This window comes from Cherax quadricarinatus, chromosome 40 (assembly GCF_038502225.1).
Source record: "Cherax quadricarinatus isolate ZL_2023a chromosome 40, ASM3850222v1, whole genome shotgun sequence".
NCBI classification, from domain to species: domain Eukaryota; kingdom Metazoa; phylum Arthropoda; class Malacostraca; order Decapoda; family Parastacidae; genus Cherax; species Cherax quadricarinatus.
In genome coordinates, this window is record NC_091331.1 from 11,454,058 (window position 1) to 11,526,146 (window position 72,089).

Here is a 72,089-nt window from a genome sequence, read left to right on the forward strand (position 1 = left end):
CCTGGCAGGGGTACAACAGTGAGTGATGTAGAGTGAACCTGGCAGGGGTACAACAGTGAGTGATGTAAAGTGAACCTGGCAGGGGTACAACAGTGAGTGATGTAGAGTGAACCTGGCAGGAACACAGCAGTGAGTGATGTAGAGTGAACCTGGCAGGAACACAGTAGTGAGTGATGTAGAGTGAACCTGGCAGGGACACAGTAGTGAGTGATGTAGAGTGAACCTGGCAGGGGTACAACAGTGAGTGATGTAGAGTGAACCTGGCAGGAGTACAACAGTGAGTGATGTAGAGTGAACCTGGCAGGAGTACAACAGTGAGTGATGTAGAGTGAACCTGGCAGGAACACAGCAGTGAGTGATGTAGAGTGAACCTGGCAGGAACACAGCAGTGAGTGATGTAGAGTGAACCTGGCAGGGGTACAACAGTGAGTGATGTAGAGTGAACCTGGCAGGGGTACAACAGTGAGTGATGTAGAGTGAACCTGGCAGGAACACAGCAGTGAGTGATGTAGAGTGAACCTGGCAGGAACATAGCAGTGAGTGATGTAGAGTGAACCTGGCAGGGGCACAGTAGTGAGTGATGTAGAGTGAACCTGGCAGGGACACAGTAGTGAGTGATGTAGAGTGAACCTGGCAGGAACACAGTAGTGAGTGATGTAGAGTGAACCTGGCAGGGGTACAACAGTGAGTGATGTAGAGTGAACCAGGCAGGGACACAGTAGTGAGTGATGTAGAGTGAACCTGGCAGGGGTACAACAGTGAGTGATGTAGAGTGAACCTGGCAGGGACACAGCAGTGAGTGATGTAGAGTGAACCTGGCAGGAACACAGTAGTGAGTGATGTAGAGTGAACCTGGCAGGGGTACAACAGTGAGTGATGTAGAGTGAACCTGGCAGGGACACAGTAGTGAGTGATGTAGAGTGAACCTGGCAGGGACACAGTAGTGAGTGATGTAGAGTGAACCTGGCAGGGGTACAACAGTGAGTGATGTAGAGTGAACCTGGCAGGGACACAGTAGTGAGTGATGTAGAGTGAACCGGGCAGGAACACAGCAGTGAGTGATGTAGAGTGAACCTGGCAGGGACACAGCAGTGAGTGATGTAGAGTGAACCTGGCAGGAACACAGCAGTGAGTGATGTAGAGTGAACCTGGCAGGAACACAGCAGTGAGTGATGTAGAGTGAACCTGGCAGGGACACAGCAGTGAGTGATGTAGAGTGAACCTGGCAGGGACACAGCAGTGAGTGATGTAGAGTGAACCTGGCAGGGACACAGCAGTGAGTGATGTAGAGTGAACCTGGCAGGAACACAGCAGTGAGTGATGTAGAGTGAACCTGGCAGGGGTACAACAGTGAGTGATGTAGAGTGAACCTGGCAGGAACACAGCAGTGAGTGATGTAGAGTGAACCTGGCAGGGACACAGCAGTGAGTGATGTAGAGTGAACCTGGCAGGAACACAGCAGTGAGTGATGTAGAGTGAACCTGGCAGGGGTACAACAGTGAGTGATGTAGAGTGAACCTGGCAGGAACACAACAGTGCGTGATGTAGAGTGAACCTGGCAGGGGTACAACAGTGAGTGATGTAGAGTGAACCTGGCAGGAACACAACAGTGAGTGATGTAGAGTGAACCTGGCAGGAACACAGCAGTGAGTGATGTAGAGTGAACCTGGCAGGGACACAGCAGTGAGTGATGTAGAGTGAACCTGGCAGGAACACAGCAGTGAGTGATGTAGAGTGAACCTTGCAGGGGTACAACAGTGAGTGATGTAGAGTGAACCTGGCAGGGGTACAACAGTGAGTGATGTAGAGTGAAACTGGCAGGAACACAGCAGTGAGTGATGGAGAGTGAACCTGGCAGGTGAACAACAGTGAGTGATGTAGAGTGAACCTGGCAGGGGTACAACAGTGAGTGATGTAGAGTGAACCTGGCAGGGACACAGCAGTGAGTAATGTAAAGTGAACCTGGCAGGGGTACAACAGTGAGTGATGTAGAGTGAACCTGGCAGGAACACAGCAGTGAGTGATGTAGAGTGAACCTGGCAGGGGTACAACAGTGAGTGATGTAGAGTGAAACTGGCAGGAACACAGCAGTGAGTGATGTAGAGTGAACCTGGCAGGAACACAGCAGTGAGTGATGTAGAGTGAACCTGGCAGGGGTACAACAGTGAGTGATGTAGAGTGAACCTGGCAGGGGTACAACAGTGAGTGATGTAGAGTGAACCTGGCAGGAGTACAACAGTGAGTGATGCAGAGTGAACCTGGCAGGGGTACAACAGTGAGTGATGTAGAGTGAACCTGGCAGGGACACAGCAGTGAGTGATGTAGAGTGAACCTGGCAGGGGTACAACAGTGAGTGATGTAGAGTGAACCTGGCAGGGGTACAACAGTGAGTGATGTAGAGTGAACCTGGCAGGGGTACAACAGTGAGTGATGTAGAGTGAACCTGGCAGGGACACAGCAGTGAGTAATGTAAAGTGAACCTGGCAGGGACACAGTAGTGAGTGATGTAGAGTGAACCTGGCAGGAACACAGCAGTGAGTAATGTAAAGTGAACCAGGCAGGGACACAGCAGTGAGTGATGTAGAGTGAACCTGGCAGGGGTACAACAGTGAGTGATGTAGAGTGAAACTGGCAGGAACACAGCAGTGAGTGATGTAGAGTGAACCTTGCAGGGGTACAACAGTGAGTGATGTAGAGTGAACCTGGCAGGGGTACAACAGTGAGTGATGTAGAGTGAACCTGGCAGGGGTACAACAGTGAGTGATGTAGAGTGAACCTGGCAGGGGTACAACAGTGAGTGATGTAGAGTGAACCTGGCAGGGGTACAACAGTGAGTGATGTAGAGTGAACCTGGCAGGGGTACAACAGTGAGTGATGTAGAGTGAACCTGGCAGGGGTACAACAGTGAGTGATGTAGAGTGAACCTGGCAGGGGTACAACAGTGAGTGATGTAGAGTGAACCGGGCTGGAATACAACAGTGAGTGATGTAGAGTGAACCTGGCAGGGGTACACAGCAGTGAGTGATGTAGAGTGAACCTTGCAGGGGTAGAACACAGCAGTGAGTGATGTAGAGTGAACCTGGCAGGGGTACAACAGTGAGTGATGTAGAGTGAACCTGGCAGGAACACAGCAGTGAGTGATGTAGAGTGAACCTGGCAGGGACACAGCAGTGAGTGATGTAGAGTGAACCTGGCAGGGGTACAACAGTGAGTGATGTAGAGTGAACCTGGCAGGAACACAGCAGTGAGTGATGTAGAGTGAACCTGGCAGGAACACAGCAGTGAGTGATGTAGAGTGAACCTGGCAGGGGTACAACAGTGAGTGATGTAGAGTGAACCTGGCAGGAACACAGCAGTGAGTGATGTAGAGTGAACCTGGCAGGAACATAGCAGTGAGTGATGTAGAGTGAACCTGGCAGGGGTACAACAGTGAGTGATGTAGAGTGAACCTGGCAGGAGCTCAACACCTTCACGGTTACCGAGAGAGGGAAATAAAAAAATATATCACACCAGCCAATCCAAAGAGGTTGGCCCAAGAGATAGATGATTATTATTGTATTCACGTGGAAACGCTGAACCCGTATGGGGTCATAAACTGCCTGTGGCATGAGACGTAATGAAATTTGATCCAAGGAAGGCGAAGGTAATTCACATTCCTTAGAACAAGAGCCTTTCAAGAGCCTGAAGGCAAGCTCTCTGAACATGCCAAGAAGTAGAGCTCTCGTAGAAGTGACATATTGACCCTGTGGCAGGTGAGAAGGCGAAGAGAGTTTGCCAGCAACGGTAGTAACTAGCAGCTTAAACAGATAAATCTGTAGTCTCTTCTCAAAAATCACTTACTCACCCACAACTAAATAAATACTGAATAATTGTATCTCATAAATTGTATCTCATATATGTATCTCATTATTGTATCTCATAAATGTCAACCTGTGACCCAATCAAACTTTGTTACTATTTAACTTCATTATCTAACATAATACTCCATTCTACTGATTACACAACAACACAGTAATAACCATATAACCTGTCTTTGTAATACTCATTTGTACTAAATTGTTATCTGTTTACAATAATTTTTGTACCACTGAATATATCATTGCTTAGTTAATCTTAAGTTAATTTTAAGCCTGCCCATAATGCTCTACATACAAGGGGCTTTGCCATGCTGCACTTTAAAAATTGTATTCCTTGTACTTCTCTGTATCATGTTCAAATAAATAAATAAATAAATAAATAAATAAATAAATAAATAAATAAATAAATCACATCCTCACTAAATCTGCATTAAACTGTTGAAAATTGTTGGGGTTCCGCCGACGACCTGGCTGGTCAGGGTGTTGTGGGGATGTCCTCCCTGGCTCGCTGGTCAGTATTGTGGGGATGTCCTCCCTGGCTCGCTGGTCAGTATTGTGGGAATGTCCTCCCTGGCTCACTGGTCAGTATTGTGGGAATGTCCTCCCTGGCTCACTGGTCAGTATTGTGGGAATGTCCTCCCTGGCTCGCTGGTCAGTATTGTGGGAATGTCCTCCCTGGCTCGCTGGTCAGTATTGTGGGAATGTCCTCCCTGGCTCGCTGGTCAGTATTGTGGGAATGTCCTCCCTGGCTCACTGGTCAGTATTGTGGGAATGTCCTCCCTGGCTCGCTGGTCAGTATTGTGGGAATGTCCTCCCTGGCTCGCTGGTCAGTATTGTGGGAATGTCCTCCCTGGCTCACTGGTCAGTATTGTGGGAATGTCCTCCCTGGCTCGCTGGTCAGTATTGTGGGAATGTCCTCCCTGGCTCGCTGGTCAGTATTGTGGGAATGTCCTCCCTGGCTCGCTGGTCAGTATTGTGGGAATGTCCTCCCTGGCTCGCTGGTCAGTATTGTGGGAATGTCCTCCCTGGCTCGCTGGTCAGTATTGTGGGGATGTCCTCCCTGGCTCGCTGGTCAGTATTGTGGGAATGTCCTCCCTGGCTCGCCTGGCTCGCTTGTCAGTATTGTGGGGATGTCCTCCCTGGCTCGCTGGTCAGTATTGTGGGAATGTCCTCCCTGGCTCGCTGGTCAGTATTGTGGGAATGTCCTCCCTGGCTCGCTTGTCAGTATTGTGGGGATGTCCTCCCTGGCTCGCTGGTCAGTATTGTGGGAATGTCCTCCCTGGCTCGCTGGTCAGTATTGTGGGGATGTCCTCCCTGGCTCGCTGGTCAGTATTGTGGGAATGTCCTCCCTGGCTCGCTGGTCAGTATTGTGGGAATGTCCTCCCTGGCTCGCTGGTCAGTATTGTGGGAATGTCCTCCCTGGCTCGCTGGTCAGTATTGTGGGGATGTCCTCCCTGGCTCGCTGGTCAGTATTGTGGGAATGTCCTCCCTGGCTCGCTGGTCAGTATTGTGGGAATGTCCTCCCTGGCTGTGAGGTGCGTCGTGGTGCAGTAAACATGTCCTGGGTGAAATACTACCTAAGACAGTCAGTGCTCTGCCTTTGGTGGTGACTGAGGCGCCGCAGAGCTACTTAATCCTAGGCAAGTGTTCGGCTCAAGTGGTAAACGGATTTATGGTGGCTGCTTGTAGTGCCTCCACGCTGCTGCACGTCTGGCATGCATCATCCACGTGGCACCCTCAGTGCCTACACCATAAGAAACTCACAGAAGCTTACAAAAACAATTACTGTCGACAAAAACTACAAATTCAAAAAAAAAAAAAATCTTCGATTAATTTTTTCAGCTAATTATTTTTTTTCCTAGAGTACATCTAAATAATAATAATATTATTAATATATAGATCTCTGTTAGAGGTTATGATTTTAAAGAAACCTGAGAATCTAAGGTCAACAAAGACCTTATGACGTCACTCTTGCACTCAACATGTTTACTCATGAATAAGCTGAGTAATATTACGAAATTTCGGTACATGCTGAAGTCAATAATAAGCAGATAGTTACAACTAGGACCATAATTTTTGAAGGGATGGACCGGTAAGCCAGCGGATGACCAAAAGCTCCAGCGGCGGGTCATCATCTAAGACCCGCGTCAGAAAACACTTGTCCTGCTTCCTGACGAACATTACCTAACCTAACTTATAGTCAATATTCTCTGTTTGCCTACACCTGAAGAACTGTAAAGTTACACTTTACTTTAATCCCATGTATGAGATCAAATCCCATGTATGATATTAAATCCCATGTATAAGATCAAATCCCATGTATGATATTAAATCCCATGTATGAGATCAAATCCCATGTATGATATTAAATCCCATGTATAAGATCAAATCCCATGTATGAGATCAAATCCCATGTATGAGATCAAATATTAAGGTATTTTTGCCTGAAATGTCCTGCTTAAAAATAAGCTTATTATTATTTTTCTTATTCTTATTCTTATTCTTATTATTATTATTATTATTATTATTATTATTATTATTATTATTATTATTATTATTATTATTATTATTATTATTATTATTATTATTATTATTATTATTATTACTGTTGGCATACAGGTGATATGCACTTTTAGTGATCCGTTAGACAGTCGATCGTCTTTCTACCCAGCAGAATCACTAGCATCATTAATCTGGGCAGCAGTTGTTATGTGTGACACATATAAGAAGACAATTGTGAAAGTGATGGATGGATGGAGAAAATTGACGATGTTTTATTCTTTATGTTTGTGGCGTTGATATGTAACATTACCTGAGGCAGGTCGTGTGTCTGCCAGCACCTGGTAACATTACCTGAGGCAGGTGGTGTGTCTGCCAGCACCTGGTAACATTACCTGAGGCAGGTGGTGTGTCTGCCAGCACCTGGTAACATTACCTGAGGCAGGTGGTGTGTCTGCCAGCACCTGGTAACATTACCTGAGGCAGGTGATGTGTCTGCCAGCACCTGGTAACATTACCTGAGGCAGGTGGTGTGTCTGCCAGCACCTGGTAACATTACCTGAGGCAGGTGGTGTGTCTGCCAGCACCTGGTAACATTACCTGAGGCAGGTGATGTGTCTGCCAGCACCTGGTAACATTACCTGAGGCAGGTGGTGTGTCTGCCAGCACCTGGTAACATTACCTGAGGCAGGTGATGTGTCTGCCAGCACCTGGTAACATTACCTGAGGCAGGTGGTGTGTCTGCCAGCACCTGGTAACATTACCTGAGGCAGGTGATGTGTCTGCCAGCACCTGGTAACATTACCTGAGGCAGGTCGTGTGTCTGCCAGCACCTGGTAACATTACCTGAGGCAGGTGATGTGTCTGCCAGCACCTGGTAACATTACCTGAGGCAGGTGGTGTGTCTGCCAGCACCTGGTAACATTACCTGAGGCAGGTGGTGTGTCTGCCAGCACCTGGTAACATTACCTGAGGCAGGTGGTGTGTCTGCCAGCACCTGGTAACATTACCTGAGGCAGGTGGTGTGTCTGCCAGCACCTGGTAACATTACCTGAGGCAGGTGGTGTGTCTGCCAGCACCTGGTAACATTACCTGAGGCAGGTGGTGTGTCTGCCAGCACCTGGTAACATTACCTGAGGCAGGTGGTGTGTCTGCCAGCACCTGGTAACATTACCTGAGGCAGGTGGTGTGTCTGCCAGCACCTGGTAACATTACCTGAGGCAGGTGGTGTGTCTGCCAGCACCTGGTAACATTACCTGAGGCAGGTGGTGTGTCTGCCAGCACCTGGTAACATTACCTGAGGCAGGTGGTGTGTCTGCCAGCACCTGGTAACATTACCTGAGGCAGGTGGTGTGTCTGCCAGCACCTGGTAACATTACCTGAGGCAGGTGGTGTGTCTGCCAGCACCTGGTAACATTACCTGAGGCAGGTGGTGTGTCTGCCAGCACCTGGTAACATTACCTGAGGCAGGTGGTGTGTCTGCCAGCACCTGGTAACATTACCTGAGGCAGGTGGTGTGTCTGCCAGCACCTGGTAACATTACCTGAGGCAGGTGATGTGTCTGCCAGCACCTGGTAACATTACCTGAGGCAGGTGATGTGTCTGCCAGCACCTGGTAACATTACCTGAGGCAGGTGGTGTGTCTGCCAGCACCTGGTAACATTACCTGAGGCAGGTGGTGTGTCTGCCAGCACCTGGTAACATTACCTGAGGCAGGTGATGTGTCTGCCAGCACCTGGTAATGTTACCTGAGGTAGGTGGTGAGTATGCCAGCACCTGGTAACATTACCTGAGGCAGGTGGTGTGTCTGCCAGCACCTGGTAACATTACCTGAGGCAGGTGGTGTGTCTGCCAGCACCTGGTAACATTACCTGAGGCAGGTGGTGTGTCTGCCAGCACCTGGTAACATTACCTGAGGCAGGTGATGTGTCTGCCAGCACCTGGTAACATTACCTGAGGCAGGTGGTGTGTCTGCCAGCACCTGGTAACATTACCTGAGGCAGGTGGTGTGTCTGCCAGCACCTGGTAACATTACCTGAGGCAGGTGATGTGTCTGCCAGCACCTGGTAACATTACCTGAGGCAGGTGGTGTGTCTGCCAGCACCTGGTAACATTACCTGAGGCAGGTGATGTGTCTGCCAGCACCTGGTAACATTACCTGAGGCAGGTGATGTGTCTGCCAGCACCTGGTAACATTACCTGAGGCAGGTGGTGTGTCTGCCAGCACCTGGTAACATTACCTGAGGCAGGTGATGTGTCTGCCAGCACCTGGTAACATTACCTGAGGCAGGTGGTGTGTCTGCCAGCACCTGGTAACATTACCTGAGGCAGGTGGTGTGTCTGCCAGCACCTGGTAACATTACCTGAGGCAGGTGGTGTGTCTGCCAGCACCTGGTAACATTACCTGAGGCAGGTGGTGTGTCTGTCAGCACCTGGTAACATTACCTGAGGCAGGTGGTGTGTCTGTCAGCACCTGGTAACATTACCTGAGGCAGGTGGTGTGTCTGCCAGCACCTGGTAACATTACCTGAGGCAGGTCGTGTGTCTGCCAGCACCTGGTAACATTACCTGAGGCAGGTGGTGTGTCTGTCAGCACCTGGTAACAGTACCTGAGGCAGGTGGTGTATCTGTCAGCACCTGGTAACATTACCTGAGGCAGGTCGTGTGTCTGCCAGCACCTGGTAACATTACCTGAGGCAGGTGGTGTGTCTGCCAGCACCTGGTAACATTACCTGAGGCAGGTGATGTGTCTGCCAGCACCTGGTAACATTACCTGAGGCAGGTGGTGTGTCTGTCAGCACCTGGTAACATTACCTGAGGCAGGTGGTGTGTCTGTCAGCACCTGGTAACATTACCTGAGGCAGGTCGTGTGTCTGCCAGCACCTGGTAACATTACCTGAGGCAGGTGGTGTGTCTGCCAGCACCTGGTAACATTACCTGAGGCAGGTGATGTGTCTGCCAGCACCTGGTAACATTACCTGAGGCAGGTGGTGTGTCTGTCAGCACCTGGTAACATTACCTGAGGCAGGTGGTGTGTCTGCCAGCACCTGGTAACATTACCTGAGGCAGGTGGTGTGTCTGCCAGCACCTGGTAACATTACCTGAGGCAGGTCGTGTGTCTGCCAGCACCTGGTAACATTACCTGAGGCAGGTGGTGTGTCTGCCAGCACCTGGTAACATTACCTGAGGCAGGTGATGTGTCTGCCAGCACCTGGTAACATTACCTGAGGCAGGTGGTGTGTCTGTCAGCACCTGGTAACATTACCTGAGGCAGGTGGTGTGTCTGCCAGCACCTGGTAACATTACCTGAGGCAGGTGGTGTGTCTGCCAGCACCTGGTAACATTACCTGAGGCAGGTCGTGTGTCTGCCAGCACCTGGTAACATTACCTGAGGCAGGTGGTGTGTCTGCCAGCACCTGGTAACATTACCTGAGGCAGGTGGTGTGTCTGCCAGCACCTGGTAACATTACCTGAGGCAGGTCGTGTGTCTGCCAGCACCTGGTAACATTACCTGAGGCAGGTGATGTGTCTGCCAGCACCTGGTAACATTACCTGAGGCAGGTGATGTGTCTGCCAGCACCTGGTAACATTACCTGAGGCAGGTGATGTGTCTGCCAGCACCTGGTAACATTACCTGAGGCAGGTGATGTGTCTGCCAGCACCTGGTAACATTACCTGAGGCAGGTCGTGTGTCTGCCAGCACCTGGTAACATTACCTGAGGCAGGTGGTGTGTCTGCCAGCACCTGGTAACATTACCCGAGGCAGGTGATGTGTCTGCCAGCACCTGGTAACATTACCTGAGGCAGGTGATGTGTCTGCCAGCACCTGGTAACATTACCTGAGGCAGGTGGTGTGTCTGCCAGCACCTGGTAACATTACCTGAGGCAGGTGATGTGTCTGCCAGCACCTGGTAACATTACCTGAGGCAGGTGGTGTGTCTGCCAGCACCTGGTAACATTACCTGAGGCAGGTGATGTGTCTGCCAGCACCTGGTAACATTACCTGAGGCAGGTGATGTGTCTGCCAGCACCTGGTAACATTACCTGAGGCAGGTGATGTGTCTGCCAGCACCTGGTAACATTACCTGAGGCAGGTCGTGTGTCTGCCAGCACCTGGTAACATTACCTGAGGCAGGTGGTGTGTCTGCCAGCACCTGGTAACATTACCTGAGGCAGGTGGTGTGTCTGCCAGCACCTGGTAACATTACCTGAGGCAGGTCGTGTGTCTGCCAGCACCTGGTAACATTACCTGAGGCAGGTGATGTGTCTGCCAGCACCTGGTAACATTACCTGAGGCAGGTGATGTGTCTGCCAGCACCTGGTAACATTACCTGAGGCAGGTGATGTGTCTGCCAGCACCTGGTAACATTACCTGAGGCAGGTGATGTGTCTGCCAGCACCTGGTAACATTACCTGAGGCAGGTCGTGTGTCTGCCAGCACCTGGTAACATTACCTGAGGCAGGTGGTGTGTCTGCCAGCACCTGGTAACATTACCTGAGGCAGGTGATGTGTCTGCCAGCACCTGGTAACATTACCTGAGGCAGGTGGTGTGTCTGCCAGCACCTGGTAACATTACCTGAGGCAGGTCGTGTGTCTGCCAGCACCTGGTAACATTACCTGAGGCAGGTCGTGTGTCTGCCAGCACCTGGTAACATTACCTGAGGCAGGTGATGTGTCTGCCAGCACCTGGTAACATTACCTGAGGCAGGTGATGTGTCTGCCAGCACCTGGTAACATTACCTGAGGCAGGTCGTGTGTCTGCCAGCACCTGGTAACATTACCTGAGGCAGGTGATGTGTCTGCCAGCACCTGGTAACATTACCTGAGGCAGGTGATGTGTCTGCCAGCACCTGGTAACATTACCTGAGGCAGGTGGTGTGTCTGCCAGCACCTGGTAACATTACCTGAGGCAGGTGATGTGTCTGCCAGCACCTGGTAACATTACCTGAGGCAGGTGATGTGTCTGCCAGCACCTGGTAACATTACCTGAGGCAGGTGGTGTGTCTGCCAGCACCTGGTAACATTACCTGAGGCAGGTCGTGTGTCTGCCAGCACCTGGTAACATTACCTGAGGCAGGTGATGTGTCTGCCAGCACCTGGTAACATTACCTGAGGCAGGTGATGTGTCTGCCAGCACCTGGTAACATTACCTGAGGCAGGTGATGTGTCTGCCAGCACCTGGTAACATTACCTGAGGCAGGTGATGTGTCTGCCAGCACCTGGTAACATTACCTGAGGCAGGTGGTGTGTCTGCCAGCACCTGGTAACATTACCTGAGGCAGGTCGTGTGTCTGCCAGCACCTGGTAACATTACCTGAGGCAGGTGATGTGTCTGCCAGCACCTGGTAACATTACCTGAGGCAGGTGATGTGTCTGCCAGCACCTGGTAACATTACCTGAGGCAGGTGATGTGTCTGCCAGCACCTGGTAACATTACCTGAGGCAGGTGGTGTGTCTGCCAGCACCTGGTAACATTACCTGAGGCAGGTGGTGTGTCTGCCAGCACCTGGTAACATTACCTGAGGCAGGTGGTGTGTCTGCCAGCACCTGGTAACATTACCTGAGGCAGGTGGTGTGTCTGCCAGCACCTGGTAACATTACCTGAGGCAGGTGGTGTGTCTGCCAGCACCTGGTAACATTACCTGAGGCAGGTCGTGTGTCTGCCAGCACCTGGTAACATTACCTGAGGCAGGTGGTGTGTCTGCCAGCACCTGGTAACATTACCTGAGGCAGGTGGTGTGTCTGCCAGCACCTGGTAACATTACCTGAGGCAGGTGATGTGTCTGCCAGCACCTGGTAACATTACCTGAGGCAGGTCGTGTGTCTGCCAGCACCTGGTAACATTACCTGAGGCAGGTCGTGTGTCTGCCAGCACCTGGTAACATTACCTGAGGTAGGTGATGTGTCTGCCAGCACCTGGTAACATTACCTGAGGCAGGTGATGTGTCTGCCAGCACCTGGTAACATTACCTGAGGTAGGTGATGTGTCTGCCAGCACCTGGTAACATTACCTGAGGCAGGTCGTGTGTCTGCCAGCACCTGGTAACATTACCTGAGGCAGGTCGTGTGTCTGCCAGCACCTGGTAACATTACCTGAGGTAGGTGATGTGTCTGCCAGCACCTGGTAACATTACCTGAGGCAGGTGATGTGTCTGCCAGCACCTGGTAACATTACCTGAGGTAGGTGATGTGTCTGCCAGCACCTGGTAACATTACCTGAGGCAGGTCGTGTGTCTGCCAGCACCTGGTAACATTACCTGAGGCAGGTCGTGTGTCTGCCAGCACCTGGTAACATTACCTGAGGCAGGTCGTGTGTCTGCCAGCACCTGGTAACATTACCTGAGGCAGGTCGTGTGTCTGCCAGCACCTGGTAACATTACCTGAGGCAGGTGGTGTGTCTGCCAGCACCTGGTAACATTACCTGAGGCAGGTGGTGTGTCTGCCAGCACCTGGTAACATTACCTGAGGCAGGTGGTGTGTCTGCCAGCACCTGGTAACATTACCTGAGGCAGGTGGTGTGTCTGCCAGCACCTGGTAACATTACCTGAGGCAGGTGGTGTGTCTGCCAGCACCTGGTAACATTACCTGAGGCAGGTGGTGTGTCTGCCAGCACCTGGTAACATTACCTGAGGTAGGTGATGTGTCTGCCAGCACCTGGTAACATTACCTGAGGCAGGTGGTGTGTCTGCCAGCACCTGGTAACATTACCTGAGGCAGGTGGTGTGTCTGCCAGCACCTGGTAACATTACCTGAGGCAGGTGATGTGTCTGCCAGCACCTGGTAACATTACCTGAGGCAGGTGATGTGTCTGCCAGCACCTGGTAACATTACCTGAGGCAGGTGGTGTGTCTGCCAGCACCTGGTAATGTTACCTGAGGCAGGTGATGTGTCTGCCAGCACCTGGTAACATTACCTGAGGTAGGTGATGTGTCTGCCAGCACCTGGTAACATTACCTGAGGCAGGTGGTGTGTCTGCCAGCACCTGGTAACATTACCTGAGGCAGGTGATGTGTCTGCCAGCACCTGGTAACATTACCTGAGGCAGGTGATGTGTCTGCCAGCACCTGGTAACATTACCTGAGGCAGGTGATGTGTCTGCCAGCACCTGGTAACATTACCTGAGGCAGGTCGTGTGTCTGCCAGCACCTGGTAACATTACCTGAGGCAGGTGATGTGTCTGCCAGCACCTGGTAACATTACCTGAGGCAGGTGATGTGTCTGCCAGCACCTGGTAACATTACCTGAGGCAGGTGATGTGTCTGCCAGCACCTGGTAACATTACCTGAGGCAGGTGATGTGTCTGCCAGCACCTGGTAACATTACCTGAGGCAGGTGATGTGTCTGCCAGCACCTGGTAACATTACCTGAGGCAGGTGATGTGTCTGCCAGCACCTGGTAACATTACCTGAGGCAGGTGATGTGTCTGCCAGCACCTGGTAACATTACCTGAGGCAGGTGATGTGTCTGCCAGCACCTGGTAACATTACCTGAGGCAGGTGATGTGTCTGCCAGCACCTGGTAACATTACCTGAGGCAGGTGATGTGTCTGCCAGCACCTGGTAACATTACCTGAGGCAGGTGATGTGTCTGCCAGCACCTGGTAACATTACCTGAGGCAGGTGATGTGTCTGCCGGCACCTGGTAACATTACCTGAGGCAGGTGATGTGTCTGCCAGCACCTGGTACCATTACCTGAGGCAGGTGATGTGTCTGCCAGCACCTGGTAACATTACCTGAGGCAGGTGGTGTGTCTGCCAGCACCTGGTAATGTTACCTGAGGCAGGTGATGTGTCTGCCAGCACCTGGTAACATTACCTGAGGTAGGTGATGTGTCTGCCAGCACCTGGTAACATTACCTGAGGCAGGTGGTGTGTCTGCCAGCACCTGGTAACATTACCTGAGGCAGGTGATGTGTCTGCCAGCACCTGGTAACATTACCTGAGGCAGGTGATGTGTCTGCCAGCACCTGGTAACATTACCTGAGGCAGGTGATGTGTCTGCCAGCACCTGGTAACATTACCTGAGGCAGGTCGTGTGTCTGCCAGCACCTGGTAACATTACCTGAGGCAGGTGATGTGTCTGCCAGCACCTGGTAACATTACCTGAGGCAGGTGATGTGTCTGCCAGCACCTGGTAACATTACCTGAGGCAGGTGATGTGTCTGCCAGCACCTGGTAACATTACCTGAGGCAGGTGATGTGTCTGCCAGCACCTGGTAACATTACCTGAGGCAGGTGATGTGTCTGCCAGCACCTGGTAACATTACCTGAGGCAGGTGGTGTGTCTGCCAGCACCTGGTAATGTTACCTGAGGCAGGTGATGTGTCTGCCAGCACCTGGTAACATTACCTGAGGTAGGTGATGTGTCTGCCAGCACCTGGTAACATTACCTGAGGCAGGTGGTGTGTCTGCCAGCACCTGGTAACATTACCTGAGGCAGGTGATGTGTCTGCCAGCACCTGGTAACATTACCCGAGGCAGGTGATGTGTCTGCCAGCACCTGGTAACATTACCTGAGGCAGGTGATGTGTCTGCCAGCACCTGGTAACATTACCTGAGGCAGGTGATGTGTCTGCCAGCACCTGGTAACATTACCTGAGGCAGGTGATGTGTCTGCCAGCACCTGGTAACATTACCTGAGGCAGGTGATGTGTCTGCCAGCTCCTGGTAACATTACCTGAGGTAGGTGATGTGTCTGCCAGCACCTGGTAACATTACCTGAGGCAGGTGGTGTGTCTGCCAGCACCTGGTAACATTACCCGAGGCAGATGGTGTGTCTGCCAGCACCTGGTAACATTACCTGAGGCAGGTGGTGTGTCTGCCAGCACCTGGTAACATTACCTGAGGCAGGTGATGTGTCTGCCAGCACCTGGTAACATTACCTGAGGCAGGTGGTGTGTCTGCCAGCACCTGGTAACATTACCCGAGGCAGATGGTGTGTCTGCCAGCACCTGGTAACATTACCTGAGGCAGGTGGTGTCTGCCAGCACCTGGTAACATTACCTGAGGCAGGTGATGTGTCTGCCAGCACCTGGTAACATTACCTGAGGCAGGTGAAGTGTCTGCCAGCTCCTGGTAACATTACCTGAGGCAGGTGATGTGTCTGCCAGCACCTGGTAATGTTACCTGAGGTAGGTGGTGAGTCTGCCAGCACCTGGTAATGTTACCTGAGGTAGGTGGTGAGTCTGCCAGCACCTGGTAATGTTACCTGAGGTAGGTGGTGAGTCTGCCAGCACCTGGACGTGTTAATACAAAAATATATTCTCCTACTATAAAATTTCTCACTCGTCAGTAGTTGACACCGCAGCCGTGGTGGGCAGGGGTGTCAGGGGCGTGGCACTGTGCCAGGATGCCGCGAGTGCCTCGGTCTACTGAATGTCATGTTTTAATGGTAGTGCCTGCTGGGTACAAGGTGCCCTCACCTGCCTTCCCACCCACATATCTGTCACTGCCTTCGCCTGCCCACCCACATGTTCTGTCACTGCCTTAACCTGCCCACTCACACGTTCTGTCACTGCCTTCATCTGCCCACCCACACGTTCTGTCACTGCCTTCACCTGCCCACCCACACGTCTGACACTACCTTCACCTGCCCACCCACACGTCTGACACTATCTTCACCTGCCCACCCACTCAGAAGTGTTCCTGTTTGCAGATGATGTGAAGTTAATAAGGAGAGTTAAACCAGATGTGGATCAGACAGGTCTACCAAGAGACCTGGACAGGCTGGACGCGTGATCCAGCAACTGGCTCCTAGAATTTAACCCCGCCAAATGCAAAGTCATGAAGATAGAGGAAGGGCAAAGAAGACCGCAAACAGAGTATAGGCTAGGTGGCCAAAGACTGCAAACCCCACTCAAGGAAAAAGATCTTGGGGTGAGTATAATACCGAGCACGTCTCCGGAAGAACATATTAACCAGATAACTGCTGCGGTTTATGGGCGCCTGGCAAACCTGAGAATAACGTTCAGATGCCTCAGTAAGGAATCGTTCAAGATTCTATACACCCTGTACGTTAGGCCCATATTGGAGTACGCAGCACCAGTTTGGAACCCACACCTGGTCAACCACGTCAAGAAATTAGAGAAAGTGCAAAGATTTGCAACAAGGCTGGTTCCAGAACTAAGAGGAATGTCCTACGATGAAAGGTTAAGGGAAATCGGCCTGACGACACTGGAGGATAGGAGGGTCAGGGGTGACATGACAACGACATACAAAATGCTGCTTGGAATAGATAAGGTGGACAGAGACAAGATGTTCCAGGGATGGGACACAGAAACAAGGGGCCACAATTGGAAGGTGAAGACTCAGATGAGTCAAAGGGGTGTTAGGAAGTATTTCTTCAGCCACAGAGTTGTTAGGAAGTGGAATAGTCTGGCAAGTGATGTAGTGGAGGCAAGAACCATACATAGCTTTAAGACGAGGTATGATAAAGCTCATGAAGCAGGGAGAGGGAGGACCCAGTAGTGGTCACTACTGGGTCCTCCTCCAGGAGCTGAGTCTCGACCCCTGCAACCACAATTAGGTGAGTACAATTAGCTGAGTACGTCTGTCAATGCCTTCACCTACCCACCCACACATCTGTCACTGCCTTCACCTACCCACCCACACATCTGACACTACCTTCACTTGCCCACCTACACGTATGACACTGCCTTCACCTGCTCACCCACACGTCTGACACTGCCTTCACCTGCTCACCCACACGTCTATCACTGCCTTCACTTTCCCACCCACACGTCTGACACTACCTTCACCTGCCCACCCACACGTCTGACACTGCCTTTACCTGCCCACTCACACGTCTGACACTTCTCACCCACACTGGTGACACTATCTGTATTCTGCTTACATGTACACATTTCTCATTCCTTCCTTACCTACATCTCCATCCTCCCTCCTCCCCATCCCATGTACATGAACCTAGACAGGATAATATCCTTCAGCTTGTACATGAACCTAGACAGGATAATATCCTTCAGCTTGTACATGAACCTAGACAGGATAATATCCTTCAGCTTGTACATGAACCTAGACAGGATAATATCCTTCAGCTTGTACATAAACCTAGACAGGATAATATCCTTCAGCTTGTACATGAACCTAGACAGGATAATATCCTTCAGCTTGTACATGAACCTAGACAGGATAATATCCTTCAGCTTGTACATGAACCTAGACAGGATAACATCCTTCAGCTTGTACATGAACCTAGACAGGATAATATCCTTCAGCTTGTACATGAACCTAGACAGGATAATATCCTTCAGCTTGTACATGAACCTAGACAGGATAATATCCTTCAGCTTGTACATGAACCTAGACAGGATAATATCCTTCAGCTTGTACATGAACCTAGACAGGATAATATCCTTCAGCTTGTACATAAACCTAGACAGGATAATATCCTTCAGCTTGTACATAAACCTAGACAGGATAATATCCTTCAGCTTGTACATGAACCTAGACAGGATAATATCCTTCAGCTTGTACATGAACCTAGACAGGATAATATCCTTCAGCTTGTACATGAACCTAGACAGGATAATATCCTTCAGTTTGTACATGAACCTAGACAGAATAACAGCTCTTAACGTACGTATGAACTAAGGTATTATGAAAGTTGTGTAGAGATGTGTTGTGAACATACAGCCACTGTAGTCACTGTCTGGTATAAGATGAGAGCAAGTAAGGAGGGCAGAGGAAAGTGAATGTTGCTCCACCTACTGTAATTGAAGGAGAAAATCATGAGGAAATTCATTTGTAATTACGGAAGCAATGAGAGAGGTCGTTGATGGAGGTCTCTGTCTGTTCTGTTCTGTCTGTGTGTATGTATCGTGGGTGTTCTTGGATGAGCCAGCCTGACCACATCTGCCCGTTTCTTGGTCTATCAAGAGGAAAGGAAGATCTTTATCGTCGCATGCGTAGGACGCAGCGAGGCTTGACAGGGAGCATGACTATGATCTACTATCAGTGCATATAATAAATACTACGTCTGTGCATAAAGCAGTCCCTTTTGGAGGCTTATCACCCTTAATCACAAGGTTTGCTTGAAAGGTTCCATCAAACATTAAAGACAATGATGCGTACTTACTATCGGCATTTTCCTACAGACTAAACCGAGTTCTCACACTTGCTGCTCAGCTATGAGAGAAACTGTACAAGAGTGAGCTTGGTAAAGCATCTTGGAGACGATGTTTGGTTGCAGTGTGAGAGATCCTCTGCAAGTTATGTGGTGGTCCTTCTAGGCCGTTCCTTGGAGTGGGGAGGAAGGGGGTTAAGATTTACCACATAAACCAGGTAAAGAAATTGTTTGAACCTCACTCCTCTGTAATGACTTTGTTCTGTTCCCACAGACTCTCGTGCTAAGATAGATGGATTACAAGAAATTACTGGAATGGAAGAAAGTGTCCAACTCCGTACTGTTGGAGGATCCACGACCTTTGATGTCCGGCATAACTGACGCACAGATTACTGATATTACAGCTCTACTGCAGGCATAACTCAGCATCATTTCACATGTCCCTAAAACATGTAACCTTGGCTTTCATGAAGTGGAAGTACGTACTGTTAAACCAATAAAACTGTCTCCTTACAGAGCTCATCCCGAGAAGCTGAAGTTACAGTCTACTTGAGCACGGGATGAACATATCTCCTCACCTGGGGAATTGTTTTGAAAGATTTAGGAACTACCAGTCAACTGTAAATCTTAGCAACTCAAGGTGTGGTAGATGCTTAGTTAACTCCCTGAGTCATGTAGCGGGACGAGGGAAGCTACTACCTAAAATTGCTAATAATTTAGTAATTAAAAATTACCATGTTGCTCAAATAAGAAGTCTCTTCGAAGGTTTTTAGGCATAGAAAGATTTTATAGAAAATTTTTCAAGATCTTTTCAAACCTAGTGGCCTCCTTAACCACCCATACCAACAGGAAATTCAAATGCATTTGGTCAGATAGTTGCCAGGAAGTGGCTCTCGTGTTAATATAGCCGGATTATTCGCGATCTTTTTTCTTTACATGTAAATGGCTGTAATATAGTAGTTAAGTTAGGTTAGGTTAGATTTGTCAGGAAACAGGACATGTGTTTCCTGACGCGGGTCTTAGTTTTATGATGATCCACAACTGGAACTTTTGGTCATCTGGCAGAGGCCTTCCACTGGCTTACCGGTTCACTTCTCTAAAAATTGTGGGTATGATTATAACCAGTTTTGATCTTTTAAATAATATAGAAGTTGGCGCAGCGTCTGGTGAGGAAGTTCTCTGTTCAGTAGCTTTTTTTCAGCTAAATTCCAGTCACACTAAGGAGCCTACTGAACAACTGGAGCAAATACCCTGGTTCTGGTTCTGGCGAACTTGGAGAACTGGATAACTTTGGTGTCTGTGTCGTCCTCCTCGTGTGTGGTTCAGCGTTTAATGATCATAATTTCTGACATACCTGAGCTCCAGGTGGAGTCAGAGCTCTCGACAACACTCATGAACACTCGTGTAACTCGCTGGGCCTTAAGGCCGGTAAAGTTTCTTTAGTGGGGGATATTGGCACCGTCGGCGAGTGTCTTGGCCCTAGACATCCCCTACTTATTGCTCTCTCTCTTTCTTTTTTTTTTTTTTTTTTTACACAGGGTTTGACAAGGTTAAGGATTCCTAGCTTTATTGACAAGCTATTTACAGGTTAAGGATTCCTAACTTTATTGGCAAGCTAAGAGATGTTACCTACATCAGCTCATTTGAAAGCATTTTTATTGTTATGAGACATACAAGTAGGGAACAGGATGAAGTTGGAGCCATCTGTGGGCCAGCATTTTCATTTGATCAACTGACGTTATCTCGTTGACATCATTATGCTGTACGAATGTGTTCCATACTCGAGTCATCCTGGGTATATATGATCTCAGATGGAGTGATGTTCTGGAGAAGGGTACAGCCAGAGTGAAGTTGCTGCTTTCTGCCCGTCTTGTGGCATAAAAGCTTGTTTCACGCTGTCCTCGAAGTGGATCCAAGTGTGGTATTTTGACAATATTGGCCTTGTACATAACAGTAAGGCCACCCACATCCCTCCTATGTTGAAGGTTCTGCTGAAATGACAGATCTATCCAGCATGGGTCCAGGCGAGAGATGAGACGTCTTGCTCTGTTCTCTACTCTGTCAAGCAGTCGCAGATGAGAGGGGGGGGGGCAGGCAAACCAAGAAAGTGGAGCATACTCAAGGTGTGAGCGTACTTGTGCCTCATACAGAATCTTGCAACCCCTACTGTCAAGCAGATGCGAGATACGGCGAAGTGCTGTAAGCTTTCTGGCTGCCTTGTTTGCAAGATTTACAACATGGTTCTTCATGGTTAGTTTGGAGTCAAATTTCACCCCAAGGATATCAACTTCTCCAGGTGCCAACACTCTCCCATTCATCCTTACTACTGCACCAGCATTACCATCATGGTGCCTAGAGACGATCATCATTTGCGTTTTCTCAGGTGCAAATGTTACTTGCCATCTATTTCCCCAAGCTGATATAGCTCTTAGCTGGCGACTGATATAGCTTAGAGCAGCTGGCATTTCTTCTCTTAGATAAGTGAATGTCAGTGTACAGTCGTCTGCATATGCATAGGATTCTGGGATGAGATGAAGAAGGTCGTTGAAGTAGACATTCCACAACAATGGTCCCAGAACGCTTCCTTGTGGAACACTTGCCCCAATAGGATGTCTTGCTGATTCCGTTCCATTGAGAACTACACTTAGAGATTTACCATGAAGGTAATCACTGAGGAGACATAACGTAGAGCCTACAATTCCCAGTGCTTGAAGTTTTTCTAAGAGGCCCTGGTGACACACCCGGTCGAAAGCGCCAGCAATGTCCAGTGCTACCACACAGCTGACTTTGGATTCATCCAGTGACTGGTGCCACTTAGTGGAGAGGTTTAATAACAGATCAGCAGCAGAGTAACCTTTCCTGAAGCCATATTGACGGTCACAAAGTAGTGAGTGGTAGTCAAAAAACTCTGTAATTTGTCTTGAGATTATTGTCTCAAGGATCTTACCAGTGATTGACAGGAGTGACACTGGTCTGTAGTTGCTGATTTCTGCTCTGCTCTTCTTTTTGTGAACAGGAACTACATTTGCCTCTTTCCACAGAGAGGGCCATTTACACTGTACTAGGCAGTGCTGAAAGATGCGAGTTAGAGGTGCTGCTAGATGGTCTGCACATTTTCTCAGCAATCTTGGGCTCAATTTGTCTGGGCCCACAGCCTTTTCTTGGTCAAGCGATTTAAGAAGGGAATGCACCTCCTCTTGCCTTATTGTCACCACTGACAGTTTTGACACAGTTCTTGCAGCTAGCCAAGGAGGGTCCCTTGCTGGATCAGGAACTTGCATTTTGGTAGCAAAGTGTTCAGCAAAGAGGTCTGCCTTCTCTTGACTACTAGTAGAGGTGGTCCCATCCTGTCGATTTAGAGGTGGAATGAGTTCATCAGGCAGATAACCTTGTCTGTCCTTGACCAGGGACCACCAGGTTTTGGAGCCTACCCTACCTGATGCTAACTTTCTATTTGTGTCCATCTCCCATTTAGCAATGCTCCACTTTTGAACGTCACCCGTATGCCTACAGGTTTGCCTGTGCAAGTTCCTGTTATAGGTGGTAAGATGTCTCTTATACCTTCGCCATGCTTTGTACTTAGCAGTAGCAGCCTCTCTCTCTCTCTCTCTCTCTCTCTCTCTCTCTCTCTGTCAGGGATTTGACCCTTAAAGTAACTCATTTTTAAAGTAATTTATCTTTATTTTTGGGCGATTATTGTCAAGCAGTTGCATCTGGGTGGTAGAGAGGAAGCTACTTCCATTAGCTAGTTTTCTTTATTCAACCATGGTAGTACACTACCCATCTGACCGATGATCATCGTCAGCTGTAACAGGGCTTTAGGGGCGATCGTGGGGTTGATGGAGGGACGGGGGTTGATGGGGGACGGGGGATTAGAGGGGGACGGGGGTAGCTTGCGCTGAGTGCACCATTATATTCTTCAGGCATCGTAACTCATAAGTAATGAGAATCCTTCATACCAATCAGCTTACATCATAGAGCTTATTGCTGGTGTGAATGAAGGTTCCCACTCAACAGAGTAACTACCAGTTGTATAAGTCAGAGTCAGGGTGAGGAAGGGGGGAGGAGCAGTCTATCCTGTAACTAGGGTGCACCCTGAAGCTTCAGTTCCTTGTACACTTTCAGCTGATTAAACCGTGAAAGTTGTGTTCTGTATGGGTGTATTAACTGTAGCTAGTAACAGTACTCATTCCTACACTTTCTCTGTTATTAAACTGCTCATATCCTGGTATTTTTCAAACGCATTGTACACTTTGAATATATCTGTAAATGATATTGGTGTTGGGAATATACAGGGACTCAAAAGATATCGTGTGTGCACATTTATTTATTTTTATTTATTTATTTTATGTCTTTGCAAACAGTACATTGAGATTTTGTATTCACAATAGTGGGTTGCAATACAAAGAGAGCCTCTATTATGCCTAGGCATTATGGGCCAACTTAACATTATTGACTTACAGACTACTTAACACTAAGGATTATATCAGTTGTACAGTAGGATAGTAGATTATTAATTATAAGTGAATCTAATTTGTATAAGACAAAAGATATATTCATATATTCAAAAATGTTTTTTGTGAAAACAATGATTCAATTATATTCCTGTCAAGAATGGATAAAAGGTTCAAAGTGATTGTTTCAGTTATGATGTGGGAGAACATAAGTGAGTAAGTGTGTACTGAGTATTTAGCATTTAGTCTAGGGTGATTAAGTGGCTTTTGAGAAGAGTCTTAAATTGATTTTCAGACCGGGTTACTTTAATATCTTCTGGTAACGAATTCCATATTTTGGGGCCCTTTATGTGCATAGAGTTTTTACACAGTGTGGTATGGACACGAGGTATATCAAAAAGAGATCTGTGTCTTATGTTGTGGTCATGTGTCCTGTTAAGGTTGGTGAGGAGAAGTTTGAGTAGAGGGTTTATATTTGCGTGTATTGTTCTGTGTATGTAGTAGGCACATGAATAAGTATGGATGTTCCTAATGGTGAACAGATTCAAACTTTTGAAAATTGGTGGAGTATACTGGCGGGAGTGGGAATTTCTTATCATTCTTACTGCTGCCTTTTGCTGGGTTATTAGGGGTTTTAGGTGATTGGATGTTGTTGATCCCCATGCACAAATTCCATATGTAAGATAAGGGTATATGAGTGAATGGTACAGTGCCAGGAGAGCTGATTGTGGAACGTAGTACCTTATCTTTGATAGTATGTCTACAGTCTTGGAGATTTTCTTGGTGATTTGTTGTATGTGTGTCCGGAACTTAAGGCTACTGTCAAGGTGGATACCTAGGAATTTTCCCTCTGTGAGTCTTGTGACTGATGATCCATTTAGCGTTATGTTAATTGGATCATTTGCAGCTTTGTTTCCAAACTGAATGAAATAGGTTTTATCAGTGTTCAGGGTAAGTTTGCTAGTCATCATCCAGGCAGATATTTTCTGTAATTCGGCACTGACTGTGTTTGCTAGTATGACTGTGTTTGGGTGGGAAAAGACATATGTAGTGTCATCTCCTGACTGTTTCTACACTGGTATTCTTTATTACCAGGTAACACATAAATTCAATAAATACCCGTGTTTATAATATTGATCATATAAGAAAATGATCATCTTCCATCAAGGCTGAGGGACTGATTACCTCAAACTACCTCGCCACTTCTTCCGTTGTCACCAGGATTGCAGTTCACTGGTGTATTTTGACCGATGAGACCTGCTATGCAGGTATCTTTAGTAGAGAGAGAGAGAGAGAGAGAGAGAGATAAAAACCAAGGCCTGTGTCCTGATCGTTGAATCTCGTCTATAATTCTAGCAGATGTTAGCCATCATGGGTCCTCTCCCCCTCTCTTCTCACCCCTCACACACTTGCAGTCACCAATACATTATTTCAGTTTATCCCCTTCCTCCCATTCTCCCTTCTCGTATCTACTGTTGTTGTTGTTGCTTCTCCTTCTCCTCCTCCTTCACCTCCTTCTCCTCCTTCTCCTCCTTCTCCTCCCCCTCTTCCTCCTCTTCACCTTGAGATTCAGTGTAGTGTGTGAAAGTCACCTTGTGTTAAGAGGCTGACGTCACCTCTCCCACGCATTCCTTGCCTTCAGGTGGAGTCCCTTCAGGTGGAGTCCCTTCAGGTGGAGTCAGTAGTGACCTTCAGGTCAAGAGTCACCCTTCAGTGGTACAGTGAGTAATGACCTTGTACTTCAGTGACCTTGTACAGTGATCAGTGACCTTGTACAGTGGTCAGTAATCCAGTGTCAGCACCTTGTACAGTGATCAGCAGTGACCTTGTACAGTGATCAGTAATGACCTTGTACAGTGATCAGCAGTGACCTTGTACAGTGATCAGTAATGACCTTGTACAGTGGTCAGTAATGACCTTGTACAGTGATCAGCAGTGACCTTGTACAGTGATCAGCAGTGACCTTGTACAGTAATCAGCAGTGATCCTGAACAGTGATCAGTAATGACCTTGTACAGTAATCAGCAGTGACCTTGTACAGTGATCATTAGTGACCTCGTACAGTGACCAGCAGTGACCTTGTACAGTGATCAGCAGTGATTTTGTACAGTGATCAGTAGTGACCTTGTACAGTGATCAGCAGTGACCTTGTACAGTGATCAGCAGTGACCTTGTACAGTGATCAGCAGTGACCTTGTACAGTGATCAGCAGTGACCTTGTACAGTGATCAGCAGTGATCTTGTACAGTGATCAGCAGTGATCTTGTACAGTGATCAGCAGTGACCTTGTACAGTGATCAGCAGTGATCTTGTACAGTGATCAGCAGTGATCTTGTACAGTGATCAGCAGTGACCTTGTACAGTGATCAGCAGTGATCTTGTACAGTGATCAGCAGTGATCTTGTACAGTGATCAGCAGTGATCTTGTACAGTGATCAGCAGTGATCTTGTACAGTGATCAGCAGTGATCTTGTACAGTGATCAGCAGTGACCTTGTACAGTGTACAGTGATCTTGACAGTGATCAGCAGTGAGCAGTGACCTTGTACAGTGATCAGCAGTGATCTTGTACAGTGATCAGCAGTGATCTTGTACAATGATCAGCAGTGATCTTGTACTTGTACAGTGATCAGCAGTGAGCAGTGACCTTGTACAGTGATCAGCAGTGACCTTGTACAGTGATCAGCAGTGATCAGCAGTGACCTTGTACAGTGATCAGCAGTGATCTTGTACAGTGATCAGCAGTGATCTTGTACAGTGATCAGCAGTGATCTTGTACAGTGATCAGCAGTGATCTTGTACAATGATCAGCAGTGATCTTGTACAGTGATCAGCAGTGACCTTGTACAGTGATCAGCAGTGACCTTGTACAGTGATCAGCAGTGATCTTGTACAATGATCAGCAGTGATCTTGTACAGTGATCAGCAGTGATCTTGTACAGTGATCAGCAGTGATCTTGTACAGTGATCAGCAGTGATCTTGTACAGTGATCAGCAGTGATCTTGTACAGTGATCAGCAGTGACCTTGTACAATGATCAGCAGTGACCTTGTACAGTGATCAGCAGTGATCTTGTACAGTGATCAGCAGTGATCTTGTACAATGATCAGCAGTGATCTTGTACAATGATCAGCAGTGATCTTGTACAGTGATCAGCAGTGATCTTGTACAATGATCAGCAGTGACCTTGTACAGTGATCAGCAGTGATCTTGTACAGTGATCAGCAGTGACCTTGTACAGTGATCAGCAGTGACCTTGTACAGTGATCAGCAGTGATCTTGTACAGTGATCAGCAGTGACCTTGTACAGTGATCAGCAGTGACCTTGTACAGTGATCAGCAGTGATCTTGTACAGTGATCAGCAGTGACCTTGTACAGTGATCAGCAGTGACCTTGTACAGTGATCAGCAGTGATCTTGTACAGTGATCAGCAGTGATCTTGTACAGTGATCAGCAGTGACCTTGTACAGTGATCAGCAGTGACCTTGTACAGTGATCAGCAGTGATCTTGTACAGTGATCAGCAGTGATCTTGTACAGTGATCAGCAGTGACCTTGTACAGTGATCAGCAGTGATCTTGTACAGTGATCAGCAGTGATCTTGTACAATGATCAGCAGTGATCTTGTACAGTGATCAGCAGTGATCTTGTACAGTGATCAGCAGTGACCTTGTACAGTGATCAGCAGTGATCTTGTACAGTGATCAGCAGTGACCTTGTACAGTGATCAGCAGTGATCTTGTACAATGATCAGCAGTGATCTTGTACAGTGATCAGCAGTGATCTTGTACAGTGATCAGCAGTGACCTTGTACAGTGATCAGCAGTGATCTTGTACAATGATCAGCAGTGATCTTGTACAGTGATCAGCAGTGATCTTGTACAGTGATCAGCAGTGATCTTGTACAATGATCAGCAGTGATCTTGTACAGTGATCAGCAGTGACCTTGTACAGTGATCAGCAGTGATCTTGTACAGTGATCAGCAGTGATCTTGTACAGTGATCAGCAGTGATCTTGTACAGTGATCAGCAGTGATCTTGTACAATGATCAGCAGTGATCTTGTACAGTGATCAGCAGTGACCTTGTACAGTGATCAGCAGTGATCTTGTACAGTGATCAGCAGTGATCTTGTACAGTGATCAGCAGTGATCTTGTACAGTGATCAGCAGTGATCTTGTACAGTGATCAGCAGTGATCTTGTACAGTGATCAGCAGTGACCTTGTACAGTGATCAGCAGTGACCTTGTACAGTGATCAGCAGTGACCTTGTACAGAGATCAGCAGTGACCTTGTACAATGATCAGCAGTGATCTTGTACAATGATCAGCAGTGATCTTGTACAGTGATCAGCAGTGACCTTGTACAGTGATCAGCAGTGATCTTGTACAGTGATCAGCAGTGATCTTGTACAGTGATCAGCAGTGATCTTGTACAGTGATCAGCAGTGATCTTGTACAGTGATCAGCAGTGATCTTGTACAGTGATCAGCAGTGACCTTGTACAGTGATCAGCAGTGACCTTGTACAGTGATCAGCAGTGACCTTGTACAGTGATCAGCAGTGATCTTGTACAATGGTCCTTGGAGATAATAATGAAGGAAGTAACTAGAGTTATGCTTGTCTGTTAAGACTTACAAAGTTAACAATAACGTGAAGGAGAGTCAGGTGTTCCCGGCATCACTAATAGTATTATAATTAAGACTCAAACTATACTTGGTATTATAATGTTAACAAATGAACCAGACACTCTCACTATAAATCTTAATAAATATCTAGAAGTCCTAAGACATAAATCTAAATGAATTGTGAAAACATGCAGTTATATCAAGTTATATATAACACAACCACAAAGAAGTTGAATGATAGCTCTAGGCCTTTCGTGTTGCAATCTACACATCATCAGGAGCTTACAGTGTCGCAGAAAAGAGAAGGAAGTCCAAGGAAATATAATCACAGGAAGCACTTTTGCTGGCGCTTTCTGCGATAATGTTTGCTTGGACCTTCTCTTTTCTGCAGCATTGCAAGCTCCTGATGATATGTTGATTGTAACACGAAAAGCCTAGAGCTATCATTCAACTCCACCCGTGGTTGTTTTGCACCTTGTATTGCTTGTTCACGATTTCTACATTAAGTTATATAACCTACACGAACTGTATCACTGTACACATCAGTATTCCAGCCCCACATACCTGCAGCCCCACATACCTACAGCCCCACATACCTGCAGCTCCACATACCTGCAGCCCCACATACCTGCAGCTCCACATACCTACAGCCCCACATACCTACAGCCCCACATACCTGCAGCCCCACATACCTGCAGCCCCACATACCTACAGCCCCACATACCTGCAGCCCCACATACCTGCAGCCCCACATACCTGCAGCCCCACATACCTACAGCCCCACATACCTGCAGCCCCACATACCTGCAGCCCCACATACCTGCAGCCCCACATACCTGCAGCCCCACATACCTACAGCCCCACATACCTGCAGTCCCACATACCTGCAGCCCCACATACCTACAGCCCCACATACCTGCAGCCCCACATACCTGCAGCCCCACATACCTGCAGCCCCACATACCTGCAGCCCCACATACCTGCAGCCCCACATACCTGCAGCGCCACATACCTACAGCCCCACATACCTGCAGCCCCACATACCTGCAGTCCCACATACCTGCAGCCCCACATACCTGCAGCCCCACATACCTACAGCCCCACATACCTGCAGCCCCACATACCTGCAGCCCCACATACCTACAGCCCCACATACCTGCAGCCCCACATACCTGCAGCCCCACATACCTGCAGCCCCACATACCTGCAGCCCCACATACCTGCAGCCCCACATACCTGCAGCTCCACATACCTACAGCCCCACATACCTGCAGCCCCACATACCTGCAGCCCCACATACCTGCAGCCCCACATACCTGCAGCCCCACATACCTACAGCCCCACATACCTGCAGCCCCACATACCTGCAGCCCCACATACCTGCAGCCCCACATACCTGCAGCCCCACATACCTGCAGCCCCACATACCTGCAGCTCCACATACCTACAGCCCCACATACCTGCAGCCCCACATACCTGCAGCTACACATACCTGCAGCCCCACATACCTGCAGCCCCACATACCTACAGCCCCACATACCTGCAGCCCCACATACCTGCAGCTCCACATACCTACAGCCCCACATACCTGCAGCCCCACATACCTGCAGCCCCACATACCTGCAGCCCCACATACCTACAGCCCCACATACCTACAGCCCCACATACCTGCAGCCCCACATACCTGCAGCCCCACATACCTGCAGCTCCACATACCTACAGCCCCACATACCTGCAGCCCCACATACCTGCAGCCCCACATACCTACAGCCCCACATACCTGCAGCCCCACATACTTGCAGCCCCACATACCTGCAGCTCCACATACCTACAGCCCCACATACCTCCAGCCCCACATACCTACAGCCCCACATACCTGCAGCCCCACATACCTGCAGCCCCACATACCTGCAGCTCCACATACCTGCAGCCCCACATATCTGCAGCTCCACATACCTACAGCCCCACATACCTGCAGCCCCACATACCTACAGCCCCACATACCTGCAGCCCCACATACCTGCAGCTCCACATACCTACAGCCCCACATACCTGCAGCCCCACATACCTACAGCCCCACATACCTGCAGCCCCACATACCTGCAGCCTCACATACCTACAGCCCCACATACCTGCAGCCCCACATACCAACAGCCACACATACCTGCAGCTCCACATACCTGCAGCCCCACATACCTGCAGCCCCACATACCTACAGCCCCACATACCTGCAGCCCCACATACCTACAGCCCCACATACCTGCAGCCCCACATACCTGCAGCCTCTCCCACCAAGTTCGTCACTAGTAATCTAGTCCTTAAATCACTTGCAAATATAACTGCTGAAAAATCAATTTCTCGTTAATTGTTAGTAATAATGTATGATAGATTACTGTATATACTACTTATAGATGTAAGCAGAGCAGAAGTCTGCTGGCAGAGCAGAAGTCTGCTGGCAGAGCAGAAGTCTGCTGGCAGAGCAGAAGTCTGCTGGCAGAGCAGAAGTCTGCTGGCAGAGCAGAAGTCTGCTGGCAGAGCTGCAGCTGCTCTGGCTGTCACCATCCTAGTGGCACTTTACTTATAACACTGAGTTTGACTCATTATTACTGACATAATAAGTCTAACAACTTGGTCACTGCAGAAGCCAGATATACATACTTGAAAATCAAAGAAAAAATAATTAATGTACAAATTTTATGGATTTCATCACACACTAAATTATTCCTTCATGATAAAGTTGATAAATTAGACAAAGAATGTTCACTGAACGAAAATGTATAATATAATTTTGACGTGTCCGTGTCTAGCATTATGAATAATGTTAAGAGAGAAGTAAATAATGAAATTGAATGTTACAAAAATACAGTAAAATCTTTGAATAGATCTATAACCCACTATGTGCCTATAATAATATAACGGAAGTAGGTTCATGGAGCAACTTGCAATGTAAACATACTGACTGATATTGTAGTGGCCAGACTGAGGCTTAGTTACCAGTACCTCTGACACTTTAGCTGACACACAGATAATCAAACGAAATGCAGAGTATATGGTCAGGTCTACGGTCACCATGTTGAGTATAGAGATAGTATAATAATCTAAGTGATATGCCACGGTGTCTTATTAATAAGAGGAAGATACCAAACATGTAGGAAAATATCCTAAACTTGCTTGCAAGAGATAACATAATCGTAGATATGAATCCAGATGTACGACTGGTAACCCTTTTGAGGCCTAGTTCCTAGGCCTGTCGTGTATCCACATACTCTTGCGCTACCGTTCACAGGATGAATGTACAGTGAACAATTTACAAAACATCAGAGACAAAAATCTAATCTAAAATTTCCCTCTCTTTTTTTTTTCTTTGCCTCGTTAGTCATCCCCTTTCGTCTCTTTTCCGATGTGTCTCATGTCATCACCACCACCACCATCACCACCACCATCACCACCATCACCACAATCGTCACCACCACCACCATCATCACTACCACCACCACCACCACCATCATCACCACCATCACTTCCACCATCACTACCACCACCACCACCATCACCATCACCACCATCACCACCACCATCATCACCACCACCACCACCACCACCACCAACACCATCACTACCACCATCACCACCATCACCACCACCACCAACACCATCACTACCACCATCACCACCATCACCACCACCATCACTTCCACCATCACTACCACTGCCACCACCATCATCACCACCACCATCACTACCACCATCACCACCACCATCACCACCACCATCACCACCACCACCATCACTACCACTACCACCATCACCATTACCATCAACATCACTATCACCACCACCACCATCACCATCACCACCACCATCACCACCATCAGCACCACCATCACCACTATCACCACCATCCCCATCACCACCACCACTACCACCATCACCACCACCATCACCACCACCATCACCACTACCACCACCATCACCACTATCACCACCATTACCACTACCACCACTACTACCACCCCCACCATCAGCACCATCACCATCTCCACCATTACCACCATCACCACCACCATCACCACCATCGCCACCACCACCACCATCACCACCACCATCTCCACCAACCAACATTTACCACCATTATCACCACCACCACCAACATCTACCACTATTACCACCACCATCACCACCACCAACCAACATCTACCACCATTACCACCAACACCACCACCACCGACATCTACCACTATTACCACCATCACCACAACCAACCAACATCTACCACCATTACCACCACCATTACCATCACCATTACCTCCACCACCACCAACCAACATCTACCACCATTACCACCACCATTACCATCATTACCACCACCATTACTACCACCAACCAACATCTACCACCATCACCACCACCAACCAACATCTACCACCATTACCACCACCATTACCACCATTACCACCACCATCACCACCACCAACCAACATCTACCACCATTACCACCACCATTACCACCACCATTACCACCACCACCACCACCACCAACATCTACCACTATTACCACCACCATCACCACCACCAACCAACATCTACCACCATTACCACCACCATTACCACCACCATTACCACCATTACCACCACCACCACCGACATCTACCACTATTACCACCACCATCACCACCACCAACCAACATCTACCACCATTACCACCACCATTACCACCACCATCACCACCACCAACCAACATCTACCACCATTACCACCACCATTACCACCACCAACCAACATCTACCACCATCACCACCACCAACCAACATCTACAACCATTACCACCATTACCACCACCATTACCACCATCACCACCACCAACCAACATCTACCATCATTACCCCCACCATTACCACCACCAACCAACGTCTACCACCATCACCACCGCCAACCAACATCTACCACCATCACCACCACCTCCAACATCTACCACCATTACCACCACCATTACCACCACCATCACTACCACCAACCAACATCTACCACCATTACCACCACCATTACCACCATTACCACCACCAATCAACATCTACCACCATCACCACCACCAACCAACATCTACCACCATTACCACCACCATTACCACCATTACCACCATTACCACCACCATTACCACCATCACCACCACCAACCAACATCTACCAGCATTACCACCACCATTACCACCACCAACCAACGTCTACCACCATCACCACCGCCAACCAACATCTCCCACCATTACCACCACCATTACCACCACCACCAACCAACATCTACCACCATTACCACCATCATTACCACCATTACCACCACCATTACCACCACCACCACCACCAACATCTACCACTATTACCACCACCATCACCACCACCAACCAACATCTACCACCATTATCACCATTACCACCACCACCACCACCATCGACATCTACCACTATTACCACCACCATCACCACCACCAACCAACATCTACCACCATTACTACCACCAACCAACATCTACCACCATTACCACCACCATTACCACCACCAACCAACATCTACCACCATCACCACTACCAACCAACATCTACCACCATTACCACCACCATTACCACCACTACCACCGACATCTACCACTATTACCACCACCATTACTACCACCATCACCACCACCAACCAACATCTACCACCATTACCACCACCATTACCACCACCATCACCACCACCAACCAACATCTACCACCATTATCACCACCATTATCACCACCATTATCACCACCATAACCACCACCATCACCACCAACCAACATTTACCACCATTACCACCACCATTACCACCACCATTACCACCACCATTACCACCACCATTACCACCACCATTACCACCACCACCACCACCAACAACATCTACCACTATTACCACCACCATTACCACCACCATTACCACCACCATCACCACCACCAACCAACATCTACCACCATTACCACCACCATTATCACCACCATTACCACCACTACCACCACAACCAACCAACATCCATCTACCACCATTATCACCACCATTATCACCATCATAACCACCATCATCACCACCAACCAACATTTACCACCATTACCACCACCACCACCACCAACAACAACATCTACCACTATTACCACCAACATTACCACCACCATCACCACCACCAACCAACATCTACCACCACCACCACCCAACATCTACCACCATTACCACAACCATTATCACCACCATTACCACCACCATTACCACCACCATTATTACCACCATTACCACCACCATTACCACCACTACCACCACCACCAACCAACATCTACCACCATTACCACCACCATTATCACCACCATTACCACCACCATTACCACCACCATTACCACCACCATCACCACCACCAACCAACATCTACCACCATTACCACCACCATTATCACCACCATCACCACCATCATCACCACCAACCAACATTTACCACTATTACCGCCACCATTACCACCACCATTACCAACACCACCATCTACCACTATTACCACCACTATTACCACCACCATCACCACCACCAACCAACATCTACCACCATTATCACCACCACCATCACCACCACGAACCAACATCTACCACCACCACCACCACCACCACCACCCAACATCTACCACCATTATCACCACCATTACCACCACCATTATCACCACCATTACCACCACTATTACCACCACCATCACCACCACCAACCAACATCTACCACCATTATCACCACCACCATCACCACCACGAACCAACATCTACCACCACCACCACCACCCAACATCTACCACCATTATCACCACCATTACCACCACCATTATCACCACCATTACCACCACTATTACCACCACCATCACCACCACCAACCAACATCTACCACCATTATCACCACCACCATCACCACCACGAACCAACATCTTCCACCACCACCACCACCCAACATCTACCACCATTATCACCACCATTATCACCACCATAGCCACAGCACCAATAACCAATCAAGACAAGATAGCAACTCAGTAAACAATCATACACCAGTGTTTACATCATGTATGTGCGTGTCTGTGTCAGCCTCTGTACAGAGGGTGTCAGGGTGCCAGTGAAGCACCTGTGACAGGTGACACGCACTTTTTATCACCCTTACCACCTGTTGTAACACTTGCTACTGTGTGAGGCCGGCTACTGTGTGAGGCCAGCTACTGTGTGAGGCCAGCTACTGTGTGAGGCCAGCTACTGTGTGAGGCCAGGTACTGATTGAGGACTGGGGTTATGTGAGAGTTACCACTGTCTGGGTGTTGCCACAGTGTGAGGGTTGTCACAGTGTGTTGCCATGGTATGAGGGTTGCCACAGTGTGAGTGTTGTCACAGTATGAGTATTGCCACCGTTCGAATGTTGCCACAGTATGAGTGTTGCCACAGTATGAAGGTCACCACAGTATGAGGGTTGCCACAATATAAGGGTTGCCACAGTATAAGGGTTGCCACAAATGTAAGGGTTGCCACAATATAAGGGTTGCCATAATATAAGGGTTGCCACAATATAAGGGTTGCCACAGTATAAGGGTTGCCACAGTATAAGGGTTGCCACAGTATAAGGGTTGCCACAGTATAAGGGTTGCCACAGTATAAGGGTTGCCACAATATAAGGGTTTCCACAGTATAAGGGTTGCCACAGTATAAGGGTTGCCACAGTATAAGGGTTGCCACAATATAAGGGTTGCCACAGTATAAGGGTTGCCACAGTATAAGGGTTGCCACAATATAAGGGTTGCCACAATATAAGGGTTGCCACAGTATAAGGGTTGCCACAGTATAAGGGTTGCCACAGTATAAGGGTTACCACTGCTACATAAATCACGGGAGCAGAGGAGTGAACTTCGACTTCTTTACCTACATTAATGTCCTTACGAGGACCTAAACCTCATTTTCTTAATCTTTCTTGCACACTTACCAATAAGACACCACTAACATTTTGTGTATATTTACTCAGATTTGGTTAAGATATGTCAGATTACACGAACCTTTAAAAAAATGTTCAGTAATCTGAAAATAAATTATGAACTCAGACGTGGAAGTCTTGTAAACAGGTTGGTGATTGTTAGAGGAAATACCGCTTGTGCCCCTCAACCTGCTTCCCCACACACTCAATAGTAGAGACCGGTGAAGAGGCGGGGCCAGGAGCTATGAATCGACCCTTGCAACCACAGATAGGTAAGTACAAAGCATTTTCTTGGTCCATTAATTTTAGAAGATACACCTCCTCCTGCCTTATTTTCATCACTGACAGGTTTGACACAGTTCTAGCAGCTAGGCAAGGAGGGTCCTTCGCTGGATCAAGAACTTCCATCTTGGTAGCAAAGTGGTACACACACACACACACACACACATATATATACACACACACATACACACACACACACACACACACACACACACACACACACACACACACACACACCTACAACAGGCCTAGTGTCTAATCGACATGTGCCTAGGACAAAATGGTAACTAACAAAGAGGTGAATACACACACAGTGTGTGTTAGCCGTGTGTGTGAGGCTGGGTGGGTTGTGCAGCAGGCGTGACTTAGGATAAGTTGTTATAACCTGTCATACGAGATGAGCTGCTTAGGATCCTGCCTACTACTGCTCTGTCTTGCTTCATCCTGACTCACTCAGTACTGTGACCTGAATCACTGAGTACTGTCACTAGAGGTAATGACCTGAGTCAGTGAGTACTGTGATCTAGCAAACAGATTTTCAACAAGCCACACACACTTGAAGCACTTGACTTGCACTAGTTGGAACGCAGGCGAGAAAGATATATCATAATTCACACTTGGAGAAACGTAGAAGGAATGGTCCCGAATCTGCACACACAAATCACTCCCTACAAAAGTAAAAGACTGGGCAGGCAGTGCAAAATACCCCCAGTGAAAAGTAGGGGCGCCATTAGTACACTAAGAGAAAAACACCATAAGTGTCCGGGGCCCAAGACTGTTCGACAGCTTCTCACCATGCAAAAGGGGAATTACCAATAGGCCCCTGGCTGCCTTCAAGAGGAGGCTGGAGAGATATTTAAAGTCGGTGCCGGATCAACCAGGCTGTGGTTCGTACGTTGGACTACGTGCGGCCAGCAGTAACAGCCTGGTTGATCAGGCCCTGATCCACCGGGAGACCCGGTCCTGGACCGGGCAGCGGGAGCGTTGATCCCCGGAATACCCTCCAGGTAGACTCCAGGCAGGTAGACACACACAAACACACACACACACACACACCCATATATATATATATATATATATATATATATATATATATATATATATATATATATATATATATATATATATATATATATATATATATATATATATATATATATATATATATATATATATATATATATATATATATATAATAAGCATGCAGGTGTGTGTGTGTGTCAGGAGCAGTGTTGGATGTGCCTCGTCTTCATTACTAAGCTTGTCACACAGGTTAGTTAAGGCTTCACTTGTAGCACACGCACTGCCTCGGGTATCCCCTGCTTGTGGAGTCGCCACTGAGAGTGCTCTTATCCCTGGGTATACAACACTGTGTTGGTAGTTCAGTCTTGAGAAAGAGATCCCTCACATTCTCTCTTAACATGATCACCTCAGAAATTTTATTTAAGGAACCTGGAAACATTCACTATGTGTTGTTACATATCTTATGTGTGTTTGTAAGTTGCTTTGTTAGTTTGTTAGTTGGTTGGTTGTTTACTCTGGTTGGTAGGTTGACTGGCTGGTTGACTGTTTTTTATAACTCGGTCCGCACAAAAGCCGCTGCAACCAAACCTTAGACTTCCTTGTGCCCAGGAACTGGTGTTAAGACTCTTCAGGGTTCCAAGAATTTAATGTAGTGGAGCCGTCCCATGGGAAGTGCCTTTTATTGACTGCACTATATTTAATGGCACATCTTTTAAAAAAAATTTTTTTTTAATATTGATTTACAAAATATGTATATTTCCACTCTAACCTGATCAGTTTTAGCATACCAGTTCAGACTAATTAAAAAAATGCTATCATATATTTTTACCGAAATTTAAGATGTGAATACATACCCGCCTGCTGGTTGGGGGAGAGGGGAGTGAGTCCCACACATCTGCCTCCTGACAAGGCAGGTGGGTGTTAGTCTCACACATCTACCTCCTACAAGGGAGTGTGCGTGAGGTGTGGACGAGAAGAATTCAGAAATTCTCGGAAGAACTGTTAAAATGAGAACGTTCTTTATTAACGTTGTGACAGTATGACTTTTATATAAGACAGAGGAAGTATGGGCGAGCAAGGCCGGGTTAGTCAGCTGTTTGTTTGTGATAGTTACAGTGCAACAACTGGCTGTGTTCCCCTCTTATGTTCCATCACACAGGAGTACAAGGATCACATGTGTCAGTCTGAGCTGGGAGACATCAGTAGTGTCAGTCTGAGCTGGGAGACTACAGTAGTGTCAGTCTGAGCTGGGAGACTTCAGTAGTGTCAGTCTGAGCTGGGAGACTACAGTAGTGTCAGTCTGAACTGGGAGACTTCAGTAGTGTCAGTCTGAGCTGGGAGACTACAGTAGTGTCAGTCTGAGCTGGGAGACTTCAGTAGTGTCAGTCTGAGCTGGGAGACTTCAGTAGTGTCAGTCTGAGCTGGGAGACTTCAGTAGTGTCAGTCTGAGCTGGGAGACTTCAGTAGTGTCAGTCTGAGCTGGGAGACTTCAGTAGTGTCAGTCTGAGCTGGGAGACTTCAGTAGTGTCAGTCTGAGCTGGGAGGCTTCAGTAGTGTCAGTCTGAGCTGGGAGACTTCAGTAGTGTCAGTCTGAGCTGGGAGACTTCAGTAGTGTCAGTCTGAGATGGGAGACTTCAGTAGTGTCAGTCTGAGCTGGGAGACTTCAGTAGTGTCAGTCTGAGCTGGGAGACTTCAGTAGTGTCAGTCTGAGCTGGGAGACTTCAGTAGTGTCAGTCTGAGCTGGGAGACTACAATAGTGTCAGTCTGAGCTGGGAGACTACAATAGTGTCAGTCTGAGCTGGGAGACTTCAGTAGTGTCAGTCTGAGCTGGGAGACTTCAGTAGTGTCAGTCTGAGCTGGGAGACTACAATAGTGTCAGTCTGAGCTGGGAGACTACAATAGTGTCAGTCTGAGCTGGGAGACTTCAGTAGTGTCAGTCTGAGCTGGGAGACTTCAGTAGTGTCAGTCTGAGCTGGGAGACTTCAGTAGTGTCAGTCTGAGCTGGGAGACTTCAGTAGTGTCAGTCTGAGCTGGGAGACTTCAGTAGTGTCAGTCTGAGCTGGGAGACTACAATAGTGTCAGTCTGAGCTGGGAGACTTCAGTAGTGTCAGTCTGAGCTGGGAGACTTCAGTAGTGTCAGTCTGAGCTGGGAGACTACAATAGTGTCAGTCTGAGCTGGGAGACTTCAGTAGTGTCAGTCTGAGCTGGGAGACTTCAGTAGTGTCAGTCTGAGCTGGGAGACTTCAGTAGTGTCAGTCTGAGCTGGGAGACTTCAGTAGTGTCAGTCTGAGCTGGGAGACTACAATAGTGTCAGTCTGAGCTGGGAGACTTCAGTAGTGTCAGTCTGAGCTGGGAGACTTCAGTAGTGTCAGTCTGAGCTGGGAGACTTCAGTAGTGTCAGTCTGAGCTGGGAGACTACAATAGTGTCAGTCTGAGCTGGGAGACTACAATAGTGTCAGTCTGAGCTGGGAGACTTCAGTAGTGTCAGTCTGAGCTGGGAGGCTTTAGTAGTGTCAGTCTGAGCTGGGAGACTACAATAGTGTCAGTCTGAGCTGGGAGACTACACTAGTGTCAGTCTGAGCTGGGAGACTTCAGTAGTGTCAGTCTGAGCTGGGAGGCTTCAGTAGTGTCAGTCTGAGCTGGGAGACTACAATAGTGTCAGTCTGAGCTGGGAGACTACAATAGTGTCAGTCTGAGCTGGGAGACTTCAGTAGTGTCAGTCTGAGCTGGGAGACTTCAGTAGTGTCAGTCTGAGCTGGGAGACTACAATAGTGTCAGTCTGAGCTGGGAGACTACAATAGTGTCAGTCTGAGCTGGGAGACTTCAGTAGTGTCAGTCTGAGCTGGGAGGCTTCAGTAGTGTCAGTCTGAGCTGGGAGACTTCAGTAGTGTCAGTCTGAGCTGGGAGACTTCAGTAGTGTCAGTCTGAGCTGGGAGACTTCAGTAGTGTCAGTCTGAGCTGGGAGGCTTCAGTAGTGTCAGTCTGAGCTGGGAGACTTCAGTAGTGTCAGTCTGAGCTGGGAGACTTCAGTAGTGTCAGTCTGAGCTGGGAGGCTTCAGTAGTGTCAGTCTGAGCTGGGAGACTTCAGTAGTGTCAGTCTGAGCTGGGAGACTTCAGTAGTGTCAGTCTGAGCTGGGAGGCTTCAGTAGTGTCAGTCTGAGCTGGGAGACTTCAGTAGTGTCAGTCTGAGCTGGGAGACTACAATAGTGTCAGTCTGAGCTGGGAGACTTCAGTAGTGTCAGTCTGAGCTGGGAGACTACAATAGTGTCAGTCTGAGCTGGGAGACTTCAGTAATGTCAGTCTGAGCTGGGAGACTACAGTAGTGTCAGTCTGAGCTGGGAGACTACAATAGTGTCAGTCTGAGCTGGGAGACTTCAGAAGTGTCAGTCTGAGCTGGGAGACTACAATAGTGTCAGTCTGAGCTGGGAGACTTCAGTAATGTCAGTCTGAGCTGGGAGACTTCAGTAGTGTCAGTCTGAGCTGGGAGACTTCAGTAGTGTCAGTCTGAGCTGGGAGACTTCAGTAGTGTCAGTCTGAGCTGGGAGGCTTCAGTAGTGTCAGTCTGAGCTGGGAGACTTCAGTAGTGTCAGTCTGAGCTGGGAGACTACAATAGTGTCAGTCTGAGCTGGGAGACTTCAGTAGTGTCAGTCTGAGCTGGGAGACTTCAGTAGTGTCAGTCTGAGCTGGGAGACTTCAGTAGTGTCAGTCTGAGCTGGGAGATTTCAGTAGTGTCAGTCTGAGCTGGGAGACTTCAGTAGTGTCAGTCTGAGCTGGGTGACTTCAGGAGTGTCAGTCTGAGCTGGGAGACTTCAGTAGTGTCAGTCTGAGCTGGGAGACTTCAGTAGTGTCAGTCTGAGCTGGGAGACTACAGTAGTGTCAGTCTGAGCTGGGAGACTACAGTAGTGTCAGTCTGAACTGGGAGACTACAGTAGTGTCAGTCTGAGCTGGGAGACTACAGTAGTGTCAGTCTGAGCTGGGAGACTTTAGTAGTGTCAGTCTGAGCTGGGAGACTACAGTAGTGTCAGTCTGAGCTGGGAGACTTCAGTAGTGTCAGTCTGAGCTGGGAGACTTCAGTAGTGTCAGTCTGAGCTGGGAGACTACAGTAGTGTCAGTCTGAGCTGGGAGACTACAGTAGTGTCAGTCTGAACTGGGAGACTACAGTAGTGTCAGTCTGAGCTGGGAGACTACAGTAGTATCAGTCTGAGCTGGGAGACTACAGTAGTGTCAGTCTGAACTGGGAGACTTCAGTAGTGTCAGTCTGAGCTGGGAGACTACAGTAGTGTCAGACTGAACTGGGAGACTTCAGTAGTGTCAGTCTGAGCTGGGAGACTTCAGTAGTGTCAGTCTGAGCTGGGAGACTTCAGTAGTGTCAGTCTGAGCTGGGAGACTTCAGTAGTGTCAGTCTGAGCTGGGAGACTAAAGTAGTGTCAGTATGAGCTGGGAGACTTCAGTAGTGTCAGTCTGAGCTGGGAGACTTCAGTAGTGTCAGTCTGAGATGGGAGACTTCAGTAGTGTCAGTCTGAGCTGGGAGACTACAGTAGTGTCAGTTTGAGCTGGGAGACTACAGTAGTGTCAGTCTGAGCTGGGAGACTTCAGTAGTGTCAGTCTGAGCTGGGAGACTTCAGTAGTGTCAGTCTGAGCTGGGAGACTACAGTAGTGTCAGTCTGAGCTGGGAGACTTCAGTAGTGTCAGTCTGAGCTGGGAGACTACAGTAGTGTCAGTCTGAGCTGGGAGACTTCAGTAGTGTCAGTCTGAGCTGGGAGACTTCAGTAGTGTCAGTCTGAGCTGGGAGACTTCAGTAGTGTCAGTCTGAGCTGGGAGACTACAGTAGTGTCAGTCTGAGCTGGGAGACTTCAGTAGTGTCAGTCTGAGCTGGGAGACTTCAGTAGTGTCAGTCTGAGCTGGGAGACTTCAGTAGTGTCAGTCTGAGCTGGGAGACTTCAGTAGTGTCAGTCTGAGCTGGGAGACTTCAGTAGTGTCAGTCTGAGCTGGGAGACTTCAGTAGTGTCAGTCTGAGCTGGGAGACTACAGTAGTGTCAGTCTGAGCTGGGAGACTTCAGTAGTGTCAGTCTGAGCTGGGAGACTACAGTAGTGTCAGTCTGAGCTGGGAGACTTCAGTAGTGTCAGTCTGAGCTGGGAGACTACAGTAGTGTCAGTCTGAGCTGGGAGACTTCAGTAGTGTCAGTCTGAGCTGGGAGACTTCAGTAGTGTCAGTCTGAGCTGGGAGACTACAGTAGTGTCAGTCTGAGCTGGGAGACTTCAGTAGTGTCAGTCTGAGCTGGGAGACTACAGTAGTGTCAGTCTGAGCTGGGTGACTTCAGGAGTGTCAGTCTGAGCTGGGAGACTTCAGTAGTGTCAGTCTGAGCTGGGAGACTTCAGTAGTGTCAGTCTGAGCTGGGAGACTACAGTAGTGTCAGTCTGAGCTGGGTGACTTCAGGAGTGTCAGTCTGAGCTGGGAGACTACAGTAGTGTCAGTCTGAGCTGGGTGACTTCAGGAGTGTCAGTCTGAGCTGGGAGACTTCAGTAGTGTCAGTCTGAGCTGGGAGACTACAGTAGTGTCAGTCTGAGCTGGGTGACTTCAGGAGTGTCAGTCTGAGCTGGGAGACTTCAGTAGTGTCAGTCTGAGCTGGGAGACTTCAGTAGTGTCAGTCTGAGCTGGGAGACTACAGTAGTGTCAGTCTGAGCTGGGTGACTTCAGGAGTGTCAGTCTGAGCTGGGAGACTACAGTAGTGTCAGTCTGAGCTGGGTGACTTCAGGAGTGTCAGTCTGAGCTGGGAGACTTCAGTAGTGTCAGTCTGAGCTGGGAGACTACAGTAGTGTCAGTCTGAGCTGGGAGACTACAGTAGTGTCAGTCTGAGCTGGGAGACTTCAGTAGTGTCAGTCTGAGCTGGGAGACTTCAGTAGTGTCAGTCTGAGCAGGGAGACTACAGTAGTGTCAGTCTGAGCTGGGTGACTTCAGGAGTGTCAGTCTGAGCTGGGAGACTTCAGTAGTGTCAGTCTGAGCTGGGAGACTTCAGTAGTGTCAGTCTGAGCTGGGAGACTACAGTAGTGTCAGTCTGAGCTGGGAGACTACAGTAGTGTCAGTCTGAGCTGGGAGACTTCAGTAGTGTCAGTCTGAGCTGGGAGACTACAGTAGTGTCAGTCTGAGCTGGGAGACTTCAGTAGTGTCAGTCTGAGCTGGGAGACTACAGTAGGATAATAAGGATATTGTCCAGTACTCCAGTAAGGGTTTATCAGCTACGTCAGCTTCAAAGATTTCCTTCCAGCAGAGCTGCAGTTACTACCACTTGACAGTTACTACCACTTGACAGTTACTACCACTTGACAGTTACTACCACTTGACAGTTACTACCACTTGACAGTTACTACCACTTGACAGTTACTACCACTTGACAGTTACTACCACTTGACAGTTTACTATCACCTGATAGTTACTATCACTTGACAGTTACTATCACTTGACAGTTACTATAACTTGACAGTTACTATCACTTCACAGTTACTATCACTTGACAGTTACTATCACTTGACAGTTGTTACCACTTGACAGTTACTATCACTTGACAGTTACTATCACTTGACAGTTGTTACCACTTGACAGTTACTATCACTTGACAGTTACTATCACTTGACAGTTGTTACCACTTGACAGTTACTATCACTTGACAGTTACTATCACTTGACAGTTACTATAACTTGACAGTTACTATCACTTCACAGTTACTATCACTTGACAGTTGTTACCACTTGACAGTTACTATCACTTGACAGTTACTATCACTTGACAGTTACTATCACTTGACAGTTACTATCACTTGACAGTTACTATCACTTGACAGTTACCATCACTTGACAGTTACTATCACTTGACAGTTACTATCACTTGACAGTTGTTACCACTTGACAGTTACTATCACTTGACAGTTACTATCACTTGACAGTTACTATCACTTGACAGTTACTATCACTTGACAGTGACTATCACTTGACAGTTACTATCACTTGACAGTTACCATCACTTGACATTTACTATCACTTGACAGCTACTATCACTTGACAGTTACTATCACTTGACAGTTACTATCACTTGACAGTTACTATCACTTGACAGTTACTATCACTTGACAGTTACTATCACTTGACAGTTACTATCACTTGACAGTTGTTACCACTTGACAGTTACTATCACTTGACAGTTACTATCACTTGACAGTTACTATCACTTGACAGTTACTATCACTTGACAGTTACTATCACTTGACAGTTACTATCACTTGACAGTTACCATCACTTGACATTTACTATCACTTGACAGCTACTATCACTTGACAGTTACTATCACTTGACAGTTACTATCACTTGACAGTTACTATCACTTGACAGTTACTATCACTTGACAGTTACTATCACTTGACAGTTACTATCACTTGACAGTTGTTACCACTTGACAGTTACTATCACTTGACAGTTACTATCACTTGACAGTTACTATCACTTGACAGTTGTTACCACTTGACAGTTACTATCACTTGGCAGTTACTATCACTTGACAGTTACTATCACTTGACAGTTACTATCACTTGACAGTTACTATCACTTGACAGTTACTATCACTTGACAGTTGTTACCACTTGACAGTTACTATCACTTGACAGTTACTATAACTTGACAGTTACCATCATTTGACAGTTACTATCACTTGACAGTTACTATCACTTGACAGTTACCATCACTTGACAGTTACTATCACTTGACAGTTACTATCACTTGACAGTTACCATCACTTGACAGTTACTATCACTTGACAGTTACTATCACTTGACAGTTACTATCACTTGATAGTTACCATCACTTGACAGTTACTATCACTTGACAGTTACTATCACTTGACAGTTACCATCACTTGACAGTTACTATCACTTGACAGTTACTATCACTTGACAGTTACTATCACTTGACAGTTACTATCACTTGACAGTTACCATCACTTGACAGTTACTATCACTTGACAGTTACTATCACTTGACAGTTACCATCACTTGACAGTTACTATCACTTGACAGTTACTATCACTTGACAGTTACCATCACTTGACAGTTACTATCACTTGACAGTTACTATCACTTGACAGTTACTATCACTTGACAGTACTATCACTTGACAGTTACTATCACTTGACAGTTACTATCACTTGACAGTTACTATCACTTGACAGTTACCATCACTTGACAGTTACTATCACTTGACAGTTACTATCACTTGACAGTTACCATCACTTGACAGTTACTATCACTTGACAGTTACCATCACTTGACAGTTACTATCACTTGACAGTTACCATCACTTGACAGTTACTATCACTTGACAGTTACTATCACTTGACAGTTACTATCACTTGACAGTTACTATCACTTGACAGTTACTATCACTTGACAGTTACCATCACTTGACAGTTACTATCACTTGACAGTTACCATCACTTGACAGTTACTATCACTTGACAGTTACCATCACTTGACAGTTACTATCACTTGACAGTTACTATCACTTGACAGTTACTATCACTTGACAGTTACTATCACTTGACAGTTACTATCACTTGACAGTTACTATCACTTGACAGTTACTATCACTTGACAGTTACTATCACTTGACAGTTACTATCACTTGACAGTTACTATCACTTGACAGTTACTATCACTTGACAGTTACTATCACTTGACAGTTACTATCACTTGACAGTTACTATCACTTGACAGTTACCATCACTTGACAGTTACTATCACTTGACAGTTACCATCACTTGACAGTTACCATCACTTGACAGTTACCATCACTTGACAGTTACTATCACTTGACAGTTACTATCACTTGACAGTTACTATCACTTGACAGTTACTATCACTTGACAGTTACTATCACTTGACAGTTACTATCACTTGACAGTTACTATCACTTGACAGTTACTATCACTTGACAGTTACTATCACTTGACAGTTACCATCACTTGACAGTTACCATCACTTGACAGTTACTATCACTTGACAGTTACTATCACTTGACAGTTACTATCACTTGACAGTTACCATCACTTGACAGTTACCATCACTTGACAGTTACCATCACTTGACAGTTACTATCACTTGACAGTTACTATCACTTGACAGTTACCATCACTTGACAGTTACTATCACCTGACAGTTACTATCACTTGACAGTTACTATCACTTGACAGTTACTATCACTTGACAGTTACCATCACTTGACAGTTACTATCACTTGACAGTTACCATCACTTGACAGTTACTATCACTTGACAGTTACTATCACTTGACAGTTACTATCACTTGACAGTTACCATCACTTGACAGTTACTATCACTTGACAGTTACCATCACTTGACAGTTACTATCACTTGACAGTTACCATCACTTGACAGTTACTATCACTTGACAGTTACCATCACTTGACAGTTACTATCACTTGACAGTTACCATCACTTGACAGTTACTATCACTTGACAGTTACCATCACTTGACAGTTACTATCACTTGACAGTTACCATCACTTGACAGTTACTATCACTTGACAGTTACCATCACTTGACAGTTACTATCACTTGACAGTTACCATCACTTGACAGTTACTATCACTTGACAGTTACTATCACTTGACAGTTACTATCACTTGACAGTTACCATCACTTGACAGTTACTATCACTTGACAGTTACCATCACTTGACAGTTACTATCACTTGACAGTTACCATCACTTGACAGTTACTATCACTTGACAGTTACCATCACTTGACAGTTACTATCACTTGACAGTTACCATCACTTGACAGTTACTATCACTTGACAGTTACCATCACTTGACAGTTACTATCACTTGACAGTTACCATCACTTGACAGTTACTATCACTTGACAGTTACTATCACTTGACAGTTACCATCACTTGACAGTTACCATCACTTGACAGTTACTATCAGGATGGACAATCTCACACACAGGAGAAAAATAGATTTATGAAGACATCTCTCTCATTACTAATAAAATTAAAATTATATACAGGAAGAAAAGAGAGATGAGACTGAGGAGTGACGTGTGTGGTGGACCACAGCAGCAGTGACTGCTGGCACTGTGGTGGACCACAGCAGCAGTGACTGCTGGCACTGTGGTGGACCACAGCAGCAGTGACTGCTGGTACTGTGGTGGACCACAGCAGCAGTGACTGCTGGCACTGTGGTGGACCACAGCAGCAGTGACTGCTGGCACTGTGGTGGACCACAGCAGCAGTGACTGCTGGCACTGTGGTGGACCACAGCAGCAGTGACTGCTGGCACTGTGGTGGACCACAGCAGCAGTGACTGCTGGCACTGTGGTGGACCACAGCAGCAGTGACTGCTGGTACTGTGGTGGACCACAGCAGCAGTGACTGCTGGTACTGTGGTGGACCACAGCAGCAGTGACTGCTGGTACTGTGGTGGACCACAGCAGCAGTGACTGCTGGCACTGTGGTGGACCACAGCAGCAGTGACTGCTGGCACTGTGGTGGACCACAGCAGCAGTGACTGCTGGCACTGTGGTGGACCTACAGCAGCAGTGACTGCTGGTACTGTGGTGGACCACAGCAGCAGTGACTGCTGGTACTGTGGTGGACCACAGCAGCAGTGACTGCTGGACCACAGCAGCACTGCTGGGTGGACCACAGCAGCAGCACTGTGGTGGACCACAGCAGTGACTGACTGTGGTGGACCACAGCAGCAGTGACTGCTGGCACTGTGGTGGACCACAGCAGCAGTGACTGCTGGGTGGACCACAGCAGCAGTGACTGCTGGCACTGTGGTGGACCTACAGCAGCAGTGACTGCTGGTACTGTGGTGGACCACAGCAGCAGTGACTGCTGGCACTGTGGTGGACCTACAGCAGCAGTGACTGCTGGCACTGTGGACCACAGCAGCAGTGACTGCTGGCACTGTGGTGGACCACAGCAGCAGTGACTGCTGGCACTGTGGTGGACCACAGCAGCAGTCACTGCTGGCACTGTGGTGGACCCACAGCAGCAGTGACTGCTGGCACTGTGGACCACAGCAGCAGTGACTGCTGGCACTGTGGTGGACCACAGCAGCAGTGACTGCTGGCACTGTGGTGGACCTACAGCAGCAGTGACTGCTGGTACTGTGGTGGACCACAGCAGCAGTGACTGCTGGTACTGTGGTGGACCACAGCAGCAGTGACTGCTGGTACTGTGGTGGACCACAGCAGCAGTGACTGCTGGTACTGTGGTGGACCACAGCAGCAGTGACTGCTGGCACTGTGGTGGACCACAGCAGCAGTGACTGCTGGTACTGTGGTGGACCACAGCAGCAGTGACTACTGACACTGGTGGACCACGGTCACTGTTGATAACGAGGCTCAGGTAACGAAGCACCTACGCCAGTGTTTCCTGAGCACCGTCGAGCAGGAATATTTGTGTTTAAGTTTAGGCAGAGAAATGGTAGCGGCGGCCATATTGACTCAGGTCTTGTTTACCTCGTGTCGTAACATCTCGTCATCTCTCCGTAATGTTTCGTCCACCTCGACTCTCTTAATATTGTTTTCTCGGTCCCGTGTTAACACATTTCATTTTTTTTTTCATTTTGTCTTGAGGGTTGAGTTAATAGTGTGTAATGTGAGGGGTTGAGAGGGGCGAGTGGGAGGGTGAGTGAGGGGAAGAGAAGTGGGAAGTGATGCTGGCTGAGGGATGGGTAGAGGAGAGGCGAAAGGGGGGGGGGGTAGGGGCTGGGGGGGGTTATCCTGCCCAAGCTGTGATACTCACTTCTTACTTTTCTCCTACTTCTACCCTCCTCTTTTTTTCGCCTTCCCTTCTTCCTCCTTCGTCATCGTCCTCCTCTTCCTTCTCATGGTTTATTCTCCTTTTCTCCTTAGCTTGTCTGTCTTCTTCCTCCTGACAACTCCTTCTTTTTGTTCTTCCTATTCCTTGCTCCTGCTGATGTCAGCACCACCACACTGATGTCAGCACCACCACACTGATGTCAGCACCACCACACTGATGTCAGCACCACCACACTGATGTCAGCACCACCACACTGATGTCAGCACCATCACACTGATGTCAGCACCACCACACTGATGTCAGCACCATCACACTGACACTACCACCTGACAGTTGTCAGTGCTTCAACAGAAATGATATACAAGCCTTCATACTGGACAGGGCCCCTGGCTGACGAAGCGCCTGACAATGTTTATTGACAGCCGGAGGCAATGTCGGGCTGATAGATAGCCTGCTGACATTGCTGCCTGACAGCGAAGTTGTAGTGCCTGAGAGCAGTGTCCTGAAGGCTCCTGACAGGTACACCAAGCAATATTGACGTTGTTTCTTGAGTAAGATCTCAGAGATTACTACACACCCATTATTATTATTATTATTATTATTATTATTATTATTATTATTATTATTATTATTATTACTATTATTATTATTGTGGGGAAGCTCTATAACCGTATGGGGTTCATTCAGCATCAAGGGCTCGTTACCAGTTAACAGTGACTTCAAGGTCGGTCGGAATTACACTTGTGTACTGTACATACAGTGTCAGGTATTACACTGTACATACCTGGAGTTTACCTGGAGAGAGTTCCGGGGGTCAACGCCCCTGCGGCCCGGTCTGTGTCCGGGCCTCATGGTGGATCAGAGCCTGATCAACCAGGCTGTTACTGCTGGCTGCACGCAATCCAACGTACTAGCCACAGCCCGGCTGGTCAGCCACCGACTTCAGGTGCTTGTCCAGTGCCTGCTTGAAGACAGCCAGGGGTCTATTGGTAATTACACTGTACACACAGTGCCAGGTATTACACTGTAAATACAGTGGTAAGTATTACACTGTACATACAGTGCTAGGTATTACACTGTGCATATAGTGCAAGGTATTATACTGCATATACAGTGTCCAGTATTACACTGTACATACGGTGCCAGGTATTACACTGTACATACAGTGCCAAGTATTACACTGTACATACAGTGCCAGGTACTACACTGTACATACAGTGGTATTACACTACATACAGTGACAGGTATTACACTATACATACAGTGCCAAGTATTACACTGTACATACAGTGCCAAGTATTACACTGTACATATGTCATGTGGGTTTCGATAACGTGGATGGGGTAAAAATACTCTCGTAGGCTGGTTTGCACGTATAATATATAACGGGAAGTATGGGAAGCGCCAACAGCTGACCTGCCTCTCTCTGCTCCCTATCTTCGACTGACCCACAAGTGCCTACAGGGTGAAGGGTGTTTGAAATCCTGCTATGGTCAGCAGCAATATGAATAACAGTCAATGATTCACGCAGACGGTTGGTAGTGAGTCATCTACTGGTAACTGGTTACTAGGAACTGGTACTACTACTGAGAGCTCGGCGACGCTAACGTATGTCGTCCCGACATACAGCTACTACAAACTAGAGACGGCAAATGTACGGCTTGGGCTGATTCTATACAATGTCAAAGTACACAACAATTGAACATTATAACATACATAAGTAGAATATTGGAATGGAAGCTTACGTAATTGAAACTCTAATAAAACTGTAATGCATTACAAGGTATAATATAGCACAACTCATTGGAAACTCAACATTGGGATTACACAATAGAAGTGATAAAAAAAAATTTGATCGATCTGTATTCATGTGATCTACGGATTCTGAGGAAGGAATATATACAAAGAAAGAAGTGTTTAACACAAAGGCAGATTTGGTGCACTCAAATCTAGACTGTTAACTCTCAGAATTCAGAGAGAACGTTAACACAAAACAAATTCTTGAATACTGATAAGTTGATACTGTAATTATTCATCTATACAGGTTATTTACATTTAACTCCAACTCTGCTAGGGTGAGATTGATATATGCAGAATGGGTGTTATCTCTGGGAGGATCAAACTCTGTTGCACTGGCTAACTCATGCTGTATTTGAGGCAAATCTGAATTGGTAGTAACAAATGATACTTGAGGATTTCTCAATACCTGTCGTGTACGTAGGGAATAACGACATTCAGGTTGATCGTCTGACTGAGTATCAGAGGTAGAGAGTACAGGATCAGGAGGATTGTCAGAGTCTGTCACATTAGTCTGGGTTGGAACATCATTATCATCACATACTAACTTCATATGATCTAAATGCGATTCTTTATACTGACCAGTAGTAATTTCTCTAACCTTATACTTATTACCAGTGATATGTTCAACTACTCGATAAGGACCAACAAACTTTTGATCAAGCTTAGGCATTGCCAGCAACCCACAAACAGTCTTCTAACGTCTGAAATACCCTTAAATCCACGCCCACACCGCTGCCACCAATTTGTCATGTGGGTTTCGATAACGTGGATGGGGTAAAAATACTCACGTAGGCTGGTTTGTACGTATAATATATAAGGGGAAGTATGGGAAGCGCCAACAGCCGACCTGCCTCTCTCTGCTCCCTATCTTCGACTGACCCACAAGTGCCTACAGGGTGAGGGGTGTTTGAAATCCTGCTATGGTCAGCAGCAATATGAATAACAGTCAATGATTCACGCAGACGGTTGGTAGTGAGTCATCTACTGGTAACTGGTTACTAGGAACTGGTACTACTACTGAGAGCTCGGCGACGCTAACGTATGTCGTCCCGACATACAGCTACTACAAACTAGAGACGGCAAATGTACGGCTTGGGCTGATTCTATACAATGTCAAAGTACACAACAATTGAACATTATAACATACATAAGTAGAATATTGGAATGGAAGCTTACGTAATTGAAACTCTAATAAAACTGTAATGCATTACAAGGTATAATATAGCACAACTCATCGGAAACTCAACATTGGGATTACACAATAGAAGTGATAAAAAAAAATTTGATCGATCTGTATTCATGTGATCTACGGATTCTGAGGAAGGAATATATACAAAGAAAGAAGTGTTTAACACAAAGGCAGATTCGGTGCACTCAAATCTAGACTGTTAACTCTCAGAATTCAGAGAGAACATTAACACAAAACAAATTCTTGAATACTGATAAGTTGATACTGTAATTATTCATCTATACAGGTTATTTACATTTAACTCCAACTCTGCTAGGGTGAGATTGATATATGCAGAATGGGTGTCATCTCTGGGAGGATCAAACTCTGTTGCATTGGCTAACTCGTGCTGTATTTGAGGCAAATCTGAATTGGTAGTAACAAATGATACTTGAGGATTTCTCAATACCTGTCGTGTACGTAGGGAATAACGACATTCAGGTTGATCGACTGACTGAGTATCAGAGGTAGAGAGTACAGGATCAGGAGGATTGTCAGAGTCTGTCACATTAGTCTGGGTTGGAACATCATTATCATCACATACTAACTTCATATGATCTAAATGCGATTCTTTATACTGACCAGTAGTAATTTCTCTAACCTTATACTTATTACCAGTGATATGTTCAACTACTCGATAAGGACCAACAAACTTTTGGTCAAGCTTAGGCATTGCCAGCAACCCACAAACAGTCTTCTAACGTCTGAAATACCCTTAAATCCACGCCCACACCGCTGCCACCAATTTGTCATGTGGGTTTCGATAATGTGGATGGGGTAAAAATACTCTCGTAGGCTGGTTTGTACGTATAATATATAACGGGAAGTATGGGAAGCGCCAACAGCTGACCTGCCTCTCTCTGCTCCCTATCTTCGACTGACCCACAAGTGCCTACAGGGTGAAGGGTGTTTGAAATCCTGCTATGGTCAGCAGCAATATGAATAACAGTCAATGATTCACGCAGACGGTTGGTAGTGAGTCATCTACTGGTACACTGGTTACTGGTAACTAGTTACTAGGAACTGGTACTACTACTGAGACATACAGTGCCAGGTATTACACTGTACATACAGTGCCAGGTACTATACTGTACATACAGTGGTAAGTATTACACTGTACATACAGTGCCAGGTATTATACTGTGCATACAGTGCAAAGTATTACACTGTACATGCAATGCCAAGTATTACACTGTACATACAGTGCCAGGATTACACTGTACATACAGTGCCAGGCATTACACTGTTCGCAGAGTGCCAGGTATTACACTGTACATACAGTGGTAAGTATTACACTGTAAATACAGTGCCAAATATTACACTGTACATACAGTGCCAGGCATTACACTGCACATACAGTGCCAGGTATTATACTGTACATACAGTGCCAAATATTACACTGTACATACAGTGCCAGGCATTACACTGCACATACAGTGCCAGGTATTATACTGTACATACAGTGCCAAGTATTACACTGTACATGCAGTGCCAGGTATTACACTGTACATACAGTGGTATATTACACTGTACATACAGTGCCAGGTATTACACTGCACATACAGTGCCAAGTATTACACAGTACATACAGTGCCAGATATTACACTGTACATACAGTGGTAAGTATTACACTGTACATACAGTGCCAGGTATTACACTGTGCATACAGTGGTAAGTATTACACTGTGCAAACAGTGCCAGGTATTACACTGTACATACAGTGGTATTAAACTGTACATACAGTGTCTGGTATTTCACTGTACGTACAGTGGTACGTATTACACCGCACATACAGTGCCAAGTATTACACTGTACATACAGTACTAAGTATTACGCTGTACATACAGTGCCAAGTATCACACTGTACATACAGTGCCAATATTACGTTGTACATACAGTGCCAGGTATTACACTGTACATACAGTGCCAAGTATTATACTGCACATACAGTGCCAAGTATTACACTGTACATACAGTGCCAAGTATTACGCTGTACATACAGTGCCAAGTATTACACTGTACATACAGTGCCAATATTACACTGTACATACAGTGCCAGGTATTACACTGTACATACAGTACCAAGTATTACACTGTACATAGAGTGCGAAGTATTACACTGTACATACAGTGTCAGGTATTACACTGTACATACAGTGCCAAGTATTGCACTGTACATACAGTGCCAGGTATTACACTGCACATACAGTGCCAGGTATTACACTGTACATACAGTGCCAAGTATTACACTGTACATTCAGTGCCAAGTATTACACTGTGCATACAGTGCCAATATTACATTGTACATACAGTGCCAGGTATTACACTGTACATACAGTGCCAAGTATTATACTGCACATACAGTGCCAAGTATTACACTGTACATACAGTGCCAAGTATTACGCTGTACATACAGTGCCAAGTATTACACTGTACATACAGTGCCAATATTACACTGTACATACAGTGCCAGGTATTACACTGTACATACAGTACCAAGTATTACACTGTACATAGAGTGCGAAGTATTACACTGTACATACAGTGTCAGGTATTACACTGTACATAGGGTGCCAGGCATTACACACTACATACAGTGCCACGTATTACACTGTACATACAGTGCCAAGTATTACACTGTACATACGGTGCCAAATATTACACTGTACATACAGTGCCAGGTATTACAGTGCACATACAGTGGTATATTACACTGTACATACAGTGCCAGGTATTACACTGTACATACAGTGGTAAGTATTACACTGTACATACAGTGCCATGTATTACACTGTACATACAGTGCCAAGTATTACACTATACATACAGTGCCAAGTATTACACTGTATATACTATGCCAAATATTACACTGTACATACAGTGCCTGATATTACACTGTACATACAGTGGTAAATATCACACCGCACATATAGTGCCACATATTACTGTATATACAGTGCCAAGTATTACACTGTACATACAGTGCCAAGTATTACACTGTACATACAGTGCCAGGTATTACACTGCACATACAGTGCCAAGTATTACACTGTACTTACAGTGGTAAGTATTACACTGTACATACAGTGCCAGGTATTACACTGTACATACAGTGCCAAGTAATGCAGTGTACATAAAGTGCCAAGTATTACACTGTACATACAGTGCCAGGTATTGCACTGTACATACAGTGGTAATTATTACACTGTACATACAGTGCCAAGTATTACACTGTACATACAGTGGTAATGATTACACTGTACATACAGTGCCAGGTATTACACTGTACATACAGTGCCAAGTATTGCACTGTACATACAGTGCCAGGTATTACACTGTACATACAGTGCCAAGTATTACACTGTACATACAGTGCCAAGTATTACACTGTACATACAGTGCCAGGTATTACACTGTGCATACAGTGGTAATTATTACACTGTACGTACAGTGCCAAGTATTACACTGTACATACAGTGCCAAGTATTACACTGTACACACAGTGCCAGGTATTACACTGTACATACAGTGCCAAGTATTACACTGTACATACAGTGCCAGGTATTACACTGTACACACAGTGCCAAGTATTACACTGTACATACAGTGCCAAGTATTACACTGTACATACAGTGCCAAGTATTACACTGTACACACAGTGCCAGGTATTACACTGTACATACAGTGCCAAGTATTACACTGTACATACAGTGCCAAGTATTACACTGTACACACAGTGCCAAGTATTACACTGTACACACAGTGCCAGGTATTACACTGTACATACAGTGCCAAGTATTACACTGTACATACAGTGCCAAGTATTACACTGTACACACAGTGCCAAGTATTACACTGTACATACAGTGCCAAGAATTACACTGTACACACAGTGCCAAGTATTACACTGTACATACAGTGCCAAGTATTACACTGTACATACTGTGCCAAGTATTACACTGTACATACAGTGCCAAGTATTACACTGTACATACAGTGCCAAGTATTACACTGTACATACAGTGCCAAGTATTACACTGTACACACAGTGCCAAGTATTACACTGTACACACAGTGCCAAGTATTACACTGTACATACTGTGCCAAGTATTACACTGTACATACAGTGCCAAGTATTACACTGTACATACTGTGCCAAGTATTACACTGTACATACAGTGCCAAGTATTACACTGTACATACAGTGCCAAGTATTACACTGTACATACAGTGCCAAGTATTACACTGTACATACAGTGCCAAGTATTACACTGTACATACAGTGCCAAGTATTACACTGTACATACAGTGCCAGGTATTACACTGTACATACTGTGCCAAGTATTACACTGTACATACTGTGACAGACAGACCATCACTTGTGATGGAAAGTTTGATCACGAAACATGAAAGAAGAAACACAGGTAGTGTTCGTAATATTCCGTGCAGGTATCCCTCCAGTAACACCTGGGTGGCTGTGCACCTCACGTATATTCATCTCTTGGTGATTCCCAGAGTCATGACCAGGGTTCCTGGTCATACAGCAGACCTCTTGGTCATACAGCAAGCTTCCTGGTCATACAGCAGACCTCTTGGTCATACAGCAAGCTTCCTGGTCATACAGCAGACCTCTTGGTCATACAGCAGACCTCCTGGTCATACAGCAGACCTTTTGGTCATATAGCAGACCTGGTCATACAGCAGACCTCCTGGCCATACAGCAGACCTCCTGGTCATACAGCAGGTCTCCTGGTCATACAGCAGTCCTCTTGGTCACACAGCAGACCTCCTGGTCACACAGCAGACCTCTTGGTCATACAGCAGACCTCCTGGTCATACAGCAGACCTCCTGGTCATACAGCAGACCTCTTGGTCATACAGCAGACCTCCTGGTCATACAGCAGACCTTCTGGTCATACAGCAGACCTTCTGGTTATACAGGAGACCTGGTCATACAGCAGACCTCCTGGTCATACAGCAGACCTTCTGGTCATACAGCAGACCTTCTGGTCATACAGCAGACCTTCTGGTCATACAGCAGACCTTCTGGTCATACAGCAGACCTTCTGGTCATACAGCAGACCTTCTGGTCATACAGCAGACCTCCTGGTCATACAGCAGACCTTCTGGTCATACAGCAGACCTTCTGGTTATACAGGAGACCTGGTCATACAGCAGACCTCCTGGTCATACAGCAGACCTTCTGGTCATACAGCAGACCTTCTGGTCATACAGCAGACCTTCTGGTCATACAGCAGACCTTCTGGTCATACAGCAGACCTTCTGGTCATACAGCAGACCTTCTGGTCATACAGCAGACCTCCTGGTCATACAGCAGACCTTCTGGTCATACAGCAGACCTCCTGGTCATACAGCAGACCTTCTGGTCATACAGCAGACCTTCTGGTCATACAGCAGACCTTCTGGTCATACAGCAGACCTTCTGGTCATACAGCAGACCTTCTGGTCATACAGCAGACCTCCTGGTCATACAGCAGACCTTCTGGTCATACAGCAGACCTTCTGGTCATACAGCAGACCTCCTGGTCATACAGCAGACCTTCTGGTCATACAGCAGACCTTCTGATCATACAGCAGACCTTCCGGTCATACAGCAGACCTTCTGGTCATACAGCAGACCTTCTGGTCATACAGCAGACCTCCTGAATAATGGTTTGATCAGTCAGTAGAACAAAGGGTCTACAAAGAAGGTTCGTGTTCAGTGGTATGTATGAGAGTCTTCCTGGGCAGCAAGACTCGCTCGGTGACTTTGTTTAGTAAGTATAACCTTATTGTAAGTGTGTCTCCTCCCCCAGAGTGAGTGGGTGCAGGCAAGTGACACTTGAGTGGTCATGACCTCTCTGACACTTGAGTGGTCATGACCTGTCTGACACTTGAGTGGTCATGACCTGTCTGACACTTGAGTGGTCATGACCTGTCTGACACTTGAGTGGTCATGACCTGTCTGACACTTGAGTGGTCATGACCTCTCTGACACTTGAGTGGTCATGACCTGTCTGACACTTGAGTGGTCATGACCTGTCTGACACTTGAGTGGTCATGACCTGTCTGACACTTGAGTGGTCATGACCTCTCTGACACTTGAGTGGTCATGACCTGTCTGACATCAGCAATGGGTTTGAGTCATGTCAGATGCAGTTACACCCTGCGTGTTTACACACAATGTACACTTTCGGTGTTTATATACAGTGTACACTCTCGGTGTTTATATACAGTGTACACTCTCGGTGTTTATATACAGTGTACACTCTCGGTGTTTATATACAGTGTACACTCTCGGTGTTTACACACAGTGTACACTCTCAGTGTTTACACACAGTGTACACTCTCGGTGTTTACACACAGTGTACAATCTCGGTGTTTAAACACAGTGTACACTCTCGGTGTTTACACACAGTGTACACTCTCGGTGTTTACACACAGTGTACACTCTCGGTGTTTACACACAGTGTACACTCTCGGTGTTTACACACAGTGTACACTCTCGGTGTTTATATACAGTGTACACTCTCGGTGTTTACACACAGTGTACACTCTCGGTGTTTACACACAGTGTACACTCTCGGTGTTTACACACAGTGTACACTCTCGGTGTTTACACACTGCTGGAAGCTGTTACTTAAGACAATAATTTACACTCACAGAGAAGGAAGGACGACGAAAACATTAAATAATATAAAAAACTGGTGGGAATAACAGAAGAATTCATCAGAAACAACTGAAAGTTTGAAATAAGATAAGTTTGAAAGACAACTAAATAGGAAGACTGGAAAATAAATATGAAGACTGGAAAGCTAGAGATGAAGAATTTAATATATGATAAAGACGATTATACAATAGAATATGATGTTGGAAGCAGCGTGAGAGGAGGACCAAGATACCTGCAACACTTTGGTATCTTTAGTGACGAAACGTTTCGCCCGCGCTGCAGGCTTCATCAGTTAAAGACAGTGGTGGAGTACTATGTGGGGACAGTATATGAAGTGGAGAGGTAATCTGAGGTAATCAGTCCCTCAGTTTTTATAATAGAGGATAAATCTCTTAGGCTAATGTAGTGGTATGAGGTCAGAGACTTACGTATTGGTGAGGTGCAGCAGCTGGAGATGAGGTCACAGGTGACGTGAGCCCACTAGTACAGGTAGTTACACACTTGTTAGCAAGAAAGAATAAGAGGCGGAAAAAAAAATAGGCGAGGGAAAAAAACATGTCGATGAAAGTTTGATTTGTAAGTGTGAGGTAAATGATGGAACTGATAATGATGACTAAAGACAGAAGAAAATACAAGTATGGAAGGACACTCGTAGATACACTGAGGACGTATTTACTGGATACGTTTCTGTAATGGAGTGAGCAAGGTGCCAGGACCCAGTAAGATGTCCGGAGTGTATGACTAGTAGTCACCCATTTGTGGTTGCAGGGGTCGATTTGTAACTCCTGACCCCTCCTCTTCACTGGTCGTTATTAGGTCCACTCTCTCCCTGCTCCATGAGCTTTATCATACCTCTTCTTTAAGCTATGTATGAATCCTACATCCACTACTTCACTCTCCAGACTGCTCCACTTCCTGACAACTCTATGACTTAAGAAGTACTTCCTAACACAACTTCCAGTTGTGACCCCCTTGTTGCTGTGTCACATCTCTGGAACATTCTGTCCCTGTCCACCTTGTCAATTTCTCTAAGTATTTTTATATGTTGTTATCATGTCTACCCCCTTATCCCGCCTGTCCTCCAGTGTTGACGTCAGGTTGAGTTCCCTTAACCTCTCCTCGTAGGACATGCCCCTCAGCTGTGGGACTAGTCTTGTTGCAAACCTTTGTGCTTTCTCTAATTTCTTGACGTGCTTGACCAGGTGTGGGGTTCCAAACTGGTGCTGCATACTCCAATATGGGCCTGACGTACACGGTGCAAAGTGTCGTGAATAACTCCTTACGTCGATGTCGAAACGCTATTATCAGGTTTGCAAGGCTCCTGTATGCTGTCAGCCATCACCAGAGATGTTTTAACATGCTGCTGTCAGCCATCATTCATCCTTCACAAGCCTCGCTGCAATATGTAACTGAAAGAAGAGAAGAAATATTATGCAGATGAAGGAATGAACGAAGTAATTGAAAGAAGAGAAGGATGAAATTGGTTTTGAAAACCGACAAGTTCAAGAATGAGACACTTGTGCGCCATTTGGGAATCTTTATTGAGGAAACGTTTCGCCAACCAGTGACTTCTTCAGTCCAATACAGAGAATAATAGAGGAAGACGAGGAGGAGTTTGAGGTAGTCAATCCCTCAGTCTACAATCAGTCTCAGTTGATGGACTGAACGCAAGTGAGAAGCAATGACCCACTGGTGAGAAACAATGACCCACTGGTGAGAAACAATGACCCACTGGTGAGAAACAATGACCCACTGGTGAGAAACAATGACCCACTGGTGAGAAACAATGACCCACTGGTGAGAAACAATGACCCACTGGTGAGAAACAATGACCCACTGGTAAGAAACAATGACCCACTGGTGAGAAACAATGACCCACTGGTGAGAAACAATGAGTAATAATTCTTGATATAACTAATAAGCTAACACGTGTCTCATAAGGGAGACGTCAGTAAGATATTTCTGGTATAAGTTAGTCTACCAAGATAGCAGCCATACTGCGTCTGACTCTTCTAACATACGACTCACACTATATGTGGTCTTTATAATATACTGGTTACAGAGAGAGAGAGAGAGAGAGAGAGAGAGAGAGAGAGAGAGAGAGAGGCACAGTACCGTGACTAGAACAATACACACATAACCCGCACACAGAAGTAAGAAACATAACCAGTCAATGGTCCATGTCGGACCGAAACATCGTCAAAAGCTTCTCTCTCCCGTGTACGGTTTTTCTGTGTAATTTGTGAATATATTGCGACTGTAGTTTACTTCCTGAGAAAATGTATCGGTCAGGTGAAGCATCATTATCTCCAACAGTGACGCTCACAGACAAGTGGATTAACACACATTACACCGCTGTTTCGCTTGCGGTAACTTGGTAACGTTCTTGAGCGAAGCGTTGTTATAACAGCCTTAGGCTCTCTTATTTGTCTCCTGATCTTTGGAATAGTGAAAGAGTGGATACAGTGAAGTGGTGTCGACAAGTGTGTCAACAGTGACACACAAGAAGGTTTCGTTATGTATAAAGTGGCATCAAATCTGTAGGTAAATGGTTCAGATAACCGATAAGTTGATAAATTAAATACATGTGCAGTACTTGAGTGTTTTTAGTGAAGAAACGTTTCGCCACATAGTGGCTTCATCAGTCCAATACAGAGTAGAATGGTGATGATCAAAAGGAGTTTGAGGTAATCAGTCCCTCAGCCTGGAGTCGACTCCAGGCTGGAGTTTAGCTGGAGTTTACCTGGAGAGAGTTCCGGGGGTCAACGCCCCCGCGGCCCGGTCTGTGACCAGGCCTCCTGGTGGATCAGAGCCTGATCAACCAGGCTGTTGCTGCTGGCTGCACGCAAACCAACGTACGAGCCACAGCCCGGCTGATCAGGAACTGACTTTAGGTGCTTGTCCAGTGCCAGCTTGAAGACTGCCAGGGGTCTGTTGGTAATCCCCCTTATGTGTGCTGGGAGGCAGTTGAACAGTCTCGGGCCCCTGACACTTATTGTATGGTCTCTTAACGTGCTAGTGACACCCCTGCTTTTCATTGGGGGGATGGTGCATCGTCTGCCAAGTCTTTTGCTTTCGTAGTGAGTGATTTTCGTGTGCAAGTTCGGTACTAGTCCCTCTAGGATTTTCCAGGTGTATATAATCATGTATCTCTCCCGCCTGCGTTCCAGGGAATACAGGTTTAGGAACCTCAAGCGCTCCCAGTAATTGAGGTGTTTTATCTCTGTTATGCTGATGAAGCCACTATGTGGCGAAACGTTTCCTCAAAATAACATACCCAAGTGTCGCACATGTGTCTAATTTATTAATTCATGAAGTCTACACAGAGCGATACATTGTCTCAGTACAAGCCAGGGTGTGCAGCTAGTGTCGTGGTACTGATGATACTTTGTATTACCAAACTTCACTCTTGACACTGCAGATAATTTTCGTATAGCTCGACTTTTTGAATAAAATAAGAGTGTATCCACTACGAGACCTGGTCTCAGACCGAGCCGCGGGGGCGTTGACCCTCGAAACATTCTCCAGGTACACTCCAGGTATCCCACACCGCAGAGATATGGTTGACCTTGTCCTTGGCACGTTTTGCTCAAGGTCACTGCAGTTCTACGAATAATTTTCTTCCCCTTCAAATGTTTTGCACCTGAGACACTCTCAGCATTTTAAACGGAGCTGACACGCCCACTTCCGCGTGTCAACATTTCCCTGACTCCTGAGCCAAGACAGTGTCTTACCGGCAAATATATCTCATAACCAGACTTCTGGTAGTGTGAAGCAGAGGTGGAGCAGTTGTAGTGCTTTCACCTCACACCCACACCCAGGCTCAATACCGGGGCAGGTTAAGACGTGGTACATGTTTCCTTACACCTGTTGCCCTTGTTCACCTAGCATTAAATAGGTACCTGGGTGTTAGTCGACTGCTTTACTCACCTGTGTGTGGCTGCAGGGGTCGAGTCTTAGCTCCTGGCACTGAATCTCAACTTGCCGCTTGCAGAGTCACTACTAGTCTCGTGGGCTTTATCATACCCGTTCTTAAGCTATGTACGGAGTCTGTCCCTTCCACTTCTTCACCGAGATCACTCCACTTTCCGACCACCCTGAGACTGATATCTTAACATTCCAGGATGTGGGGTCGCATCTTGGGAAAGGTGATAACATGCTTTAGACAGGACTAGGATTTGGAATGAAATGAAGTGGAAGTTATAGCTTGTAGTCTGCAAATTCGAAGGTGAAAGCAATAGTAGCCATAACCCTAAAACTAACAAGAGTTGGAGTAAGAGCTCAAACGATACAAGCCGTCGTCGCCCTATAAGGTTCACACAGCTCATGCTGTCGCAGCCCTTAGAGTCAGCAGAACTAACCAAAAAATGGCGATGGAGTGTTTGTCACGACTCACAACAAACAGTGACACTCACAAGGAAACAAAGGTATTGATCATCATTATTTCCCGGACGAGTCACAATGTGGACCAGCGTCATCATACGTCAGGTATGATGAGTTCTCAGAGTAACACTGGTCAACACATGGGAGAGGGAGTTACCTTGATGTCGTTGAAGGGCTCTTGATCCAAGGAATTATAGCTACCCCTCCCCTACCTTGGATCAGATCTGATTATCTTATGCTTCTAAAGCCACTATATAGTCCCTACGCCTTAATTAAGCTATTCAAACATAATAAGTATATGTATTACATATGTTTTATATATATATATATATATATATATATATATATATATATATATATATATATATATATATATATATATGTATATATATATATATAAATATGTCGTGCCGAATGTGTAAAACTGGTCAATTAGCAAGAACTCATTTAAAATTAAGTCCTTTCTGAAATTTTCTTTTATACGTTTAAATATATATATATTTTTTCATTAATGTTAATGTAAAAAAATTTAATTTTGCACCAAAAGAATCTTAGAAAACTTACCTAACCTTATTGTAACAAGAACAATTTATTTTAGCCTAACCCAACTAAATATATTTTAGATTTGTTTACAACAATTTAATACTAAACAAACACAGTGAAATATATTTTTTTCGTTAGATTCAGAATGATGTTGGCGAAATTATTGCATACACAAATTTTCACTTGTCCTATATGGCAAGATGAGCGTTGCTATTTAAGCCAAGATCGCAAGTTCTGCCTATTCGGCACGACATATATATATATATATATATATATATATATATATATATATATATATATATATATATATATATATATATATATATATATATATATATATATATATATATACACATACGTACATATACATGCAAAACAACCACGGGGGGAGTAGAATGATAGCTCTAGGCCTTTCGTGTTGCAATCAGGAGCTTGCAAAATTGCAGAATAGAGGAGGGTTTCAACGCGAATACGTTCCCAGAGTCCTCTGGGAACGTATTTGCGTGGAAATCCTCCTCTTTTCTGCAATTTTGCAAGCTCATGATGTGTTGATTGCAACACGAAAGGCCTAGAGCTATCATTCTACTCCCCCCGTGGTTGTTTTGCATGTATATGTATGTATGTATGTATGTATGTATATATATATATATATATATATATATATATATATATATATATATATATATATATATATATATATATATATATATATATATATATTATATATCGGGAAGATGGAGGGAATATTTTGAGGAATTGTTAAATGTTGATGAAGATAGGGAAGCTGTGATTTCATGTATAGAGCAAGGAGGAATAACATCTTGTAGGAGTGAGGAAGAGCCAGTTGTGAGTGTGGGGGAAGTTCGTGAGGCAGTAGGTAGAATGAAAAGGGGTAAAGTAGCTGGAATTGTTGGGATAAAGATAGAAATGTTAAAAGCAGGTGGGAATACAGTTTTGGAGTGGTTGGTGCTATTATTTAATAAATGTATGGAAGAGGGTAAGGTACCTAGGGATTGGCAGAGAGCGTGCATAGTACCTTTGTATAAAGGCAAAGGGGACAAAAGAGAGTGCACAAATTATAGGGGAATAAGTCTGTTGAGTATACCTGGTAAAGTGTATGTTAGAGTTATTATTGAAAGAAGAGTAAGACGGAGAGTAGGATAGCAGATGAACAAGGAGGCTTTAGGAAAGGTAGGGGGTGTGTTTACGGTGAAACATATAGGTGAACAGTATTTAGATAAGTGTAAAGAGGTTTTTGTGGCATTTATGGATTTGGAAAAGGCATGTGACAGGGTGGATAGGGGGGCAATGTGGCAGATGTTGCAGGTGTAGGAGGTAGGTTACTGAAAACAGTGAAGAATTTTTAAAAGGACAGTGAGGCTCAGGTTAGAGTATGTAGGAGAGAGAGAGATTATTTCCCAGTAAAAGTAGGCCTTAGACAAGGATATGTGATGTCACTGGTTGATAAATTAGACACATGTGCAACTCTTGGGTATCTTTATTGAGGAAACGTTTCGCCACACAGTGGCTTCATCAGTCCATACAAAGGAGAATCTTGAAGAACAGGAGGAGAATGAGGTAATCAGTCCCTCAACCTTGAGTCGATGTGGTCAGTCCATCAATCTTGAATAGAATACGTATTCTATTCAAGATTGATGGACTGACCACATCGACTCAAGGTTGAGGGACTGATTACCTCATTCTCCTCCTGTTCTTCAAGATTCTCCTTTGTATGGACTGATGAAGCCACTGTGTGGCGAAACGTTTCCTCAATAAAGATACCCAAGAGTTGCACATGTGTCTAATTTATCAACTTGTCGGTTCTCTGAACCATTCATCTACATGTCACTGGTTGTTCAATATATTTATAGATGGGGTTGTAAGAGAAGTGAATGCGAGGGTCTTGACAAGAGGTGTGGAGTTAAAAGATAAAGAATCAAACACAAAGTGGGAATTATCACAGTTGCTCTTTGCTGATGGCACTGTGCTTTTGGGAGATTCTGAAGAGAAGTTGCAGAAGTTGGTGGATGAATTTGGTAGGGTATGTAAGAAAAGGAAATTAAAAGTGAATATAGGAAAGAGTAAGGTTATGAGGATAAAAAGATTAGGTGGTGAAAGATTGGATGTCAAATTGGAGGGAGAGAGTATGGAGGAGGTGAATGTATTCGGATATTTAGGGGTGGACGTGTCAGCGGATGGGTGTATGAAAGATGAGGTGAATCATAGAAATGATGAGGGGAAAAGGGTGAGTGGTGCACTTAGGAGTCTGTGGAGACAAAGAACTTTGTGGAAGCAAAGAGGGGAATGTATGAGAATAGGGGAATGTATGAGAATATAGTTGTTTCAATACTCTTGTATGGGTGTGAAGCATGGGTGATGAATGTTGCAACGAGGAGAAGGCTCGAGGCAGTGGAGATGTCATGTCTGAGGGCAATGTGGGGTGTGAATATAATGCAGAGAATTCGTAGTTTGGAAATTAGGAGAAGGTGTAGGATTCCAAAACTATTGTCCAGAGGGCTGAGGAGGGGTTGTTGAGGTGGTTTGGACATGTAGAGAGAATGGAACAAACCGGAATGACTTCGAGAGTGTTTAAATCTGTAGTGGAGGGAAGGCGGGGTAGGGGTCGGCCTAGGAAAGGTTGGAGGGAGGGGATAAAGGAGGTTTTGTGTGTGAGGGGCTTGGACTTCCAGCAAGTGTGTATGAGCGTATTTGATAGGAGTGAATGGAGACGAATGGTTTTTAATACTTGACGTGCTGTTGGAGTGTGAGCAAAGTAACATTTATGAAGGGGTTCAGGGAAACCGGCAGGCCGGACTTGAGTCCTGGAGATGGGAAGTACAGTGCCTGCACTCTGAAGGAGGGGTGTTAATGTTGCAGTTTAAAAACTGTAGTGTAAAGCACCCTTCTGGCAAGACAGTGATGGAGTGAATGATGGTGAAAGTTTTTCTTTTTCGGGCCACCCTGCCTTGATGGGATTCGGCCGATGTCTTAATAAAGAATATATATATATATATATATATATATATATATATATATATATATATATATATATATATATATATATATTATATATATATTTATATATATACATAATGTGTGTGTGTGTGTGTGTGTGTGTGTGTGTGTGTGTGTGTGTGTGCGTGCGTGCATGCGTGTGTGCGTGTGTGTGTGTGTGTGTGTGTGTGTGTGTTTGTGTGTTGCCGAATAGGTAAAATTGGTCAGTTAGCAAGAACTCATTTAAAATTAAGTCCTTTCTAAAATTTTCTCTTATATATTTAAAGATATATATTTTTCATTTATGTTAATGTAAAAATAAATAATTTTGTACTAAAAGAACCATGGAAAGCTTACCTAACCTTATTATAACAAGCGCAATATAATTTAGCCTAATCCAACTGCAGTGGAACCTCGGTACTCGAACTTGATTCGTTCCAGAAGAATTCGAGTATCAATCTGTCCGAGTACCGAACGAATTTTTCCCATAAGGAATAATGTAAGTTTGATTAATCCGTTTCAGACCCCCAAAAACACTTATAACGAATTTGCGATGTGTTTTCGTATGGCATTTATGATTTTATTCTCGTTTTCTTGGTCCCATTTGATAGGATGAAAAATATATAACAGAAATAGAGATGATTTTGAATGATTTAGAGACTAAAAGTACCTGAAATTGAGCTGAAAGTAGTGGAAATGTTCGATTTTTGATGATGTTCAAGAGTTAACAAATCATGTCTCGCGTCCAGTACGTCAACTGGTGGGTCTAATGTTTTCTCAGATGCGCTGATATTATTTATACTATTTTTTTAATAATGCAGTAGTTTGCATAACAGTAAATCCAATATTTTTTTGTGTGAATAAAAATTTAAACTAGAAGCAAGTGTAATATAAGAGGGGCCCGAAGTGGGAGGAGCTATAGGAGAAAGAGAGGGAAGGGCCAGCAGAAGGAGCATTCAGTATTTGATGAGTCGTCTTGATAGCCGGATGCTAGCGGTGGCACCAATACAGTGTTGTGTAATTATGCTAATATTAGTAATAAAGGTTATTGCAGTTATTCCAACTTGACATCAGAAACTTGATAGATAACCTTGAAGCACAAAGATGCCAGCTCACTTTCTGGTCTCCTTATTACAGAATGAATATAAATTCGTTAGAAAACATTCAGCGAAGAATGACAAAATTAATTCATAGCATAAGAAATCTTCCGTATGAAGAAAGATTGAAGTTCCTTAAATTACATTCACTTGTAAGACGAAGAATGAGGGGAGACATGATCGACATGATCAAAGTGTAGAAGTGGAAGATGGGTATTAATAAAGGGGATATAAATAAGGTCTTGAATATATTTCTCCAAGAAAGAACCCGCAGTAATGGATTCAAATTAGATAAGTTTAGACTTCGAAAGAATATAGGAAAGTATTGATTTGGAAATAGGGTAGTTGATGAGTGGAACAGTCTGCCTAGTAGGGTTATTGAAGCTAGGACTTCGGGTAGTTTCAAATTTAGGTTCGATAAATACATGAGCGAGAGGGGTTGGATTTGAGTGGGACTCATATAAGTAAATAGAATCATCAAAACTTATTTCTTGGGTAGCATTGAAAATTGGGTTGGGCAAGTATTTTGTTAATGGGAAGGATTGTAAAGGACCTGCCTAGTATGGGCCAACAGGCCTGCTGCAGTGTTTCTCCTTTCTTAAATTCTAAAATTAATATAAGGCATATATGGAGAGGCAGAGGTGATTACATCAGGGCAAACACACACTAACTAATTTTCTTTTTGTTTGACTGTTATCACTAATCTTCTTAGGCTCCATGGTGATTTATTTATACACGTAATAAAAAAAAAAAAATGCGAAGAAACACGAAATAGTTTACAGTGAAGTTCAGCGGAGTTTTGGACTGAGGTTCTGTGGGGGGGAGACTGACGCACATGTTCTGGCAGGTCGTGTTTGGTCGAGTGTCCAGCGAACGGTCGACTACCGAGCAGTTTTTTTACCGAACAAAGCATTGAGTACCGAATTGCTTGAGTACGGAGCTGTTCGAGTACCGAGGTTCCATTGTAAATATATTTTAGATAAGTTTACAATAATTTAATAAACAATGAAATATAATTTTTCGTTAGGTTCAAAATGTTTTTTGCGAAATTATTGCATACACAAATTTTCACTTGCCTTACTCGGGAAGAAGTTCGTTGCTATTTAAGTCAAAATCGCAAGTTTTACCTATCTGCTACGACATTTTATATATATATATATATATATATATATATATATATATATATATATATATATATATATATATATATATATATATCTTTAAACGTATAAGAGAAAAATTCAGAAAGGACTTAATTTTAAATGAGTTCTTGCTAATTGACCAGTTTTACATATTCGGCACGACATATATATATATATATATATATATATATATATATATATATATATATATATATATATATATATATAGATATATGTCGTGCCGAATATGTAAAACTGGTCAATTAGCAAGAACTCATTTAAAATTAAGTCCTTTCTGAATTTTTCTCTTACACGTTTAAAGATACTTTTTTTTCATTAATGTTGATTTAAAAATTTATAATTTTACACCAAAAGAATCTTAGAAAACTTACCTAACCTTATTATATCAAGAACAATTTATTTTAGCCTAACCCAACTAAATATATTTTAGATTTGTTTACAATAATTTAATCCTAAACAAACACAGTGAAATATATTTTTGTCATTAGGTTCAGAATGATTTTGGCGAAATTATTGCATACACAAATTTTCACTTGTCCTATATGGCAAGATGAGCGTTGTTATTTAAGCCAAGATCGCAAGTTCTGCCTATTCGGCACGACATATATATATATATATATATATATATATATATATATATATATATATATATATATATATATATATATATATATATATATATATATATATATATACTCACCTAGTTGGGGTTGGTCAAGTCTCAGCTCCTGGCTCCCCTTTCTACTCCCATACAACTAATTTCACAAGTATTCTGTCTCATAGACAGTAATTTCCTGTTTGTATATACATGTCTCTGTATTAACATTTACCCCCAAATGTTTATAAATGCTTCTTAATGTATATACACATCCTACTTTCCGTGAGTTCATTATCATCATTCATCCTCCATTCTTCCTCATTCTTTCTCCTTTTTCTTCCTTCTCCTCCTTAACATTATCATTCAGTAATAGTTTGTTTCACTTTTATCATTCTGAAAATTATTATCTTTGTAGGAAAAAGTTAGTCGAAAAGTAGGTAGAAAAGTAGGTAGAAACATCAGCGGAAAAGTAGGTAGAAAAGTAAGCAGAGAAGTAGGTAGAAACGTCAGCGGAAAAATAGGCAAAGAAATTGGTAGAAAAGGAGGCAGAAAATAGGCAGAAAAGTAGACAAAATTAGAAGTAGACAGAAAAGTAGAAGAAAATAGAAAAGCAATACAGAAAAGTGGTCAGAAAAGTAGACAGTAGACATAAAAGTAGACAGAAGAGAAAAGTCGACTTACTACCGGAAAAGAAAATGACGTGAAAATATGTTCTGGACGAGGCTGTGCGGGTGGTCGCTACACTTAAGGTCGATGACGCTACACTTAAAGGGTAACAAAATCACTCTTAAAGCACAAACACTGAGTTAAGTGCCTGTTAATATGCCAGTTAAAACACACGCACTCACACAGTAACGACAAGCGAAGAGGCGGGGCCAGGAGCTGCGAATCGACCGCCGCAGCCACAAATGCACACACACACACACACACACACACACACACACACACACACACACACACACACACACACACACACACACACACACACACACACACACACACACACACACACTAACCACAATTTTCAGCACATTCCTTGAAATTGGGCAACTACCTAAGGCATGGAAGACGGCAAAGGTAGTTCCCATTTTTAAGAAAGGAGACAGAAACGAGGCACTAAACTACAGACCAGTGTCACTGATGTGTATAGCATGCAAAGTCATGGAGAAGATTATCAGGAGGAGAGTGATGGAGCACCTGGAACAGAACAAGTGTATAAACGACAACCAGCACAGATTCATGGAAAGCAAATCCCGTGTCACAAACTTTCTGGAGTTTTATGGCAAAGTTACATAAGTAAGACACGAGAGAGAGGGGTGGGTTGATTGCATTTTCTTGAACTGCAGGAAGTCCTTCGACACAATTCCTCACAAGAGATTAGTGCAGAAGCTGGATGATCAGGCACATATAACAAGGGCGGCACTGCAATGGATCAGAGAATACCTGACAGAGAGGCAACAACGAGTCATGGTACGTGAAGAGGTATCACCGTGGGCGCCTGTGACGAGCGGGGTCCCACAGGGGTCAGTCCTAGGACCAGTGATATTTTTGGTATATGTGAATGACGTGGCTCAGAAGTGTTCCTGTTCGCAGATGATGTTAAGGTAATGAGAATTAAATCAGATGAGGATTAGGCAGGACTACAAAGAGACCTGGACAGGCTGGACACGTGGTCCAGCAATTGGCTTCTCGAATTTAACCCCGCCAAATGCAGAGTCATGAAGATTGGGAAGGGCAAAGAAGACCGCAGACAGAGTATAGGCTAGGTGGCCAAAGACTGCAAGCCTCGCTCAAGAAGAAAGATCTTGGGGTGAGTATAATACCGAGCACGTCTCCAGGACCACACATCAACCAGATAACTGCTGCAGCATATGAGCGCCTGGCAAACCTGAGAATAGTGTTCCGATACCTCAGTAAGGAATCGTTCCACACACTGTACACAGTGTACGCCAGGCCCATACTGGAGTGTGCAGCACCGATTTGGAACCCACGTCTGGTCAAGCACGTCAAGAAATTAGAGAAAGTGCAAAGGTTTGCGACAAGGCTAGTTCCAGAGCTAAGGGAAATGTCCAACGAAGAAAGATTAAGGAAAATCGGCCTGACGACACTGGAGGACAGGAGGGTTAGGGGAGACATGATAACGACATTCAAAATACTGCGAGGAATAGATAAGGTGGACAGAGACAGGATGTTACAGAGATGGGACACAGAAACAAGGGGTCACAATTGGAAGTTGAAAGACCCAGACGAGTCAAAGGGATGTTAGGAAGTATTTCTTCAGTCATAGAGTTGTCAGGAAGTGGAATAGTCTGGCAAGTGATGTAGTTTACCTGGAGTTTACCTGGAGAGAGTTCCGGGGGTCAACGCCCCCGCGGCCCGGTCTGTGACCAGGCCTCCTCCTAGTGGAGGCAGGAGCCATACATAATTTTAAGACGAGGTATGACAAAGCTCATGGAGCAGGGAGAGAGAGAGGACCTAGTAGCGATCAGTGAAGAGGCGGGTCCAGGAGCTGAGTCTCGACCCCTGCAACCACAATTAGGTGAGTACAAAGTAGTGTTTGTTATTTTCACAAGTAATGTTTTCCAGACAGTAAATATTTTTTGGTGACAAATATTTTTGTCTCGCGTCAAATATTTCTTAGGCACTAATTATTTTATTGCGCCAATAAATATTTTCACGTTGGTAATTACTTTCTCGAGGTAAAGATTCCACAAGCTAGTGCCAGTGTTACCAGACAGCTGTGACATTGTTCCTTTGACACTGCCGCTTCCGGTCTGCATCCCCGGAGGTATATACGTCTCTCATGATGTAAAGTAAAAGGACACAAGTGCAACTAATGTGACATTTATTGTGGCAACGTTTCGCTCTCCAGGAGCTTTATCAAGCCATTACAAACAATACATGGACACAGAGGGTATATAAAGGCTCAGAGTGAGGTGCAATACTAGTGAGGTAACATTTCGATGTTCACT